Below are 72089 nucleotides of genomic sequence, written 5' to 3' on the forward strand. Positions count from 1 at the left end.
ATGTAGGCCTACCAGAGTGGCCTACCATAAAAACCAAATGGAGAAAATGTATCACATAACATTTTAACATGRAAAGAGAAGTTCTATCATTCAGCCTACATTAGCAGCCATGTATGGGGTTCAATGTAGGCCTACATTCCATGARCCTTTTGGAAAGAAAACATGCAGGGCTTGACATTCACCAGTTTATCAGACAAAGAGGTGACTGAACATTTTGTTGTGTTGTTTGATGCAAGAAACCACAATTCATTATTATTTCCGTACCATTATTACAGAGAATCATACAAATTATGCTACCCTCTGCCTACTGAGTACTTAGCTTATTCAAGCCTGTCTCAAAATAAAACACTGCCCTTTTAAGATACAATAAAGGTATTTACCAGACTAGCTTTTCAGAGATGGCTAGAAATCTACACGTTTTGTKCTCTTGTAGGAAGYAAYCACTCCCACATTGCTGACTACAAATCAGCAATAACTGGGCTACTAAATCATTAACTAGCAAAGAATGTAAAATGAGCACACGTGGCTATATGCTGCTCTCGCTTTGATCTCAAAACAAATGYATAATAAATCACGACAGCTCATGCTGTAAAATAGTCCAGTTTAAAGTGAATGGCACGAATCCATATATGGCAATGGTCTATTTGCATATAGGCCTACTGCAGCTCAGATTGGTTATGGCGCACCCGTCTGTGTATAGTACGGGCCTGAGTATTGCTTGTCAATACAATCCTACACCGATACGCTTGGCCTACAACAAAATCTCTTGCATAGTTCGTTTTGGTATGTTGCATTGAAAGTGGCAAATATTGCATTGATTGGATCACAATTCCCACAGTAAAGGGAAACGTTGATAGTGTTAACTAACGGGGAAAACTCTAGAAAGTTGAGTGAAGTTCAATCTCGTGCTCCTCTGCGTGGGCTGATTTTTCTTCTGCATGGCAGTCTCTTGGGAGCTACGTCCACAGCTTAGAGGGAACATTGGTTATAACATACAATCACATAGTAGTTATATGGTAAAACCATAATGACAGAGATTCATTCTTCAGGAGCTTTTTGTGCCTGAGGAGCTTTTTGTGCCTGAGAGTAGATGAGTGGGTGTTACAGGAGCAATGCCAACAGTAGTGCCAACAGAGTATAAAGTGCCATAGTTGTGTATCTATCGCTGGCCATCTAAAGGTTTTACTGTCTTAATATTCATTGGTATCACTTATAGCAGGAAAGAGAATATGGAACAGTGGACTGGACCCTACAGAGTTGATGCTCAGGGTTCACCGACCTCCCTACACTACAAAACACTGATAAACTGGTCAGAAACTAGCCTGCTCTGCTCCTGAGCGGTCTAGAAAAAACATTGTTACCTTAAGGAACTGCAGGTTTATAGCCCACTCAATGTCTTTTACTGACTATTAAGGTGCAACTGTACGCCGGTGTCAAGATAATGTTTCCATCTTTAATAGTACACAAGTGGGAAGAGAATAATTAAGCAAATAACTCAATACTCAAGCCATGTAACGCTTAAGTAACTTGTGTGCGTGCGTGTCACGCTGGTCTCCCATGGGAGAAACCAACATCTTAACTGTTAGCCCAATAGGAGATTCCCCCCATGGGCCGAGGGTGACACTGATTCTGAAGTCGCAGGCAAGGCTTACTCATCACAAGCCAATGAGCCCGTGTATGCATGCATCCGTGAGTGTTATCTTTACCGTGGCACCACGGGCAGTGGCTGCCCTGGACAGGGTGGTACAGGTGCCAGCGGGGTCCATGGTGCCATCCTTGGGGACGTACAGCGTGCCATAGAGGTCATCTACGTTCATCAGAGGGTACAGGTCTTTGGTCTCAGCGGGGGACAGGACGTGGGACTCGATACCGTACACCTTCCCCAACTGGAGAGAAGAACAATAAAATGACATCATCCTCGTGAGACAGCACCACACTTCCATTTTGCATGGAACCTCTATTAAATACAGGTTATTCTCACTGTGGGCAATTCCACTCAAAAAGGTCTGTTATTAACATGTTTTAACCACTCTCTTAAAATGGTAGACTATCAGGTACTCAGCAAGAATGTCTGATTTCACCATTACTGAAACAGGACCCAGATGGTAAATATAAAGATCCAGTCCACCTAAACTGGAGAACCCTTACACTTTCGTGCTGTGATGCCAAAACCTAGCAAAATGCATAGAATTTAAAAAAAAGTATTGCCGGATATTAATCATCCTAAATCAGACAATACTTTTTACATGGACGATACATTGGAGATAATATAAGACAAAATACTGTTAACAATAGAACACTATGAAAACTATTCCAACTGAAAAGGAGGACCAGCTTTGCAATCATTTTTTTTTTGTTCACATTATAAAAGTGAAATCTAAGTCTCAGCATAATTCTATTACCATGGAATTGCCCTAGCTCAAAGACTGAAATGTTGACACCGCAATATTACATTTCATAAATCCTCTATATTTGCTAACTTGTCTCCCCCTGCCCCATATGGGAGTTGTGTGATTTGAGTTCCAGATCATTTGTGCAATTATCAAAAACGGTCATATGGTCCAGTGCTGCAAGTAAAGACCTTGTTAAGCTGCAGCTGGCCCAGAACAGAGCGGCACGTCTTGCTCTTCATTGTAATCAGCGGGCTAATATTAATTCTATGCGTGCCAGTCTCTCTTGGCTAAGAGTTGAGGAAAGACTGACTTTGTCACTGTTTTTAAAAGAAACATTAACAAAAGTGTTGGAAATTCTAAACCGTTCGCATAGTCAACTTACACACAGACTTTACCCCACCAGACATGCCACCAATGGTCTTTTCACAGTCCCCAGATCCAGAACAAATTCAAGGAAACCTACAGTATTTTACAGGGCCATGAATGCAAGTGAACAGCAAACCTGGTTTCAAAATACAAATAAAGCAACACCTCACGGCACAACACCTCTCCCTCATGTGACCTACTTGTGTGTGTATKTACTGACATGTATGTGGAACTGATAGATGCACACATACACACAACGTATGCAAATTGTAAAGTCTTTTGTCGAATGTCTTGTTCGTTATATGTTGGACCCAAGTAAGACTAGCTGTCGCCATTGGCATCGGCTAAAGGGGATCCTAATAAAATCAAACTGGGCATTTCATCTCACACCCACAAAGTTACCGCTGGCCTATTTACTGAATTCGCTGGAGGGGTAGGTCTAGTCTGGACAAGTAAGGCCCATAGGTACAGTACCCAGCCTCTACCCCAACAAGTTATATAAGTTTACTCCGTTGAGTCCAGTCTATTCTGGAGCAGCAGGGCCCAGTCTACAATAGGTACCAACGTGAGGCGTTTGTACTCGTCCAGCCTCTGCTTGTTAAAGAGAGACACCTCTACCCCAACCAGTCTAACCTAAGACCCCAGTCCAGTGTAGTCTGGTCCTGTATGAGCGTACCGACATGAGGCGTTTATACTCGTCCAGCCTCTGCTTGTTGGATGCGATGAAGAGGCCTCCGTTCTGGATCCAGCCCGTCTCTAGACCGGTCTCCTGCTCCAGGTCATGGCTGATCACCTGTCTGGTGTGGGCTAGCAGCTCCACCTCGACATCACTGGGCCTCAGCTGCCACAGCAGACCTGGGACAGAGACACCACAAGAGACAGTGACGATTAGTGAGGGAGCAGGAGAGAGAAAAAGAGACCAAAAGGGAGAGAAAGAGAGAGACGAAGACAGACAGAGCGAGGGGGGGGGGACTAATATGTAAGTACATTTGTTTTCCGGCCAATTAGACCTCCCCTTTAACAATCCCAGAGGTTATATTCTTCTCCTTTAAAACCTGTTCAACTGCGTGGTTGTTTTGGACCCAGTCCCGGGTCCGCAGTGCGTCAATTTCGGTGGCATATCCTACGAAAGCTACAGAACTTGTCTTTTTGGAAATTGAGCTCAAATTTTCAGCTGGCAATGTCATAAGAATGCCCCTGTCACCACCCCCCCAGAGGCTATAAATCATGCTCTATGGTCATTTTCATAGAGAATGCAATTTAGGTCAAGTAACCAAAGGGGGGGGGGGGGGGGGGGAATCTGTAAGCATGGTAAGGGTACACCCTTGTGGTCATCATAATGCATTTATTTTCCTAACGGCATTTAATGTGACATCACCTTGAATGCATCTTCCATATAACCCTTTGGGTCCCCAGGACCAGGATTTAAAAAAACACTGATATACATGACAGATCCATTTACAAAACAACCCTACACATTAATGAATCCATAGTAGCAAAAGCCACAGCCTGGATAGGCTTCTGGGTGGTTAGGTGGGTACTACCTACCTGCTGTGTGCCAGGTGGTTCCGGCGGTCAGTCTGTCTCTCTCCAGCAGCACCACGTTGGTCATGCCCATCTTGGCTAGGTGGTAGACTGTCTGGCATCCCAGGCTTCCCCCACCGATTACCACAGCCTCTGCTGACTTGGGAAGGGGCTTGGTAGGCCCACTGCCACCCTCCTCCACCTACCACGAGATTTGTTTAAATAGAATACACATAGTAAAAAAATAGAATACACATAGTAAAACTACATTTCTTATTAGATGTTCTCTTTTTTATATGAAATATATTTTTTTTTTAAGTAGGGAACAGATTGTTATTTGGCACTTGCACTGAAAACAGGTGTAGACCTTACAGTGAAATGCTTACTTACAAGCCCTTAATCCACAATGCAGTTATGAAAAATAAGTGTTAATTAAAAATAAATAAAAAAACAATTAAAAGAGCAGCAGTAAAATAACAGCGAGGCTATATACAGGGGGTACCGGTACAGAGTCAATGTACGGGGGCACTGGTTAGTTGAGGTAATATGTACATGTAGGTAGGGGTAAAGTGACTACGCATAGATAATAACAGAGTAGCATCAGCATAGAAGGTGGGGGGGGGGGGCAATGCAAATAGTCTGGGTAGCCATTTGATTAGATGTTCAGGTGTCTAATGCTTGGGCCAAAAGCTGTAAACACAAAAAAGTTTGAGACATTACCATTGTGGTCCTCCTTTCTTTTTAAAAGAATTAAGTGCCTTTGAACGGGGTACGGTAACTAGGTGCACAGGTTTGTGAAGAACTGCAATGCTGTTAGTTTGGCTGCTCAGTCAAACTTAGCGGTCTCTCAACAATCATAGCGCTGCCATTCCAAACCAATCAGAGCGCTTGGAAATGTGCATCTGGACACTGCGCCGCCCACTCAGAGTGTTATCATCGTCCGAAAAGAGTGCGGTTTCTGAGGACTTATTTTTGTCGACGGTAACACCAATGTCAATGTTGTGCGAACATCGAAATAACCACAACAAGTAAGATCCCAAGTTATTACAAGACCCCTCGTAAATACCCGAAGTGTGTGTGTGTGCCTAATTTGTGGTGGTCAGGAAGAAAAGGAAGAAAAACATCCCGTGGAGCAGCGTTTCCCAAACTTGGACCTGGGGACACAAAGGGGCGCACGTTTTGGTTTTTGCCATAGCACTACACAGCTGATTCAACTCATCAACTCATCAAGGGGCGGCAGCGTAGCCTAGTGGTTAAAGCATTGAAAGGTTGCCAGTTCAAATCCCCGAGCTGACAAGGTACAAATCTGTCRTTCTGCCCCTGAACAAGGCAGTTAACCCACTGTTCCTAGTGTGACGACCCTCCCACTCTGTCTGCTGTATTCTCTCTTTGTTCTTGTTTCCTTATTAGGATGTCGGTGGGCGGAGTTGGGAGGGTCGTCAGATACATGGGAAACACCTGGGCCCGGTGTCTCCCAGGATAAATACACCACTTCCCCATTTATGGAGGGGACTCTCTCCATGCAGACACCTTGATAGATTTTGTTGTGGTTTTTTGTGACTTTTTGGTTGTTTGCTTTAGCACCTTTCAACACACCGCATTATCACATTCATGCATGCCAAAACACTCACTTACACTACTGATTACTGATTACACACACCATTGTTAATTGCATTTAGGTTACTTTATTTAATAAATATATTTTGTTACTCCTTATCTCCACGTTGTCTCCCTTTTGTTACGGGCTTTGAGCCGGTTCGTGACACTAGGCCGTCATTGAAAATAAGAATTTGTTCTTAACTGACTTTCCTAGTTAAGTAAAGGTAAAATAAATTAAAAATTAAAAAATGAAGCTTTGATTATATTAATCARCTGTGTAATGCTAGGGCAAAMACCAAGAAGTGTACGCCTTGGGGTCCCCAGGACCGAGTTTGGGAAACGCTGCTGTAGAGGGTCTGAATCAGCACTAAGTACTGGACATAGCAGGTGAGGGCTCTGAAGCCAACCGCTCAGACGAGCTCCTGCTAGCCATTCTTTCACCGTGTGTATCAAGWATGGTCCACCACCCAAAGGACATCCAGCCTTGACAACTGTCGGAAGCATTGGAGTCAACATGGGCCAGCATCCCTGTGGAACGCTTTCGTCACCTTGTAGAGTCCATGCCCCGACAAATTGAGGCTGTTCTGAGGCAAATCAATTTTAGGAAGGAATTCCTTATGTTTGCTATACTCGGTGTATAATGCACTACTTTTGACCAGGGCCGATAGGGACTAAGGATTAGGGTGCCATTTCGGACATAACCATAGAGGATGACAAAAAAAACATCACACAGACCTTGAGTACGTTCTCGTAGGGGACGCTCTTCTCCGTGGTGGGCTCTGAACTGGAGCTGTAGCGACGGGAGGTGGTGGCAGAGCGGCACAGGGGGGAGAGGGCCGGACGGCAGCTAGCCACCTTCCGCACTGCTGTCCCCAGGAAGGCCATGGCCCCTGCACACAGAGACACATACCGGTCTGATTCTGGCCTGGCTACGCAGCTACCAGGGTTATGCCTCCTACAGACAGTCAAATACAGTCAAAAGCACATCCCTTTAAGGTGTCAAACTTATCCCATGGAGGGCCTAGTGTCTGCAGGTTTTTGTTTTTTTCCCTTTCAATTAAACCCTAGACAACCAGGTGTGGGGAGTTCCTTACTAATTAGTGACTTCAAATGAAGACCAAGGGAAAAGCTAAAACCCGCAGACGCTCAGCCCTCCGTGGAATGAGTTTGTGCTGTGGTTTAGGGGGGTTGTCTGCAGGTTTTATTTTTTTCCCTTTCAATTAAACCCTAGACAACCAGGTGTGGGGAGTTCCTTACTAATTAGTGACTTCAAATGAAGACCAAGGGAAAAGCTAAAACCCGCAGACGCTCAGCCCTCCGTGGAATGAGTTTGTGCTGTGGTTTAGGGGGGTCGTTCTAGGCTAAGGAAAACTAATAGGGACATGAATAGGACCCACACACTCTATTGCAGGGACGGTGGAGCAACAGTGTGCGCGCGAGTCCTAGTCATCTCTGCAAGACAACACAGATGTCCGACTCATACCACAGAGCCAACCTGAGCCGGAATCTGCTCCTGAACCTTGTGCCATGACAACCATCMCGCGAGTCTCGATGTGAAGCACAGCATGTAAACAAACGTCACGGGCCGAAGCCATTTCACTGATTCTCTTTGTGCTGCATGGCATTGACTATCCACATCTGGGAAGAAAAAGTGTTATTCTTTATCCCAAATGTCACCATATTCACTATGTAGTGTATTACTTTTGACAAGGGTTCCATACGGCTCTGGTCAAAAGTAGTGCACGATGTAGGGAATAGGATGCCGTTTGTAATGCATCCTCCATACTCGATGTCAACAAACCTTTTAGCCATAGACCAATCTCTAATGTCAGACTTTACAGCTAGTAAAGGGTGATACCTAGTCAGTTGTAGAACGGAAATGTGTCTTCCGCATTTAACCCCTCTGAATCAGAGAGGTAAGGGGTGCTTCCCTCAATATTCAGAGACATCCTTGTCTGGTTACATAAGACTGAGACATTGACCAAAACCACCATTGACTGACAGATAGGAAATGACAGGGGGGGGAGAGCTTAACGATTCCCATATCTTCTATTACCCAACCAAGTTACACATCCAAACTCTGAAATCAAGACCTTGGCCAAAAAACATTACTGGCAGCCAAAAAAAATTTGAAACGAAGGCATATGTACATATTTCCATCGTAAAAATTTGGAATAATTAAAAGCTTTGATTTCTGGTCAAACAGATGGAAAAGAGGTCTTCGAAAACATCTAGCTGAAAAAGTCTCAAAAAAAGGTATTGCGCAATAATGTTGAAGACCCCTGCCAACTAAAACATTTACATTTAGTTTTGCCTTCTGTAAATGTAAGAAATATTGCCTAGTGCCTTGTCATTCTGTTACAAAAAAAAACACATAGAAAATATTTTTTAAAGCTAATACCAGTTACACTAATCATAAAACGCAACATGCAACAATTTCAAAGATTTTACCGAGTTACAGCTCATATAAGGAAATCAGTATTTCACGTGACTGGGAATACAGATATGCATCTGTTGGACACAGATACCTTACAAAATAGATAGGGGCGTGGATCAGAAAACCAGTCAGTATCTGGTGTGACCATTTGCCTCACGCAGCGCGAGACATCTCCTTCACATAGAGTTGATCAGGCTGTTGATTGTGGCCTGTGGAATGTTGTCCCACTCCTCTTCAATGGCTGTGCGAAGTTGCTGGATATTGGCTCTTCAATGGCTGTGCGAAGTTGCTGGATATTGGCTCTTCAATGGCTGTGCGAAGTTGCTGGATATTGGCATGAAGTGGAACAGGCTGTCGTACATGTCGATCCAGAGCATCCCAAACATGCTCAATGGGTGACATGTCTGGTGAGTATGCAGGCCATGGAAGAACTAGGACATTTTTAGGGAATTGTGTACATATCCTTCCAACATGGGGCCGTGCATTAGCATGCTGAAACATAAAGCGATGGCAGCGGATGAATGGCATGACAATGGGCCTCAGGGTCTCGTCACGGTATCTCTGTGCATTCAAATTGCAATCGATAAAATGCAATTGTGTTCATTGTCCGTAGTTTATGCCTGCCCATACCATAACCCCACCCCCACGGGGCACTCTGTTCACAACGTTGACATCAGCAAACCGCTTGCCCACACGATGCCATACAGGCAGTCTGCCATCTGCCCGGTACAGTTGAAACCGCGATTCAGCTGTGAAGAGCACACTTCTCCAGCATGCCAGTGGCCATCGAAGGTGAGCATTTGCCCAATGAAGTTGGTTACGACACCGAACTGTAGTCAGGTCAAGACCCTAGTGAGAACAAAAAGCATGCAGATGAGTTTCATCATCATCATTTCATCACCCTGAGACAGTTTGTTCATAAATTCTTTCTGTTGTGCAAACCCACAGTTTCATCAGCTCTCCAGGTAGCTGGTCTCAGACCATCCCACAGGTAAGGAAGCCAGATGTGGTGGTCCTGGGCTGGCGTGGTTACACATTGTCTGCAGTTGTGAGGCCGGTTGGACGTACTACCAACTTCTCTAAAACGACGTTGGAGGCGGCTTATGGTAGAGAAATGAACATTCAATTCTCTGGCAACAGCTCTGGTGGACATTCCTGCAGTCAGCATGCCTTAGGCAAGCTCCCTCAAAACTTGAGACATCTGTGGCATTGTGTTGTGTGACAAAACTGCACATTTTAGAGTGGCCTTTTATTGTCCCCAGCACAAGGTGCACCTTTGTAATGATCATGCTGCTTAATCAGCGTCTTGATATGCCACACTTGTCAGGTGGATGGATTATCTTGGCAAAGGAGAAGGTGAAATGCTCACTAACAGGGCTGTAAACAAATTTGAAACCATTTCTGGGATTTTTAATTCCGCYCATGAAACATGGGACCAACACTTTACATGTTGCGTTTATATTTTTGTCCAGTATTGTTAGTGTTCGGACTGATAACTTGGTTTGTGATTTATTAAATGATTAAAATGTGTCATTCTGTTACCAAATCTGTAACAGAATGGCTACAACTGAATTGTCACCTGCTACTGTCCTCCCTTCCACTGGCATACTGTTATGCTCGGCTCTGTTTTCTTTCTGTCACATGGTGGTCAAAGCAAGAGAGTGTGGAGAACTCATCCGCCCCCATACCTGAAAGGCACCTGTCAATAAAATCACTCAACCTGGACACACTAATAACACTAGTGACACCACAGCCATCATACATAACATTTTTCTTCTATCTCCTTAATGTTTTTTTACTGTAAAGTGTGTTGTGTTTTAAAATGCACTTTAAATAATGTTTGATTTAAACAGAGGGCCACTGGCAGCTACCAATACTTGACCTGGGCTCTAATGTGAGATCCTGTAGCACTGCATCGTGCATCCACAGAAACAACATTCACTTTAGTCTAAATGGAACAGCCTAGTGGAAATGTCCCACTTGAGTTTGATGTGTTATTGGCCACATAGGCCTTCGCAAATAAACAGAGTAAATATTTTACCAATGTAGCCTGAATTTGTTAGCCTGAAATCTGATACCGGTTTTCCTTTTACTCCGTGTCATGCCAATTAAACATTCGACAACATTTGTTAGGCCAACACTTAGAAGCGCTGTAGCCTACTGTGTGTGTGTGTGTGTGTGTGTGTGTGTGTGTGTGTGTGTGTGTGTGCAATTAAACTATACAGACAGGTATATATGCAATTCTAAACTGTGTGGTTCGAGTCCTGAATGCTGAATTGGCTGACAGCTGTGGTATATCAGACCGTACACCACAGGTATGACAAAATATTTATTTGTAGTGCTCTAATTTCTTTGGTAACCAGTTTATAATAGCAATAGGCACCGCGGGGGGTTGTGGTATATGGCCAATATACACGGGCTAAGGCTGTATGCCAGGCACTCTAAGAACAGCCCTTAGCCGTGGTATATTGCCATATTACCACACACCCCCGAGCCTTATTGCGTAACTATACAACTGGAGAAAGAATTTCAATACTGAAACAATGTTGTAAATGTCAGAGAGACAGTCAGCAAGATTTATACAAATCTCCGCTATTTTAAAGCCAAGTGCTAGTTTAAAATGGGATAATGTCTAGATGCGTTTTACACTGGAGACAAAGTTCACAAATTGTCTAGCTTGGTTGATGTGACAATTGATTACCCAGTCAAATCGAAGAGGACGTAGGCATTTCAACGTCATAGTTTCAGCCGGTGGTAATTTGTGGAATAGACAGAGGCTGGAAAGCGGATTTAACCAATCTGCATCCAGGATTAGACTCACCCGTTGTGTAATATAAAGTAAATTAACTGTGTTGTGTGCTCCCCTACACGCAAACACTTACTTTGCTCCTATACGCTCCTGTTCTTGATTAAAGTTGATCCCCAAAAATGCAATAAGAGGGGGAAAGCACACAGCCGGAGACCGTTAATATGAAACTCACTCGAAAATGGCCGTGWGGTGTCTGAGCCCGAGCTCAAAGTGTGGTTATCGCTGGCAGCAGTTTGATCATCCCTAACCTAAAACGTAGCAGGCGTAAAAGAAACGCCTGAAACTAAATACACTAAATACTGATGATGACGAGAAGAAAAAACTTTCTAGGGAGATTGTCTTCTGCACTGTTCAACCAATCCAGTAAATGTGGAGGAGGAGTTCAAATGGAGTGACGCCGTSTTAACAAAGATTTTTAGAACTAACCCAAGATAKACCACKGCCTGTCGTTTCCAATGGGAGCAAATTAATCATAGTGACCGGAACAAAGAGGAAGTTGGCAGAGCCAAGTACGAGCTAGCGAGATCCTATTGGAGCGTTCTATCATATTCTTTTGCAGCCAGGTGAGCCTCTAGCATGAGTGGAGTGAGTTTGGAACCCGTGTATGAGTCTTTGAAGTACTTTTCACMTACAAACTTTATATGTCCGAACTCAAAATCAGATATACTTCCAAAAATAACATGGTCGCTGTGGTAGAWCGTTTATTTTCTGCATTTATTAGAGTGCCATCAGGTAGCCTGCTTTCAGATGTGACCATGTAAACATTATTATTAGGGAAATCGTTCTTGCAAAGCATCTAAMCGTTTTAATCGAACTATTATATTAATCTGACTATCTACAATAATCACATTATTGTGTGCATGTAACCATAMTCAATTGGGCGTTAGCTCMAAAACCCAACWTTAGCATGAATTTCGTCAAMAACAAGTACAACATTACAAATATTTTMTWTTCGACTGATTTTGAAAAGGGATTGAAAGCGATTCTACGGTCTGCTGGGTGAAGCGTTATATGCTCGTCATTCATTGCAATGGGATTCCTGTCTCGTTTCTCTAATATCTCTGTAGAGGCTAGATMATCACAGACAACTTCAGGAGTAGAATGTTGGGTAATCAGCACCGAAGCATTTGATGACAAGAAGTAAGGATGAAGATACAATGTTGTCSGCTGAGAGCGTGCGCAACCAACTGCTGAAACACGTTTGCAAAGGAATTATCATACATTATTTCAACCAGCTTTTTCATTCATATTTGCCTTTTAGCGCCTATCTTGAAATATATAGTTGTCACTTATATACACTTAACTTATTTTAAATACACCTTATTTGACCATCTAAGTAACCGTCTAAAAAYAAAGGTTAATCGTTAGAGCCAGGATCATTTGTGGYTCCTGGGGTGTATTCATTACWGAAACCGTTTATCGTTTATGAACCAAACGGAAGCAAACAGAGCAAGACGAGTTTCTTTTGGACAAATTCAGGTAGGTCCCTCCCCATTTTTTTCGTTTAAGGAAAACGTTTTGCACAGAATTGGCCAAATGAATACACCCCTGGAGGGATGCATCGTGCATGTATGTGATCTCTATCCCCCTAGTGTCAGGTAGCCTAAAGATTAGAGTGTTGGGCCAGTAACTGAAATGTTGCTGGTTTAATACCTGGCCTACAAGGCCCTTGAGCAAGGCTCTTGACCATAATTTGCTCCAGGGGCACAGTACTAACATGGCTGGCCCTGTAAAACAGCACATTTCACTGCATGTGACATAAAAAGATATATATATATTATTTATTTTATTTTTCTAGCCAGAGCAGAGCAGTGTGTGTATGGTTGATTAGGGATGGGGTAACCCTGCACATGGGACGAGAGGCTCCCAGCAGGGGCCACAGCTGTTTCTTCTCTCCTCCTCTTCTCAGAGCCTGGACCAAACCATGCAGAGCCGCGGACCAAACCATAGCCATCTCTCATACATGACTGAATAATCATAACAAAATGCTGAATATGCTAAGACTGTGGAAGTAGTTGAAGCAAAGAACGATGGAAATATTGTATTACCTGTATTGTTTAGGCTATAGTGTATTGTTTATGTGTTTACCTGTTTTGTGTAGGCTATAGTGTATTGTGCATTGTATTACCTGTTTTGTGTAGGCTATAGTGTATTGTGAATTGTATTACCTGTTTGTGTAGGCTATTGTGCATTGTATTACCTGTATTGTGTAGGCTATAGTGTATTGTGCATTGTATTAACTGAATTGTGTAGGCTAAAGGTGTGGCTATAGTGTATTTGTATTGTATTACCTGTATTGTGAGTCTATAGTGTATTGTGAATTGTTGTACCTGTTTTGTGCAGGCTATAGTGTATTGTGCATCGTATTACCTGTAATGTGTAGGTATAGTGTATTGTGCATTGTATTACCTGTATTGTGTAGGCTAAGGTGTAGGCCATAGTGTATTGTGCATTGTATTCTTCTATTGTGTAGGCTAAAGGTGTGGGCTATAGTGTATTGTATTACCTGTATTGTGTAGATATAGTGTATTGTGCATTGTATTACCTGCTTTGTGTAGGCTAAAGGTGTAGGCTATAGTGTATTGTATTTAGTACACCAGTATTGTGAATACGGGAGATTATTGGGAGATGTTTACACAAGTGTGTACCCTCCAGAGTTGTGGATATCAAATAAAACATTACATTATGGGCGTAAATTAATTGAAAAGGTGTGTACGGCAGTAGTTATATAGGATAGGTCTGGACTATAATACAATAATACATATGAAGTGGGTAAAAAAGTATGTAAACATTATTAAAGTGACCAGTGTTCAATTACTATGTACACAGGGCAACAGTCTCTAGGTGCAGGTAGAGTACCGGGTGGTAGCCGGCTAGTAACAGTGACTAAAGTTCAGGGCAGGGTATTGGGCAGCGGCCAGCTAGTGGTGACTGTTTAACAGTCTGATGGCGTGGAGATAGAAGCTGTTTTTCATTCTCTTGGTCCCAGCTTTGATGCACCTGTACTCTCTCTGCCTTCTAGATAGTGGCACGGTGAACAGGCCATGGCTCAGGTGGCTGAGGTCCTTGATGATCTCTTGGCATGTGACACCATGTGCTGTAGGTGTCCTGGAGGCCGGCAGTGTGCCTTGGTGAAGCATTAGGGTGTCTGCAACACCCTCTGGAGAGCCTTGCGGTTGCGGACGGTGCAGTTGCTGTGCAGCCCGACAGGATGCTCTCAATGGTGCATCTGTAGCAGTTTGTGAAGGTTTTACGCCTTGATCACACCGACAGCGTCATTGAGCAAAATAGTACGCAGCATCATCTGGATGTTTGTGCAACAAYAGTTCAACATGCTATCATTTCTGTCAAGCTGTCTACGCACACAGTCTGACGCATACGTTCGATAAATTCAACGTACGCACCACACAGAACGCACTGCAACTGCCTCTGCAACACATTGGCAACACAAAGGCAAATGGAGCGTTCCATTGGAAATTAGTGTACCATGATACCATGATGCTATCAAATGCTCACCTTCGGTGGCCACTGGCACGCTGGAGAAGTGTGCTCTTCACAGAGGAATCCCGGTTTCAACTGTACCGGGCAGATGGCAGACAGATGGCAGATGGCGTTGTGTGGGTGAGTGGTTTCTGAAGTCAACGTTGTGAACAGAGTGCCTCATGGTGGTGGGGTTATGGTATGGGCAGGCATAAGCTATGGACAACGTACACAATTGCATTTCATCTATKGCAATTTGAATGCACAGTGATACCGTGACGATATTCTGAGGTCCTCATGTTTCAGCATGGTAACGTACGGCCCGTGTAGCAAGGATCTGTACAGAATTCCTGGATGCTAAAAATTTCCCAGTTCTTCCATGGCCTGCATACTCACCAGACATGTCACCCCATTGAGCATGTTTGGGATGCTCTGGATCGACGTGTACGACAGCGYGTTCCAGTTCAAACCAATATCCAGAAACTTCGCACAGCCATTGAATAGGCATGAGACAACATTCCACAGGCCACAATCAACAGCCTGATAAACTCTATGCGAAGGAGATGTGTCGAGCTGCATGAGGCAAAGGTGGTCACACCAGATACTGACTGCTTTTCTGATCGACGCCCATAACTTTTTTTAAAGATATCTGTGACCAACGGATGCATATCTGTATTCCCTGTCATGTGAAATCCATAGATTAGGGCCTAATTTATTTATTTAAATTGACTTTTTTCCTTATATGAACTGAAACTCAGTAAAATGTTGGAAATTGTGGCATGTTGCGTTTATATTTTTGTTCAGTGTGAAAGGACGCATGAGCACAAACATGTGAAGTTCACAGGAGCATGTTAAATAGGTTATCAAATGAAAGCTACGAGTCTATATWTTTTTTTACATAAGGCATATATACATTTTCCCACCATTTTCTATTCTAGAAAATATGGAATAAGCAAAGGCTACCAGATGAGCCAAATGCCTTCTATATTTGCTTTGAGGCAAACAACACTGAACCATGCACGAGAGCACCAGCTGTTCTGGACGACTGTGTTATCTCGCTCTCYGTAGCCGATGTGAGTAAGACTTTTTAAACAGATTAAACTTCATAATGCTGCGGGGCCAGACGGAATAGCAGGACACATCCTCAGAACATGTTCTGACCAACTGGCAAGTGTCTTTACTGACATTTTCAACCTATCCCTGACCCAGTCTGTAATACCAATGTCAAGTCTCAGGAGAAGACCCAGATGCAAACAGTTTTGAAGTAAYAAAAGTTTATTACAAAAACAGGGGGGCAGGCAAACGACAGGTCAAGGGCAGGCAGAGGTCAGTGATCCAGGGTGCTGTGACAAGGTAAAGAATGACAAGGCAGACAGAATGGTAAAAAAAAAACGGGAAAGCTAGAAAACAGGAACTATAGACAACAAGGAGCACGGGAAAAAACGCTGGTAGGCTTGACGAAACAAAATGATCTGGCAACAGACAAACAGAGAACTCAGGTATAAATACACTGGGGATAATGGGGAGATGGGCGACACCTGGAGGGGGGTGGAGACAAGCACAAAGACAGGTGAAACAGATCAGGGTGTGACAACCAACTTGTTTCAAGCAGACCACCATAGTCCCCTGCACAAGAAAGCCAAGGTAACCTGCCTAAATGACTATCGCCTTGTAGCACTCACATCTATAGCCATGAAATGCTTTGACAGGGTGGTCATGGCTGAAATCAACACCATCATATCAGGCACCCTGGATCCACTCCAATTCGCACCCTGCCCCAATAGATCCACAGATGACGCAATCTCTATTGTACTCCACACTGTTCTCACCCCTCTGGACAAAATAAATACCTATGTAAGAATGCTGTTCATTGACTACAMCTCAKCATTCAACACCATAGTCCCCTCCAAACTCATCACCAAGCTCAGGACCCTGGGACTGAACACCTCCATCTGCAACTGAATCCTTCCTGACGGGCCGCCCCCAGGCGGTGAGGGTAGGCAACAGCRCATCTACTACACTGAGCATCAACATGGGGGTCCCTCAGTGGTGTGTGCTTAGTCCTCCTGTACTCCCTGTTCAACCACAACTGTGTGGCTCTGCACAACTCCAACACCATCATCAAGTTTACTGATGACACCACGATGGTAGGACTGATCGTGGATGAGGCAGCCTATTGGGAGGAGGTCAGAGACCTGGCAGTGTGGTGCCAGGACAACAACCTCTCCCTCAACGTCAGCAAGACAACGGAGCTGATCGTGGACTAAAGGAAATGGAGGGTCGAGCACTTCCCCCTCCACATCGATGGGGCTGTAGTGGAGCGGGTCGAGAGCTTCTAGTTCCTCTGTGTCCACATCACCAAGGAATTAACATGGTCCACACACACACCCACACAGAGGGCACGGTAGCTCCTCTTCCCCGTCAGGGGGCTGAAAAGATTTGGCATGGGTCCTCAGATCCTCAAAACATTATACAGCTGCATTATTGAGACCATCAAGACTGGCTGCATCACTGCTTGCTACAGCAACTGTAAGGCATCCAACCGCAAGGCGCTACAGAGTGTGGTGAGTATGGCCCAGTACATCACTTGGGCTGAGCTCCCTGCCATCCAGGACCTCTATACCAGGTGGTGTCAGAGGAAGGCCCCAAAAATGGTCAAAGACTCCAGCCACCCATGCCTAAGACTGTTCTCTCTGCCACCCGAATGGCAAGCGGTACCAGTGCATCAAGTCCTGAACAGCTTCAACCCCCAAGCCATAAGACTGCTAAACAAGGCTACTAAATAGCTAATCCAATGGCTACCTGCAATTACCTTTTTTTAATTATAACTCTCTTGCACTGACTTTATGCACACACACTGGACTCTACCCACACACTCACACATAATTACACTGACACCCCAACACACACACACAGTACATACGTCCACACAAACATAGCATGCACACACGTGCATACTGACGCCACACAAACACCCACACACATACTTTCACACTCACCACATACGCTGCTGCTACAGCTCAGTCGACTATCTATCTTGTTGCCTAGTCATTTTATCCCTACCTATTTGTACATAGCTACCTCAATTACCTCGTACCCCTGGACATYGACTCAGTACTGGTMCTCCCTGTATTTAGCCATGCTATTATTATTGTTTTTCATTATTCACGGTGTATTTATTCCTTGTGTCACTATGTCTATTTGATATGTTTTATCTTAACTCTGCATTGTTGGAAAAGGACCCGTAAGCATTTCACTGTTTGTCTACACCTGTTGTTAATGAAGCATGTGACAAATACAATTTGAGGTTTTGATTATTGGTGATTATTTGATTTATCCCGGACAAACGAAATGTGGTCTTGTTTGGGGGCAGAGCTCATTAAAATAATACCTTTGTGTACCTATTTAGGATACATCGCCAAGTCAGTGTCATGTTATAGCTGATAACCCAGTCTTTCTGCAGACAACGTTGAATCTTCATTCGGACCAGATATTTAACAGAGTTTTTGGTAAACGTGGACACATAAAAAACTGAGGGAGATTTGACTGAAATTCTGTTCCCAAACCAATCTGCACAGTTCTTCCAGTAAATGTGTTTTTGTCAAATGTTCAGTGTAAATTGTTATTAAAGGTAGCCCTTGTGCATATAGTTGTATGGTTTGTTAAACTTTGAATAAATGTTTTTTGTTTCGCATGTTTACCCTGGAATTGCCCCAAAGCCATTTTCTAGTTCCATGGAGAAGTCCAGTCCTCTAAACTGCTAAACTTTTTAAAACTAAACTTCATAAAGAAGTCAAAAATGTTGGCGTGACTTGCATAGGGGCTACATGGTGATTAGTACTGCCACTGAATGAGACATGGGGCGTGTTCAGCAGGGCACAACGTTATGTGGAATTCAGATAGAAATAAACTCAGCAAAAAAAAGAATCGTCCTCTCACTGTCAACTGCGTTTATTTTCAGCAAACTAAACATGTGTAAATATTTGTACAAACATAAGATTCAACAACTGAGACAAACTGAACAAGTTCCACAGACATGTTTCCCTGAACAAAGGGGGGGGGGGTCAAAATTAAAAGTAACAGTCAGGATCTGGTGTGGCCACCAGCTGCATTAAGTACTGCAGTGCATCTCCTCCTCATGGACAGCACCAGATTTGCCAGTTCTTGCTGTGAGATGTTACCCCACTCATCCACCAAGGCACCTGCAAGTTCTCTGACATTTCTGGGGGGAATGGCCCTAGCCCTCACCCTCCAATCCAACAGGTCCCAGACGTGCTCAATGGGATTGAGATCCGGGCTCTTTGCTGGCCATGGCAGAACACTGACATTCCTGTCTTGCAGGAAATCATGCACAGAACAAGCAGTATGGCATTGTCATACAGGAAAGGTACCACATGAGAGAGGAGGATGTCTTCCCTGTAACGCACAGCGTTGAGATTGCCTGCAATGACAACAAGCTAGTCCGATGATGCTGTGACACACCGCCCCAGACCATGACGATAAACGCAAATCCGACCATCACCCCTGGTGAGACAAAACCGTGACTCATCAGTGAAGAGCACTTTTTGCCAGTCCTGTCTGGTCCAGTGACGGTGGGTTTGTGAACATAGGCAACGTTGTTGCCGGTGATGTCTGGTGAGGACCTGCCTTACAACAGGCCTACAAGCCCTCAGTCCAGCCTCTCTCAGCCTATTGCTGACAGTCTGAGCACTGATGGAGGGATTGTGCGTTCCTGGTGTAACTCGGGCAGTTGTTGTTGCCATCCTGTACCTGTCCCGCAGGTGTGATGTTCGGATGTACCGATCCTGTGCAGGTGTTGTTACACGTGGTATGCCACTGCGAGGACGATCAGCTGTCCGTCCTGTCTCCCTGTAGCTCTGTCTTAGGCGTCTCACAGTACGGACATTGCAATTTATTGCCCTGGCCACATCTGCAGTCCTCATGCCTCCTTGCAGCATGCCTAAGGCACGTTCACGCAGATGAGCAGGGACCCTGGGCAGCTTTCTTTTGGTGTTTTTCAGAGTCAGTAGAAAGTCCTCTTCAGTGTCCTAAGTTTTCATAACTGTGACCTTAATTGCCTACCGTCTATAAGCTGTTAGTGTCTTAACGACCGTTCCACAGGTGCATGTTCATTAATTGTTTATTGTTCATTGAACAATCATGGGAAACAGTGTTTAAACCCTTTACAATGAAGATCTGTGAAGTCATTGGGATCTTTACAAATTCTCTTTGAAAGACAGGGTCCTGAAAAAGGGACGTTTCTTTTTTTGCTGAGTTTATGTTCTCTGACATGTAGAATAAGGAATCGTGTCCTCTCTATTCATGAAGTTTCTGTCCGCAACGTTCCACAACGTCTACCCACTGAACATGACCCATCTGCTCCTCATACTGTAAGTTCTTACCATTACTACAGCTACCGTAATGATTTAGAGCACTGAGTGTACAAAACATTAGGAACACCTGTTCTTTCCATGACATAGACTGACCAAGTGAATCCAGGGGAAACCTATGATCCCTTATTGATGTCACTTGTTAAATCCACTTCAATCAGTGTAGATGAAGGGGAGGAGACAGGTAAAGAATCATTTTTAAGCCTTGCGACAAGTGAGAGATGGATTGTGTATGTGTGCCATTCAGAGGGTGAATGGGCAAGACAAAATATTTAAGTGCCTTTGAACGGGGTATGGTAGAAGGTGCCAGAAGGACCCGTTTCAATAGCCGGATGTGGAGGCCCTGGGCTGGCGTGGTTACATGCGGTCTGCGGTTGTGAGGCCGGTTGGACTGACTGACAAATTCTCTAAAACAATGTTGGAGGCACAGCTTATGGTAGAGAAATTAACATTAAATTATCTGGCAACAGCTCTGGTGGACATTCCTGTAGTCAGCATGCCAATTTCAGTTCTTAAATATTACAAGCATACCCATAACATGATGCAGCGACCACTATGCTTGAAAATATGGAGAGTGATACTCAGTAATGTGTTGTAATGGATTTGCCCAAAACATTACACTTTGTATTCAGTACAAAATATTAATGGATTTGCCAAATAGTTTGCACTATTACTTTAGTGCCTTGTTGCAAACAGGAATATTTTTTATTCTGCACAGACTTCCTTCTTTTCACTCTGTCAATTAGGTTAGTATTGTGGAGTAACGGCATTGCTGTTGATCCGTCCTCAGTTTCCTCCTATCACAGCCATTAAACTCTGTAACCACTTTAAAGTCACCATTGGCCTCATGGAGAAATCCCTGAGTGGTTTCCTTCCTCTCCAGTAACTGAGTTAGGAAGGACGCCTGTATCTTTGTAGTGACTGGGTCTATTGATACACCATCCAAAGTGTAATTAATAACTTCACCACGCTCAAAGGAATATTCAATGTCTGCTTTGTTTTTACCCCTCTACCAATAGGTGCTCTTTTTTGAGAGGCATTGGAAAACCTCCCTGGTCTTTGTGGTTGAATCTGTGTTTGAAATGCACTGCTCGACTGAGGGACCTTACAGATAATTGTATGTGTGGGGTACAGAGTTGAGGTACTGTAATCATTAAAAAATCATGTAAAACACTATTATTGCACAAGAGTCCATGCAACTTATTATGTGACCTGTTAAGCCAATATTGATAGACTCAAGGCATTTCAGCTTTGAATTTGAAATGATTTGTTTAGAAAAAATATATATAAATTCCCTATGTCCTCTGACCATAGCACCGGTTCCAATCCAAGTGTCAATGCCGTTTATCAAACTCTAGGCGGTGCTCTAGGCGGTGCTATGGTAAATGCTTGACTTGGGCAGGAGCTCACCGGAGATGAGTACCGGCACCTAAAATGTTCTACTGCTTGAGCTCCTGTTCCTCTTGTAGAATATTAGCTCAAAAGTATTTTGGTGCTCCTGCACCTAAATATAAACAGTATCAGATGCCAAAATGAGTACCAGCACCTATTTATGTCCAAGTCAAGCACTGGCTATGGTCAGATGACATGAAAATAGATATCTTTGGCCAATGTTGGGTTTGGTTTCGAAAAACGGAAGCATATGCAGAAAAGTACCTCAAACCTACAGTAAAATATTGTAGTGCATTTTTTATGTTATGGCGCTATTTTGCTTCTTCTGGTCCTGTGGCCCTTGTTAAGGTCAGCTGCATCATGAACTTTACCAAATACCAGGACATTTTGGCCAAAAACCTGGTTGCCTCTGCCAGGAGGCTGACATTTAGCCCCAAGTGAATCTTCCAGCAAGACCATAACCCCAACCACACATCAAAATCCACAAATAAGTGGTTAAATCACCACAAAACCAACATTATGCAATGGCCATCTCAGTCTCCGGACTTGAACCCCATTTGAAAACCTGTGGTTTAAATTGAAGAGGGTAGTCCATAAGAGCAGATGAAGGATATCAAGGATCTGGAAAGATTCTGTATGGAGGAATAGTCTAAGATCCCTCCCAACGTGTTCTCCAATCAATCTCATAAAACATTTTAGAAAAAAGGCTCAGTGTTATCCTCGCAAGGGGACGTGCTAGAGCATAGGTGTCAAACTCATTCCACGGGGGGCCGAGTGTCTGCGGGTTTTCGCTCCTCCCTTGTACTTGATTGATGAATTAACATCACTAATTAGTTAGGAACTCCGCACACCTGGTTGTCTAGGGCTTTATTGAAAGGAAAAACCAAAAACCTGCAGACACTAGGCCCTCCGTGGAATGAGTTTGACACCCCTGTGCTAGAGTATTGACAACAGGGGTGCCACCGTGCCAATCTATCTTTTTCTGATTTTTCTCAGAAAGTCAACAAAATGACTTTCTCTGAGCAATTGTATTAGTATAAAATATAATTTCCCAATTTTTTTGAGCATTCATATATATCTCAGTATTTCTATTATTTAGCATCTTTATCAAGGGTGCCAATAATTATGGACCTGACTGTATATATGCAGGTGTATTATATAAAGTATATAAATATATGGTACGGATCACACCTACAATCACAACCTCCAAAAGGTATGTGGATCACCTATACTACAGTACAATTATGCTTAGGCATTGTTTTTCTGCAGCGATCATATAAGGAGATCTGAGAAAGTTGCCTTTCTGACCTCACGGAACCCTGCCTTCCCCTCAGAACCAATTGGAGAGCTTGGTGATGTCCCCGCCCCTGGAAGCGGGTTCCCTCCAGTCCAGACAGCCTCTAGCCAGATATGAAGGAGCAGTGCAAAGCAGTGAACTCGGAGCTCTGAACTGGCTGCAACATAGAAACTGTGCCGCGCACACACACACACACACACACACATTTGAATGAACACACATGCACGTGTAAGATACAGCATAGAGACGAGGGTGCATGAAGAGAGGAGGTTGTGGGAAACTGTGCCACGTGGACACACTTGAATAAACACACATGCTGTGTGCATGAACGCATGTAAGCACAAACCACACACACATGCACATGAGTAAACACACACGCGCATGAAATAACACACGTGCACATACACACACCTAAATTGGTAGGTATTGGCCACACCCCATGCCACGGGGAACACTCAGAACGGGTTCAATCAAGTTCCTCCTGAAGAACAGTTCTTGAAAAGGATGCCTTTGAGCTACAGTTATTCTCTATTCAATTATAGAACGTTCTGATGACGGATTTCGTTTGAAGATGTTATTCCGGGACCTTCTGCTGACTATTGGCACTGGAGAAATTAGGTCATCGAGTTCACAGAATCATATGCAGTTGACAGAATGTCCCTAACTAAAAGGTTACTATGCATGTGTGCAGTTCAGTGAACCCTGGCATATAGGTTACCATGCATGCGTGTGGGGAGTCTCAGGAATGTCTGGGAAGGAATGTACCCGCCTATTTCAGACCCATCTCTGCTCAGCTTAGGCAAGTCTTGTTATCTAGAGAGAGGGGGGGGTTAATATTGTGACATGGATGGATAGACAAACTTGTTCCACAGCGTGGTTAGTGTTTGAGAGAGAGAGCTAGCTCTTGTGGGAACAGCAAACAGTGAGAGGACATTTAAAAAATATATATATGTTTTCCAGCTCCTGCCCAAGTTGGGTGTGAGTCGAAGACACTAATTTCAGAGTTACTACACTTCCCTAAAAATGACACTTCCTACAAAGGGATAAAGAGAATTTCCCTTTTCAAAATTCCAGTCAAGGTTTACCTTCACTGCACAGCAAAGTTTTAATAAGTAACAGATTAAATCAATATTTGAAACATTCATTTTTTTATGGCCAACATGTTGATTGGTTAAAGGGGTAGTATGCCCTCTTGTGGTGCTTTCATGTCAGTACATAATGTCTTCAAAATTAAAGAGGACATTTATATTTACGCATTATAATAAAAAATGAAGTAGATTTTTATTCATGTAAAAACAATTAAGTTACATAATTGTCACATCCATTTTTAACACTTTTGGCACAAGCAAGGCTCCTGACAAATGTGCTACTTTTGCTTGACATAAACACTGAGTGAGCAAAACATTTTCTCTGACAGACTGACCAGGTGAAAGCTATGATCCCTTATTGATGTCACTTGTTAAATCCACGTCAATCATTTTAGATGAAGGGGAGGAGAGACAGGTTAAAAGAAAGATTTTAAAGTCTTGAGACCATTGGGCAAGACGAAAGATTTAAGTGCCTTTGAACGGGTATGGTAGTAGGTGCCAGGTGCACCGGTTTGAATCTGTCAAGAACTGCTACGCTGCTGGGTTTTTCCACACCCAACAGTTGCCGGTGTGTATCAAGAATGGTCCACCCCACTTGACACAACTGTAGGAAGCATTGGAGTCAACATGGGCCAGAATCCCTGTGGAACGCTTTCGGCATCTTGTGGAGTCCATGCCCTGACAAATTGAGTCTGTTCTGACGGCAAAAGGAGGGGGAGTGCAACTCAATATTAAGTGTGTTCCTAATGTTTTGTACACAGTGTACATGCATTTCTTTGACAAAAAAACTACCCATAAGACATTGCACTTGGGTTTAATATTGTGCATTCAAAAATCACAATATAATGCTAAAAATAAATAAGGAAAACTGTATATAATTGTACAAATAATGGAATTTGTATACATTTATAAAACACCAACACAAACCAATACCAATGAGCTCAGTCAGATTGTAACATGATCGCTGTAGCAATTGGCCCCATTAACAACACCTAAATTGGCAGGCTTCTCTCTGCTCTGTTGACTTCTGTCCGCTCTAGTGAGAGACTCTACCACGAGGTCAGGCATAGAGAGAGAGAGAGACACTGCTTCCTATCATAGATCATTCACACTGCTAGCTACAGGATCCTTACCTTGTGCGAGGGCTCGCAGTTCAACTTGTACGTAGTTACTTTACTAAATTAAGAAAACCTTTTAAGTCTGTTCTCACAATACACTGAATAAGAGTAGAATGGGATATAAAAGAGAATGGTTCCCTCCGGTATTTCTGTCGTCCGACCCTCAGGTACTAAGTGCACAGTGAGGTGAGCCCAGACCCTGGAATGTTCAGTGGGTGCACAGATGGACAGCCAAGGACAATGTTCATGAGCCATATATAAAAACGGCAGCATTCTTACACAAACAAAGCCACACACACACACACACAAACACTTTGAAAACAGGTCTGGGGTCACTTGATGTGAGCAGACCAAGTCTCTGGAGCCTCAGCCGGCTTCACAAATGTATGTATATCCGGTCATTCCCAGTGACTATGGACAGACATACCAAGTACAAAATGGTCGAAATATACAGTCAGAAATGAAGGCACTTGTGAATAGCAGTTATCTTCCTCTCTGTCAACAGTGACAATATAACCAGTAACCCATTACACTTTTCACACTACTGAGGCCAAACCGATCCGATCTGTGCTGGCTCCTTTAGTTTCTGGAACCGTGCTGTAAAAAGAACAACGTGAAAAGACGACATCCGAGTCAGCCCAGTACAGTTGGAGTTGGGCCCTACAGTGTGAATCAGGCACTAATACGGTTCAACTAGAGCTCATCCTTATACGTTGCCTGCAGCATGTCGGATTGAGGTGCCCCCTTCAGGGTTTTGTGGGAGCCCCTCCAGTCCGTTCGCACGTTGTCGTCGTCCCACAGCGTGGACGTCTCCGTGTCGCTCACCCACTCGGGGTCCCCGGCGTAGTGGGCTGGTTGCACCAGTAGGGGGCGCGTGGAGAACGCCCGCAGGTTACGGTTAGCAAAGTGAGACTTGTAGTCCTCACTGTGGAACAGAAGAGGGAGGTGTTAGATATCAGGTCAGATGGCGATATTAACGTGTTAAAACCTCTAATTGAGAGAGTTACTGGTGGTCACAGGCTATAGACAACGACGACACGTTGAGAAATGTACAGTTCCACTCGAAAACTAGCAGTTACATGGTTGAGAGAGAACTGTCCAGATTAGAAGAGCATGGACATACTTTGTTTACTATAGAAACCTACTGTTGGCCACAATTCGCTGCTACTCTCAACAAAACTATAATCTTAACGAGGATAAGAGTTCTGAGTGTGACCTCTAAAAATGACAAAAGAACATTCAGAGTGAGAGATTAATACAAGCATGTGAGAACACGCTCAACATTTGGTGGGGACAAGCTTATTAGAACACAAGTACCGGGGATATCAGGTTCCTGTAGGAATGACAACTTTTTTGGAAGAAACGAGTCAGTGTGTCAGAATGCCCAGATTCAACTCCATGTGGTTCTAGTGAATTCTTTTCGGGACAAGTCAAGCTTATCGAATCAGAAGAACCGCGGAGGGGGAAAAAGAGAATGGGGAAGAGGTGGAAGGTGGAGCAGGGAATAGGGATTATGGCAGCTGGCCAGGTTTCCACGCATGACGGAACACTAAGGCAGTCTCAAAAAGGACACCAAAGCATTCCAACAGACTTCTTCCCAAGGCTCTCTGGGCTTTATTAACTTGGTCTAGCAGCCAGAGAGAGCCAGAGAGAGCCAGAGAGAGCGAGAGCGTTGACCACATGAAACTGGAATGCTACAACAAGCCAAGTCAGTCTGCAGAAAGCCTGGAGACACTCACATGAACAAAGCAGCGCTTTTTTGATTGAACTAAAGTGAGAATGCGCTACATGTGGGAATTGGCCTATATGGATAGGGGCTAAACTGACATGTTTCTTACAGAAGAAATAGGAAAAGCATGGCAGCAATTGAAAGGGAACAGTTTGGAGATGATTGGAAAACTGGACCAAAGTTGAGGACAAAACTGTTGACCTGACAAGACTGAAGCCAAACGTTACACTGTTGAGTTTGACTGTACTTTTCACCGCATACATTCAGTGACGTGATAAGAATAGTCCTGGAAAATGTGGCGTAGGTGCAACATAAGACAAATAAATGACAAGCGTTTGAGTGAGAGGACTAACTGGTGTCTCCCAAGTGGCCACACACACCTCTCCAAAGTGTGCGCAGTTCCTACGTCATTTCAGTGCGCTTTTTTCGATTGAAAGAAGAGTCTTTTAACTATCGAGGAACTAGAGCGAGCACCCTTGTAGTTGTTTTGTTTGGAACGCAACCCCGCATCCCCGTCATCACACAATTACCGTTGTTGTTTACGCAATCCAAAAACGGCCCATTATAAATCGCTATCTGGGTCAGGTGGGCATCATTTGAAATCTCGTTCTATTGCCAACATGACTAGGTATGTTATAAAATACGATCTTACAGTGTTAGGCATTCACAGGGAAATTCAGTAAAGCACATCGTACTTTTGGTGCGCATAGAAAGGAGTCATGAAATGTAATAAATTGTGGCACATTAACAACTTCACAGTTAAGAACATCTATAACGCCTCCCGAGTGGCGCAGCGGTCTAAACCACAATCGCCGGTTCGATTCCAGGTTGTCACAACCGGCCGTGATCGGGACTCTCATAGGGCAGCGCACAATTGTCCCAGCGTCGTCTAGGTTAAGGGGAGTGTTTGGACGGGCGGGGGGCTTTAATTGGCTCATCGCGCTCTAGCGACTCCTTGTACGGGCTAACTGCGGTCGTCAGTTGAACCGTGTTTCCTCCGACACATTGGTGCCGCTGGCTTCCAGGTTAAGCGGAAAGGGTGTTAAAAGAAGCGCCTCTATCGAGCAAATTTGGGTAGTTGCAGCGATGAGACAAGATCGTAATTGGATATCACGAAATTAGGGAGGAAAAGGGGTCATGAAGTTGAATAAATTGTGGCGATATGGAAGAAAATGAAACGTATTGTACAAGAAATCAATATCACTCCCTAAAAAACACAGCCTTATGGAACAATACTTGGATAGATATTCAGAATTCACCGATAAATTGGTCCACATAGAAAACGAAAGACATAGAAACCGTAAATGCCTTGGTAACAGGAAATACATCTATTTCCGTGACAGAGTTAAAAAGTCATTTTGGACTGATCAATGTAGATAGATGGGGGGGGGGGGCTACAGACTGCTATAATTTGCCCGCACTACAGATGCCTATACCGGTCCACTAATACAGGACTAGAGAAGGCCTAGTGCACTACTTTAGTGAATAAAAAATGTTTCTTCTAAAAGAAAATACTTAAAAATAATAATAAATAAATGTATTCGGATTCGGCACCCCTACTTTCCGCAGCTATGTTATAAAGTCCAAAAGTTATGGGCGGATCTAGAAAGTCGGCTGTCAAAAGTATTACAATGTAAACGTACTTTCAATCTGTCTGTCTGCATATTTCAAGACATGGCTGTTCAAGCCTTAACAGGACATTGTTTACCTCTCACGACGCACTGCGATATTGAGTGGCACAAAGCAGAGTTACAGCTCTGCAGTTCCTTACATGTCCATTGTTGGCAATGGATGATCTTAGTGACACAAAACTTTCAGGAAACTCATCCTAGTATTGGACCCTTGGAGCTGGCTCGTTGAGGACAGGGACAGCATTCATCAAAGACAGGTTGGATACTTGTGACACTGGTTCTCTCACTGACTGGGTTTTGAACCCAGGTCTTCCGCAATCCACAAAACTGTTATCCCTTCGAGCGAAAGTCAGGCGATTATCTTGGGTGTACTTAACACAATTCTTCAGGTTTACAGTTCCACTTACTTGGTGTGTTTGGTCTCAATGACTTGAGGACTTGCGAGCGGCTAAAGAAATGAAGAAATAAAGAAAATGTCAAATTATACTTACTTGATGTGTTTGTCGTACATGATGGGTAGGAACTCGTCGACGGGCAGCATCTTGGAGAGGGGTTCGGCGTTGAGCAGCTTCTGGGCCCCCTGGAGAGAGATGGCGTAGGACAGGGTCCAGTAGGAATAGTCTGCTACCACCAGGTTCCTCACGTTCTCCACCACCTCCTCCTCGTCACCCGGCGTCACCTGCTTACGGCCCAGGTAACTACGGACAGAGGACGGAGAGAGGCAGGTCAGGCAGAGGATGACATATTGCTAGTGTAGTAACTGCTGTGGAACTGGACTATTCTTTATTCCACTTGTGTAATAACAAAAGAAACAATCAACTTAATATGCAATTATTACATTAGATGTAACAATTAACAGCACCCCCCCCCCCCCCCCCTCCCCCTCTCAACCCAGTTTAGCTCATCGTACGAAATGACTCCAGGGCAGCTCGGCCCTTTCCTCTCCGTCTCCATGACAACGCGGGTGGGCGGCTGTTGCATGGTCGCCTGGGTGACGGTGACACTGACTCACATGATGTCCCAGTCCAGTTCCACCATCTCCACCTCCTCCATCAGACGCAGCACGCGCCGCTTGAAGTTGGCCTGGAAACGCACGTCGTCCTCGAAGATCAGCGCCTTATCCATCTGCTGGTCTACCATCTGAAGGGGAGGGAGGGGGAGATGGAGGGGTGAAGAGGCAGAGAGGCAGAGAGAGAGAGAAAGAAAGAGAAAGAGAGGCAGAGAGATACAGAGAGAGAGAGAGAGAGAGAAGGGTGGGGAGAGAGGGGGAGAAAGGAAGGGGGAGACAGTAGGGGGAGATGAGAGCGGAGAGGTACAGAGATGGATGAGAATGGATGATAACTAGTAGTTAAGAAAAGCTCTAATGACAGACCAGAGAAGCATTTCTGCTTCACTGAAGAAGTCAATTAAGCTGCTTCTAACATAACCCCCAGGTCTAGAGTGTGTGTGTGTGTGTGTGTGTGTGTGTGTGTGTGTGTGTGTGTGTGTGTGTGTGTGTGTTCCTCCGGGATCTTGTTTCCTATGAGTACGGTAGTCGCTCTAATCACCTATTCTGAAGCTCTACTGTAGCCAGATATTTGAGTGTTCAAAATACACTTTTTTGGTAGAGTTTCTGTCACTGACAACCACTCAGAGGGGTTATAAGATTGGTGAAATCAGTTAGAAAGTTGCATAAACACACAGGTTAATATATTTTAAAAAATGAACACCATGGAATTTCAGTTGGAAGAATTTTGTGGAAAACCCTGCTCATCAATGCAAACAAAGAATTATGACATCAAAGTGGCACATGCAGATTCAAAAGCAGTAGTCAGAGTTAAATCAACACAGCTTTGGTGGAGGAGGAAATCCTGGAGAGGGAGGATGATGAAAAGGGTCCTACAGGGGGTAGAGGACACCCTGTAGACGTGCAACTGAGAGAGGTAGAACTAAAGGCAAAACGGGAGCAACAGAAATGAGAACTTTAGCACAAGGAAAGGAAGAGAGAATGTGCACCCAGACTAGATCGAGAACGTGAACATGCCATTCAATTAAAAGAGATGGAGGTGGAAGCATGACAAAAAGAGATGGAAGTACTCAGAATCAAGACGGGCCATCCTGTACCCTCAGAGTTGGATTTTGGTCAGAACAGGCGGCTTGTACTGCCTTTCAACGAAAAGGAGGTGGGCGTATATTTTCCTCTATTTGAGAGAATTCGACACGGCCCTAAAATGGCCGTGAGATATTTGGTCACTGTTCCTCCAAAGTGTTCTTGTGGGAAATGCTAAAAAAGTATACGCCGATTTCTCTCTTGACCAGAGTTCAGATTACAAGCTTCTATCCTCCGGGCTTACGAGTTGGTCCTAGAGGCATAGAGACAACAGTTCCGTAAATAACAAAAAAAGACTGAATCACAAAGCCATGTTGAATTTCGCAAGGCAACAAGCATGTCTTTTTGACCAGCGGTGTGGTTCTCAAGAGGTCAAGGACCTTGAGGATTTAAAAGACACTCATACTACTCAAACAGTTGAAGAAATTGACTTCCCGAAAGGGTTGCTACCTACATTTATGAGCACAAGGACCTCACTCTTGACAAAACTGCAGTTTTGACACATAAAACTACCTTCAAATCAAATCGTATTTGTCACATGCGCCAAATACAACAGGTGTAGAGCTTACTTTGCTTACTAATAATGCTTACTTACAAGCCCTTAACCAACAATGCAGCTAAGAAAAATACCTACAAAAATAACAAATAAAAGTAACAAATAATTAAGAGCAGCAGTAAAATAACAATAGCGAGGCTATATACAGGGGGTACCGGTACAGAGTCCATGTTTGCACCGGTTTGTCGAGGTAATTGAGGTAATATATACATGTAGGTAGAGTTATTCAAGTAACTTATGCATAGATAATAACAGAGAGTAGCGGCAGCATAAATTACTATTTGCAATGCAAATAGTCTGGGTAGCCATTTGATTAGATGTTCAGTAGCCTTATGGCTTGGGGGTAGAAGCTGTTTAGAAGCCACTTGGATCTAGACTTGGTGCTCCGGTACCTATTGCCGTGCGGTAACAGAGAGAACAGTCTATGACTCGGGTGGCTGGAGTCTTTGACAAACAAAGCACCCAGCAGTTACCCCAACACAAAAGCAATCCAGAGACGTCACCTCATACTGCGAGGTTTCAATCTTTTCCCCTAGTGCCCAAAGACAAGGATCAGCAGGAAACGGATTCTTGGTATGCGGCAGTTTGTCATTACTGAGGACACATTAACCTAGGACACTGAGAGACAAACAGAAAAAATGAGAGAGGGGAAAAACAGTTTCTTCTTGTGGGAGCACTCCAGCCCGTGAATATCTGGTTGGGATATCTCAGATGTGTATGAACCCTTTGTTTCAGACGGGTTCGTGTCTCTGCAGAGTGGTGATGCTGTTAAGCAGCCTGTGAAGATACCGCGAGACACTGGGGCAGCCCAATCCTTAATATTGGAGGGTGTTTTGCCTTTGCCTTATGGAAGTTCCTGTGTATAATGTGGAACTCAAGTGAGATCTAGCCTACCGGTGAAGTAGGTCTCGTTCATTTTGGGCAACGATTTGGCTTGAGGGAAATTTGTGCTAAATCCTGTCGTTTGTAAGGAACCCAAAGATGAGGAACCTGATGGGTTATCAGAAAGGTACCCTAGAGTGTTCGTAGTGTGTTTTGCGGGTACTATTTAATGAAGCTGCCAGTTGAGGACTTGTGAGGCATCTGTTTCTCAAACTAGACACTCTAATGTACTTGTCCTCTTGCTCAGTTGTGCACCGGGCCTCCCACTCTTTCTATTCTGGTTAGAGCCAGTTGGCTCTGTTCTGTGAAGGGAGTAGTACACCGAGTTGTACGAGATCTTCAGTTTCTTGGCAATTTCTCACATGGAATAGCCTTCATTTCTCAGAGCAAGAATAGACTGACGAGTTTCAGAAGAAAGTTAGCTGTTTCTGGCCATTTTGAGCCTGTAATCGAACTCACAAATGCTGATGCTCCAGATACTCAACTAGTCTAAAGAAGGACAGTTTTATTGCTTCTTTAAATCAGAACAAAATTTTTCAGCTGTGCTAACATAATTGCAAAAGGGTTTTCTAATGATCAATGAGCCTTTTAAAAGGATAAACTTGGATTAGCTAACACAACGCCATTGGAACACAGGAGTGATGGTTGCTGATAATGGGCCTCTGTACACCTATGTAGATATTCCATAAAAAAATCTGCCATTTTCAGCTACAATAGTCATTTACAACATTAACAATGTCTACACTGTATTTCTGATCAATTTCATGTTATTTTAATGGACACTTTTTTTTTGCTTTTCTTTCATAAACAAGGACATTTCTAAGTGACCCCAAACTTTTGAACGGTAGTGTGTATATGTATATATATATAAATAAGTGGCTGTTTTGTCTTGTATGAGAGACCACCAATTAACATTTAGGTAGCAACGCATTTAAGTTGACCATTTTGTGAAATGGAATATTTTCTGTTGGTTGTGAGCAAACTCATCCAACAAAAATATGTGGGAAGGTATTACAGGCTTTGTCTTTTCCATTTATATTTCGAGGTTGGACATTAGCACTGATTGGTGTCACCTTGTCAGTCAGTATGTGTTACACCTGTGCTGGCTTGTCATCTCGTTAGCCAGGTGATATTTAAGAGCGGCTGGTCCGATGCTCCAGTTGGCATGAGAGATGTTGGAAGAGCTGCACCTTTTTATAGCTTTGTGTCTAAGTTGATAAACAAAGCCTTTCTGTCTTGGTTTAGTTTGCGCCACTTAACTCCATATTATAAGTTGGAGTGGGTTTTTATTTTGGTTTGCCTTGTCTGGGGCGAATTTTGTGGGCACACATGGTGGGTGTGTTTTAGGTCTCACTTTCAGTTACATTTAGTACATTGTCATTTAGTCATAAATTGTCATTCTTGTTGCTAGTCAACATTCAGTGGACACCCCCATGAGTGTCTGAGAAGCCCTCCTACAACTCCACCTGTTTGATTTAGGTTGTTGTTAGTGACTGTTTGTTAGTTCCCCGTTCTGTTCGAGCAACCATTTTTGGTTTCTTGTTGTGGATTTATATTTGTGCAAGTGCGTCCGTGTGCGTCTGATCCTCACCTCCTTCCAGATGTAATAGTGGCTGAGGAAGCATCCCACCTCTCCTTTGGTCAGGGTGCGGCGAGAGAATGGGTCATAGTAACCAGGTAGTATGTCCACTCCAAGGATCTTTATATCACTGCTGTTCAGCGCTCTGTAAGATATACACAGTGTCCGTCTTTCTCTTGTAAGCACATATCCCTCAGTGCTATAGCTCTGCCAAGCTTTGCATCCTCACCCAGCCTAGAAATCAGACTGAATTCAGCTCTGTTAAGAATGATTCAGTCTGAATTATCAGGCTAATTCTCACCCTCCATCTATGGCGTCCACCACCTTGACGTCTATCTCCAGCTCGTTGAGAGAGTACAGCATCCTGTCCCTACGGTCCTGACGCCGACGCAGGTTGATCAGGTACACCTACATTAATGGAGAGTCAGGGTCAGAGGTCAACTAAGACACAATGATCCATAGATTGAGTGAGCGAGTAGGACACCATTCGTCTACAGCAGTTTCCCCCCAAACCAGTTCTACTTATTTGATCTACTCTAGTCCTTGAGAGGTTTGGGCGCCCCTGGCTTCTGTCACCTCATCAAAGCCCATGAGGTCTCTCCGTTTGGGGAAGAGGCTGACATATTTGGAGGGGGCCATGGAGGGACCGTCAACTGGAAAGAGAACAGAGCTGTTATTAATACACATCTAATAGTTATAGAATATAGCACCTACTCTCAAATAACTTTAGAATATGATAAAGTTTCTTACTCATGGCCTCCAGGATGAGGTGGCTGAAGTTGATGCTGTCGTCCTCTATGGTGTGGTGAGGCTTGGCTGGGACGTTCAGGTACCCATACCTCACCTTGTTGCACAGGTACATCTGCACCTCTGGAATCGCACAGTCAACTCTCATCAAACAGCTAATGTCGACATGGAGTACCAGCAACATGTGAACGTAACCAACTGGCCTCGTACTTTGAACTCGCTGACGTTTGCGATTTATATGTTACTAGAGCGAGCGAGAGAAAGTGTGTGTGTACATGCTGTACTGTCGGCCCCTACCTGAGACGCGGCAGGAGAAGGCGAAGACGATGATGTCATCGAAGGGCCAGGAATAGTCCTGGTGAGGGGGGTGGAAGGCCAGCTTCTTCATGCCCGTCTTCCTCATGTCCAGCAGGAAGGTAGAGTGGACCATGGGCACCGGGTAGCAGCCCAGCCGGTGGCGGTGTCTGGTGGGGAAATACTCAGCCGTACGCCGGTAGTAACCCTGAGTACAGACACACAGATCAATCTTTCATTCAAACAAAACCCAGTGTGCAATATTATACACATTTCATTTTCACACGGGCGTTTGTAAATCAGACACATACCCAAGCGCGCACACGCTCTCTTACCTGTGGCGTGATGCCGCACCAGTAGTTAGAGTAGGCTCCCTGGGAGTCCAACATGGGGGCGACCACAGACTTGTTCTCTGCTATCAGGAGGTTGAGGGTCTCTGGGTTGGTCAAGATGTTGTCTGTGTCTGCATACTGGAGTAGTATGAGAGAGTGTGTTTTTTGCGAGTGTTTAAGTTCGAGTAAAGAGTCAGTGATGATCTTGATAGAGAGGCAGGGTTATTGAAAACCAATGATTTGCAATTTTTGTTTACTTCCTGAATTGAAATAGAATTGACCCCAACAACCCTTGATTTCTACTTCTAGGCAGTGGATAAACTCATGCGATTAAACCTAGAACTTCTAGTCAGCGGACAGAGTAGAGAGTTGGGACTGTACCAGTATGTAGTCAGCCCAGCGTTGCTTGGCGAAGTTGAGAGCAGCCTGTTTGAGTTTCATCAGGTATTCATATCTGCCGTTGCTCCAGTATTTAGGCCCCATCTCTCCTGGGTAGGACCTGCACAGGCAGAACAAGACACACACAATCAATCAAATGCACACACACACGTGCTACAGTATCAAATCAAATTTGCGGAAACTTGCTTCCATTCAGCCACAAGAGTATTAGTGATGTCGGGCACTGATGTTGGGGGGTTAGGCCTGACTCGCAGTCGGTGTTCCAATTCCTCCCAAAGGTGTTTGATGGGGTTGAGGTCAGGGCTCTGTGCAGGCCAGTCAAGTTCTTCCACACTGATCTCGACAAACCATTTCTGTATGACCCTTGAAGGGCCTTCCCCAAACTGTTGCCACAAAGTTGGCAGCACAGAATCGTCTAGAATATCATCGTATGCTGTAGCGTAAAGGTTTCCCTTCACTGGAACTAAGGGGCCTAGATCGAACCATGAAAAACAACCCCAGCCCACTATTCCTCCACCAAACTTTACAGTTGGCATTATGCATTGAGGCAGGTAGCATACTCCTGACATCCGCCAAACCCAGATTCTTCCGTCGGACTGCCAGATGGTGAAGCGTGATTCATCACTCCAGAGAATGCATTTCCACTGCTCCAGAGTCCAAGCTTTACACCACTTCAGCCGACACTTGGCACTGTGCATTGTAATGTTTTTTTTACATCCCTTTTTTCCCAATTTCAATTACGATCTTGTCTCATCGCTGCAATTCGGGCTCGGGAGAGAAGGTCGAGTCTTGCATCCTCCGAAACATGACTCACCAAAATTGCGCTCCTTAACACCCGCCCGCTTAACCCGGAAGCCAGCTGCACCAATGTGTCGGAGGAAATGCTGTGCAACTGACGATCAAGGTCAGCCTGCAGGCGCCCGGCCCGCCACGAGGAGTCGCTAGAGCGCAATGAGCCAAATAAAGCCACCATCCCCGGCCAAACCCTCCCCTAACCCTGACGACGCTGGACCAATTGTGCGCCGCCCTATGGAACTCCCGGTCACGGCCAGTTGTGACACAGCCTGGGATCGAACCCGGGTCTGTAGTGACGCCTCAAGCACTGCGATGCAGTGACTTAGACCGCTGCGCCACTCGGGAGGCCTTGCACATTGTGATCTTAGGCTTGTGTGTGGCTGCTTGGCAATGGAAACCTATTTCATGAAGCTCCCGACGAACAGTTCTTGTGCTGACATTGCTTCCAGAGACCGTTTGGAACTCGGTAGTGAGTGTTACAACCGAGGAAAGACCATTTTTACACGCTACATGCTTCAGCACTTGGGGGTCCCCTTCTGTGAGCTTGTGTGTCCTATCACTTCGCGGCTGAGCCGTTGTTCCTAGACATTTCCACTTCGCAATAACAGCACTTACAGTTGACCCGGGCAGCTCTAGCAGGGCAGAAAAGCTGACTTGTTGGAAAGGTGGCAATCTATGACGGTGCCACGTTGAAAGTCACTGAGCTCTTCAGTAAGGCCATTCTACTGCCAATGTTTGTCTATGGAGATTGCATGGCTGTGTGCTCGATGTTATACACCTGTCAGCAACCGGTGTGGCTGAAATGGCCAAATCCACTCATTTGAAGGGGTGTCCACATACTGTTGTGTGTGTGTGTGTGTGTATATATAGTGTACGTAGAGAGATAAAATTAGAAGTTCCCTGAGGTAGGCTAGCACTGTGTATCAGTATCTGTAAACACCTAACATTGTTTTTGAAGCGCTCTTTTCTCTTCATCCTTTTTTAAAGTTACATTCCTTAAACAGCATTTTTTATATTACAGTCTGGGTGTGCTGGTAAGATTATACAACAAAGCAGGGGCTGATATTGACCAGATGTTTTTAAGCCCTTGGCCTTTGGTTTTGGGAGGTGCACAACTGTATCGACAACACACGCTTTTTGGATGACAATGTGGAACTCATGATAATGCTGAACAGAACTCGTGAAGGATGCTCTACAGGTCTCCAATCACACACACACACACTTTTGGAAAATACAAGGTAACGCTGAACAGAAACCGAACTTACGTAGGATGCTCCATGGGCCTCCACTCCACATAGTGATAGAACTTTTGCATGACAGTCAGCCATTCTTTCAGAACCGCTGTAGTGTTGTCAGCATTGTGATCTGTAGCTGCCCTGCAGACATGGGAATAAAGACACACTGTCTGGCACTTATACAGGAGTCCGTGTATAACGTGACCACTTGGTTTGCATACAAGCACAACACAAGTAGGAATCAAAGACACTGCAAATCGGATCAACCAATGCGGTAACATTACACGTGCAATCGAGAAAAGACACGCACATCGTTTGCCCTAATGAAGAGTTGATCATGAATATGCAGAAAGATTCCGTATGAAAAACATAATGTGCACAAGAGGAAATCCCATTAGGGCTACAGAGGAATCACGTGGACATGTCATCTGTGCAAAGCATACAGTAACATGCAGACTGTAGTGTAAAGTATAGGCTATTATAATGAAAACCATATAATTGCATAATGCAGTGCAACAGTCGGCCTAGCCTACAATTTAACTTTCATAAACTCTGCATTAGAGACAAACTTGGAAAACAAAGTTACACTCATTATGTTATATCTCGGGTGACGGTCGAAGGTTCTAAAGGGATTGTGGGAACTGGGGAGAAGAGGGTTGGTATTTTTAATCTAAACTAAATGCGACTGACCTTTGATCGCCCGCGAGTTTGATAAATGGACATTCGAACAAATAGCGTCCGGGGAAACAGCGCTGGCGGGATGGCTGCCACTTACCATACTGAGATGCGGTTTTTGGGATAGTTCAGCCTCTCCAACGCTCCGAGGTAGTATGGCAAAGAATGCGCCGCGTTCCGAGCAATGATCGCAATAATAATCGTTGGCTGCTGAATTTTCGATTCTTCTTGATATTTTTCCTCCGAAAAATAACATTCTGTTCTGGAAACGAAGGCCACTAAGACTAAAACCCAAAGAAACATGGTGGAGTTTACAGTCCAGTCGGCTGCTCCAGCTCCCAGTCCGCGTCAGCACTAAGTAAAAAATGTCTTTCTCCAAAATGTTTAACCCCCCCCTTAAGATGCAGCAGACGAGGCTCTTTCCGTGCCCAAATCCGACGTGTGTCGGCGAAGGGTTTTAAATTACATCTTCTACAGTTTCCGCACCAAAATCTGTCAGAAATGTTGGCGAGGAACTACACACGTAGTGCAACTAGCTAGTAATTTAACTAGTGGTATAGTGGTAGTTGCATTTAACTCACATCTAAGTAGGGGTTTCAGTAGTTCATATTTATGTTCTATGTCGCAGTGTAACGTTAGCAAAATACTGGAAATACACACTACTTTTTTTGCAAAAATAAAATATGGGTATACTAGGCTAGATAAAAGGTCCTGTTAACCTGTTTTAAGACAACAACTCACAGCTCAGAGTATGTTTTAGGATGGTGTTAAGACACCGCTCAGACAAACTCTGAATCAGGAGTAAAATCAACTCATAAAAGTTTCTCAGCTGGTAATCGTGACGGTTTGAGGTAAAGCAAAGGAAAGATAGTGATGACACTCAATGACAGTGTTACAAACAGTGGGGAATAACCAATCGCGATGAGGCATCGCCACCTGTGAACTCGAAGCACTCCCACGGTGAATGTGACTGTAGCCTACATCAAATGTTGCAATGGTAAAACGTTTGATAGCTATACATTTCGCCTGACACGACGACTTTGCCTACTCTTAATTCTGGCCTAATGTGTTGGCATGCATAACCAATTCTGACCATTTGAATGACAGTATCATGGCTGTTGAGATTTTTATAATATGTATTACCTTTTATGGTATTTTCTGCAATGACCTTAGTGATCACTGTTTTACAGCCCTTGTTCGTAATGGCTTCACAGTGAAACAACCTGTCCTGATATGTCATAGACACTTGCTAAAAAACTAATGAGCAAGCCTTCCTTCATGAACTGGTCTCTGTAAAATGGTATAGAATCAGCTTGATCCCCTCTGTCCAAGACGCTTGGACCTTCTTTTTTCAATATTTTCCAGTGGTATTGTTAACAAACACACCCCCATAAAGAAAATGAGAATTAAAAACAGGTTCAGCCCCTGGTTCGACCGTGATCTTGCAGAGTTACTCCACCTCAAGAATTGCATTTGGCGAAAGGCTCGGCACACGCATACTCAGGCTGACTGGCTATCGTTCGGGTAAATGAGAAATAAGTGCACTCAGGCTATCCGGAAGGCCAAAGTTAGTTACTTTAAGGAGCGGTTCTCTCTCTGTGTGTCTAACCCCAAGAAGTTCTGGAAAACGGTTAAAGACCTGGAGAATAAACCCTCCTCCTCACAGCTGCCCATCTCCCTTAATGTTGATGATGTGGTTGTTACTGACAAGAAGCACATGGCTGAGCTCTAATCACCACTTCATTAAGTCAGGATTCCTATTTGACTCAGCCATGCCTCCTTGCCTGTCCAACATTTCCTCATCTCCCACCCCTTCTAATGCGACTATCCCCCATGCTTCTCCCTCTTTTTCCCCTGCCACGCTACAAAGTTTCTCCCTGCAGGCAGTCACTGAGGCCGAGGTGCTAAAGGAGCTCCTTAAACTTGACCCCCAAAAAACATCTGGTTCAGATGGGTTAGACCTGTTCTTCTTTAAGGTTGCTGCCCCTATCATCACCAAGCCTATCTACAACCTTTTTAACCTGTCTCTCCTTTCTGGGGAGGTTTCCATTGCTTGGAAGACAGCCACGGTTTGTCCTTTATTTAAAGGGGGAGATCAAGCTGATCCTAACTGTTATAGGCCTATTTCTATTTTGCCCTGTTCATCAAAAGTGTTGGAAAAACGTGTTAATAATCAACTGACTGGCTTTCTTGATGTCTATAGTATTCTCTCGGATATGCAATCTGGTTTCCGCTCAGGTTATGGATGTGTCACTGCTACCTTAAAGGTCCCCAATGATGTCACAATTGCCCTTAATTTTAAGCAATATTGTGCTGCTATTTTTATTGACTTGGCCAAAGCTTTTGATACGGTAGACCATTCCATTCTTGTGGGCCGGCTAAGGAGTATTGGTGTCTCTGAGGGGTCTTTGGCCTGGTTTGCTAACTATCTCTCTCAAAGAGTGCAGTGTTTTAAGTCAGAAAATCCATCAGATTTGGCACCAATGCTCCTTATAGGACACATCACTGCACTCTATACTCCTCTGTAAACTGGTCATCTCTGTATACCTGTCACAAGACACACTGGTTGACGCTTATTTATAAAACCCTCTTAGGCCTCACTCCCCCCTATCTGAGATATCTACTGCAGCCCTCATCCTCCACATACAACACCCGTTCTGCCAGTCACATTCTGTTAAAGGTCCCCAAAACACACACATCCCTGGGTCTCTCTTTTCAGTTCGCTGCAGCTAGCGACTGGAACAAGCTGCAACAAACACTCAAACTGGACAGTTGTATCTCAATCTCTTCATTCAAAGACTCAATCATGGACACTCTTACTGACAGTTGTGGCTGCTTTGCGTGATGTATTGATGTCTCTACCTTCTTGCCCTTTGTGCTGTTGTCTGTGCCCAATAATGTTTGTACCATGTTTTGTGCTGCTACCATGTTGTTGTTATGTTGTGTTGCTACCATGTTGTTATGTTGTTGCTACAATTCTGTGTTATGTGTTGCTGCCTTGCTATGTTGGTGTCTTAGGTCTCTCTTTATGTAGTGTTGCTTTGTCTCTCTTGTTGTGATGTGTGTTTTGTCCTATATTTATATTGTATTTATTTTTTATTTTTAAACCCAGGCCCTCGTCCCCGCAGTAGGCCTTTTGCCTTTTGGTAGGCCATCATTGTGAATAAGAATTTGGTTTAAATAAATATCAAAACACTCCTCACTCCCATTCAACAAATCTAGCGCTATGAACACACCGACTGTGTCTTTAGCGTTTTTGGTACACCCGAACTACATTAATTTCCAATGGAACGCTGCGTTTGCCTTGCAGCATGTCTGTGTGGGTCCAGAGATGGTAGGAATTCCGAAGTTACTGTCATCTGGGCCGAAGCCAGTTCGATCACCTGCTCCAGATGGTTGGAGCCAGGATCGCCTGGATGGATAACAACTACCGGGAGTCCATCAGCCCAGTTTAACGCCTGGCGATTTGTCTCTGGTAAGCTACATTCTAGTACATTTTTAAAGCCTTTGATACCATAATTGATTGATATTAGATATATTTTATGTGCAACCTAGTGTAACAGTATAACTTTACGGCGTCCCCTCGCCCCGACCCGGGCGCGAACCAGGGACCCTCTGCACACATCAATAACGGTCGCCCACGAAGCATCGTTACCCATCGCTCCACAAAGGCCGCGGCCCTTGCAGAGCAAGGGGAACCACTACTTCTAGGTTTCAGAGCAAGTGACGTAACTGATTGAAACGCTATTAGCGCGTACCCGCTAACTAGCTAGCCATTTCACATCCGTTACACTAGCAAGCTAAAGGGCTCTCTAGTTAATAACCCCTATGTGACATCAGATGTACTTTTACAGAATGTTCATTATGACTAACTTTTCCCAAAGTTGGTTTAAAATCCCTTTTTAATCAAATCAAATCTTATTTGTCACATGCGCCGAATACAGCAAGTGTAGACCTTACAGTGAAATGCTTACTTACAAGCCCTTAACCAACAATGCAGTTTTAAGAAAATACAAAAAAAGAGATTAAGAATAACAAATAATTAAAGAGCAGCAGTAAATATATACAGGGGGTACTGGTACAGAGTCAATATGCGGGGGCACCGGTATTGAGGTAATATGTACATGTAGGTCCAGTACTTCACTGGGGCCAAGCTTCCTGCCATCCAGGACCTCTATACCAGGCGGTGTCAGTGATGCAACCCGTCAGGATGCTCCAGATGGTGCAGCTGTAAAACCTTTTCAGGATCTGATCTCCCGTAGCACTCACTTCCGTCATCATGAAGTGCTTTGAGAGACTAGTCAAGGACCATATCACCTCCACCCTACCTGACACTCTAGACCCACTCCAATTTGCTTACCGCCCCAATAGGTCCACAGACGACACAATCACACCGTCTGCAACACGTGTGTCGATACCTGCATTCAGTTTAGTTACGTAGTTGCGCAAAATCGGGTGGTGTAGGTGTCCTGGAGGGCAGGTAGTTTGCCCCCGGTAATGCGTTGTGCAGACCTCACTACCCTCTGGAGAGCCTAACGGTTGTGGGCGGAGCAGTTGCCGTACCAGGCGGTGAAACAGCCCGACAGGATGCTCTCGATTGTACATCTGTAAAGGTTTGTTACTGTTTTTGGTGACAAGCCAAATTTCTTCAGCCTCCTGAGGCTTCTTCACCACGCTGTGTGTGTGGGTGGACCATTTCACTTTGTCCGTGATGTGTACGCGAGGAACTTAAAACTTTCCACCTTCTCCACTACTGTTCCGTCGATGTGGATAGGGGGTTGCACCATCTGCTGTTTCCTGAAGTCCACGATCATCTCCTTTGTTTTGTTGACATTGAGTGTGAGGTTATTTTCCTGACACCACACTCCGAGGGCCCTCACCTTCTCCCTGTAGGCCAACTCGTTGTTGTTGGTAATCAGGCCTACCACTGTAGTGTCGTCTGCAAACTTGATGATTGAGTTGGAGGCGTGCATGGTCACGCAGTCATGGGTGAACAGGGAGTACAGGAGAGGGCTGAGAACGCACCCTTGTGGAGCCCCAGTGTTGAGGATCAGCAGGGTGGAGATGGTTCCTTCCCTCACCACCTGGGGGCAGCCCGTCAAGGAGTCCAGGACCTAGTTGCACAGGGCGGGTCTCGACCCCGAGACCCCGAAACTCTTGACAAGTTTGGAGGATACTATGGTGTTAAATGCTGAGCTGTAATCGATGAACAGCATTCTAACATAGGTATTTCTCTTGTCCAGGTGGGTTAGGGCAGTGTGCAGAGTGATTGCGATTGCATTGTCTGTGGACCTATTGGGGCAGTAAGCAAATTAGAGTGGGTCTAGGGTGTCAGATAAGGTGGAGGTGATATGATCCTTGACTAGTCTCTCAAAGCACTTCATGATGACGGAGGTGAGTGCTACGGGGCAATAGTCATTGAGCTCAGTTACCTTAGCTTTCTTGGGAACAGGAACAATGGTGGCCCTCTTGAAGCATGTGGGAACAGCAGACTGGGATAAGGATTGATTGAATATGTCTGTAAACGCACCAGCCAGCTGGTCTGCGCATGCTCTGAGGACGCGGCTAGGGATGCCGTCTGGGCCGGCAGCCTTGTGATGGTTAACACGTTTAAATGCTTTACTCACGTTGGCTGCGGTGAACGAGAGCCCGCAGGTTTTGGTAGCGGGCCGTGTCGTTGGCACTGTATTGACCTCAAAGCGAGCAAAGAAGTTGTTTAGTTTGTCTGGGAGCAGTACATCGTGGTCCGCGACGGGGCTGGTTTTCTTTTTGTAGTCCGTGATTGACTGTAGACCCACATACCTCTCGTGTCTGAGCCGTTGGATTGCGACTCTACTTTGTCTCTATACTGACGCTTAGCTTGTTTGATTGCCTTGCGGAGGGAATAGCTACACTGTTTGTATTCGGTCATGTTACCGGTAGCCTTGCCCTGATTAAAAGCAGTGGTTCGCACTTTCAGTTTTGCACGAATGCTGCCATCAATCCACGGTTTCTGGTTGGGGAATGTTTTAATAGTTGCTGTGGGTACAACATCACCGATACACTTGCTAATAAACTCGCTCACCGAATCAGCGTATTCATCAATGTTGTGTTCCAACGCTATGCGGAACATATCCCAGTCCACGTGATCGAAGCAATCTTGAAGTGTGGAATCAGATTAGTCTGACCAGCGTTGAACAGACCTGAGCATGGGCGTTTCCTGTTTTAGTTTCTGTCTATAGGCTGGGAGCAACAAAATGGAGTTGTGGTCAGATTTTCCGAAAGGAGGGCGGGACAGGGCTTTGTATGCGTCGCGGAAGTTAGAGTAACAATGGTCCAGGGTTTTTTCCACCCGGGTAGCGCATTTGATATGCTGATAAAATTTAGGGAGTCTTGTTTTCAGATTAGCCTTGTTACAATCCCCAGCTACAATGAATGCAGCCTCAGGATATGTGGTTTCCAGTTTACATAGAGTCCAATGAAGTTCATTCAGAGCCATCGATGTGTCTGCTTGAGGGGGATATATACGGCTGTGATTATAATCGAAGAGAATTCTCTTGGTAGATAATGCGGTCAACATTTGATTGTAAGGAATTCTAGGTCAGGTGAACAAAAGGACTTGAGTTCCTGTATGTCGTTATGATCACACCATGTCTCGTTAATCATGAGACATACGCCCCCGCCCTTCTTCTTACCAGAGAGATGTTTGTTTCTGTTGGCGCAATGCGTGAAGAAACCAGGTGGCTGTACCGACTCCGATAGCGTGTCTCGAGTGAGCCACATTTCCGTGAAACAAAGAACGTTACAATCTCTGTCTCTCTGTGCTGGGCCACCGGTTTGTCAAGGTAATTGAGGTAATATGTACATGTAGGTAGAGTTAAAGTGACTATGCATAGATAATAAACAGAGTAGCAGCAGTGTAAAAGAGGGGGTGCAATGTAAATAGTCTGGGTAGCCATTTGATTAGCTGTTCTGGAGTCTTATGGCTTGGGGGTAGAAGCTGTCTTTTGGACCTAGACTTGGTACTCCTGTACCGCTTGTCGTCTATGACTAGGGTAGCTGGAGTCTTTGACAATTTTTAGGGTCTTCCTCTGACACCGCCTGGTATAAAGGTCCTGGATGGCAGGGAGCTTGGCCCCAGTGATGTACTGGGCCGTACGCACTACCCTTGCGGTCGGAGGCCGAGCAGTTGCCATACCAGGCAGTGATGCAACCAGTCAGGATGCTCTCAATGGTGCAGCTGTAGAACTTTTTGAGGATCTGAGGACCCATGCCAAATCTTTTCAGTCTCCTGAGGGGGAATAGGCTTCGTCGTGCCCTCTTCACAACTGTCTTGGTGTGTTTGGACCATGATAGTTTATTTTTGATGTGGACACCAAAGAACTTGAAGCTCTCAACATGCTCCACTACAGCCCCGTTGATGAGAATGGGGGCGAGCTCGGTTCTCTTTTTCCCGTAGTCCACAATCATCTCCTTTGTCTTGATCAAATTGAGGGAGAGGTTGTCCTGGCACCACACGGCCAGGTCTCTGACCTCCTCCCTATAGGCTGTCTCATCATTGTCGGTGATCAGGCCTACCACTGTTGTGTCATCGGCAAACTTAATGATGGTGTTGGAGTCGTGCCTGGCCATCAGTCATGAGTGAACAGGGAGTACAGGAGGGGACTGAGCACACACCCCTGAGGGGCCCCGGTGTTGAGGATCAGCATGGTGGATGTGTTGTTACCTACCCTTACCACCTGGGGGCGGCCCGTCAGGAAGTCCAGGATCCAGTTGCAGAGGGAGGTGTTTAGTCCCAGGGTCCTTAGCTTAGTGATGCGCTTTGAGGGCACTATGGTGTTGAGTGCTGATCTCTAGTCAATAATTAGCATTCTCAGCGTTCTACCCTGATTTTCAAAATAAAAATACATATTATTTTTGAGACCTTCAATTAGCTGCTCGGTGTTGATCTCTGGCTTGAACATGTTCGGCCTCTGGCAGACTCTCTATATCGCTCACGTCATCTTCAATGGGATCAGTTTCAAATTCATCATGAGGCCAATTCTCATCTAAGTTGGAGCTTAAAAGCTCTCTGTGGTTTCGGCAGATGTGTGACCGATAGGCGCTGAAACATCAATTTGTTTATGTCCGGATGTGTGAGTAGTCTGGACACAGATAAAGTATGTTTTCTGCAAAGTGGACAATTGAATAGAGTTGGCATTCTTCAGACAAATTGTGAACCTTGGAATGATGGGATAGAATCATGGCGGTCATTGCTACTCAGCCACTTGCAGACATCATTAAGGGACCAGTCTTCCACAGCCACTCTCAAGTTGACACTAAAAGCAAAAGTGAAATGTATTAGTGTTGAGGCTAAAACAAAACCCATACCACTCTTTCTAGACAAACCACCTGTCCTCCTAATTTGTAGTTATGGTTGTTCCATTATGAAGCAGAGCTTGTCAGGAAAGGTGAAGATGTCTCTCTCTTATTTATCTGACGCCATATTTCTTAGTATGGGACATTATGGGATTCTGCAGTCCCACATTTAAGTGTTGACTCAGATAGTATGATGCTCCAAATGGGGCATTACATTCTTCTTCCGTGTCAACCCAAATTGGCCTATTGGAGTTATTAAGAAAGAAAGCCTATTTGGGCAGTTATAAAGGCTTCTTGATATAATTACATGTCAGGGAGCTTTAATCCTCTCATCTAAGTCTTTGCCTGAAGGTTCTGTCGTGCCCTGATCTGTTTCACTTGTCTTGTACTAGTCTCCACCCCCCACCAGGTGTCACCCATTTGTGCCTATTATCCCCTGTGTATTGATACCAGTGTTTTCTGTTGTCTGTTGCCAGTTCATCTTGTTTTCGTCAAGTTTTACCAGCTTGTTTTCCTGTTTTTCCGAGTCTTTCTAGTTGCTGTTTTCTAGTCTTCCCGGTTCTGACCATTCTGCCTGCCCTGACCCTGAGCATGCTGTTCTGTCATTGACTCTGCCCTGGATTACTGACCTCTGCCTGTCCCCTTGTATAATAAATGTGACTATCTACCTCCTGTGTCTACATCTGGGTCATTTCCGGAGTTGTGATAGGTTCACCCTTGCCATTTTAATAGTTCAAATAAACTGAGTAATCATTTTGTCTATGGTGTTAAAGGTGTAGGCAGATATGGACAGTGGAAACATGCTGACAACAGAATTCAGTTTAAGAGCTATAAGCATCTTTATAACATGTGGCCTACCCCACAATTATTATTTGTAGCTTATCCCAGTGAAACTGGAGTTGAATTTTGTTCAAAAATACAGAATGGAAAATAAACATGTTCCTTCCCCTCCTAAGAAACCACTTCTATTCTCACATACAAAAAGAAGACAAAATGACTACATGGCCAAAAGTATGGCCTGCTCGTCGAACATCTCATTCCAAAATCATGGGCATAAGTATGGAGTTGTTCCTCCCTTTGCTGCATTAACAGCCTCCACTCTTCTGGGAAGGCTTTCCACTAGATGTTGGAACATTGCTGCGTGGACTTGCTTCCATTCAGCCATAAGAGCATTAGTGAGGTCAGGCACTGGTGTTGGGCGATTAGGCCTGGCTTGCAGTCGGCGTTCCAATTCATCCCAAAGGTGTTTGATGGGGTTGAGGTTAGGACCTCGCTTTGTGCACGGGGCATTGTCATGCTGAAACAGGAAAAGGCCCTTCCCCAAACTATTGCCACAAAGTTGGAAGCACAGAATCGTCTGGAATATCATTGTATGCTGTAGCGTTAAGATTTCCCTTCACTGGAACTAAGGGGACTAGCCCGAACCTTGAAAAACAGCCCCAGACCATTATTCCTCCTCCACCAAACTTTACAATTGGGACAGGTAGTGTTTTCTTGGCATCTGCCAAACCCAGATTTGTCTGTTGGACAGCCTGATTGTAAAGCAGGATTCATCACTACAGAGAACGCGTTTCCACTGCTCCAGAGTCCAATGGCTTTACACCACTCCAGCCGACACTTGGCATTGCGCATGGTGATCTTAGGCTTGTGTGTGGCTGCTCGGCCATGGAAACCCATTTCAGGAAGCTCCCGACGAACAGTTCTTGTGCTGACGTTGCTTCCACTCAGTGGTGTGTGTTGCAACAGAGGACAGACAATTTTTACGCGATATGCATTTCAACACTCGGCGGTCCCGTTCTGAGAGCTTGTGTAGCCTACCACTTGTTGGAAAGGTGGCATCCTATGATGGTGCCATGTTGAAAGTCATTGAGCTCCTCAGTAAGGTCATTCTACTGACAATGTTTGTTTATGGAGATTGCATGGCTGTGTGCTCGATTTTATACACCTGTCAGCAACGGATATGGCTGAAATAGCCGAATCCACTAATTTGAACGGGTGTCCACATACTTTTGTATATATAGTGTACTGTATTGATTGATTGACTGTGAATACATTCATTCACCATTCAGTATTGGAAAATACAAAGGAATTATACAGAAGACACAATAATCTAAATGTATTGATTGATTTATTAATTGACTGTAAATACATTCATTCACCATTCAGTTAGTTTTGGATAGACAAAGGAATAACACAGAACACACCATCATCACACTGCAAATACATCCAAAGACTTTATAGAGGCTAACCTGTTTGTAGATCCATAGTGAGCTTTAAACATTGCCTTGCTTTGGTTTGAAATATAGAGGACAGAACAGGCTGCCCCAATACACCAACCTGAAAGACACAAACACAACATGAAGTTTCAATATCAAATGCATCTAACGAATCTGATCTGTTTTATATATTCTTTTTTTTGTCAAGTTTAACATAACCTATACAGACATTTTCCATGAGCACAAAAAGCTTATTTCTCTCAAATGTTGTGCACAAATTTGCTTACATCCCTGTTAGTGAGCATTTCTCCTTTGCCAAGATAAGCCATCTACCTGACAGGTGTGGCATATCAAGAAGCTGATTGAACAGCATGATTATTACACAAGTGCACCTTGTGCTGGGGGACAAAAAAGGTCACTCAAAAATGTGCAGTTTTGTCACACAACTCAATTCCACAGATTTTGAGGGAGCATGCAATTGGCATGCAATCTCAATCGCACTCCACACCGCCCTTTCCCACCTGGACAAAAGGAACACCTATGTGAGAATGCTGTTCATTGACTACAGCTCAGCGTTCAATACCATAGTGCCCTCAAAGCTCATCACTAAGCTAAGGACCCTGGGACTAAACACCTCCCTCTGCAACTGGATCCTGGACTTCCTGACGGGCCGCTCCCAGGTGATAAGGGTAGGCAACGACACGTCTGCCACGCTGATCCTCAACACAGGGGCCCCTCGGGGGTGTGTACTTAGTCCCCTCCTGTACTCCCTGTTCACCCACGACTGCATGGCCAAACATGACTCCAACACCATTAAGTTTGCTGACGACACAACAGTAGTAGGCCTGATCACCGACAACGACGAGATAGACTATAGGGAGGAGGACAGAGACCTGGCCGTGTGGTGCCAGGACAACAACCTCTCCCTCAACATGATCAAGACAAATGAGATGATTGTGGACTACAGGAAAAAGAGGACCAAGCACGCTCCCATTCTCATCGACAGGGCTGCAGTGGAGCACGTTGAGAGCTTCAAGTTCCTTGATGTCCACATCACCAACAAACTAACATGGTCCAAGCACACCAGACTGTCGTGAAGAGGGCACAACAAAACCTATTCTCCCTCAGGAGACTGAAAATATTTGGCATGGTTCCTCAGATCCCCAAAAGGTACAGCTACACCATCGAGAGCATCCTGACTGGTTGCCTCACTGCCTGGTATGGCAACTGCTCAGCCTCCGACCGCAAGGCACTACAGAGGGTAGTGCGAACAGCCCAGTAAAACACTGGGGCCAAGTTTCTTGCCGCCCAGGACCTTTATACCAGGCGGTGTCAGAGGAAGACTCTAAAAATTGTCAAAGACTCCAGCCACCCTAGTCATAGACTGTTCTTTCGGCTACCGCGCGGCAAGCGGTGCCGGAATGCCAAGTCTAGGTCCAAGAGGCTTCTAAACAGCTTCTGCCCCCAAGCCGTAAGACTCCTTAACATCTAGTAAAATGGCTACAAATGACTATTTGCAGTGCCCCCCCCCCCCGAGCAACAACCACCCGAGCCACTGCCTGTTCACCCCGCTATTTTGATTTTAAGTATATTTTCATTTTATTCAGTTATCTCATTACCGTAATGTGCAGCATGTTCATAGCCTGGAGTTTTTAATAGTTTCTGTTTTAAACTATTATTCATATTTTTTAAAGTACATAAATATAAAGAGCAAATTACACATTTTATGCACAGCTCAAATATTTGTAAATCTGTAATATTATTCAAGGAATATTTTATCATTGATGCATTTCGGTAATGAGATACATGTTTTGGTAGATGCGAGACCGCAGCAAAACATATCATTTGAAACATATTAATTAACCATCTGAAGCATTAAGAACAACAAATGAATCATTAACTCCCCAACACTGCCCAGCTCCACCACATCTCACCCTCCCTCCCAGTGCTTCATGTTTTTTTAATGTTATTTAGGAGTTAAGTCTGTCACAGACTTTCTCTTTCGTTTTTGGTACCTGTGAATTTTGGAAATGAATCAAATTACATTTCATGATAGCCACTCTTTAAAAAAATATATTCACAGTCCCTCCCTATTCTTCTTGTGTAATTACTTAAACAGCTAAACTGCATTAGTATGCAATTACAATGCAATAATATGATTACAGTGTTACTACTTCAGGCTAACTACAGTGTTACAACCCGTGTTTAAAATAATATGAATCGGCTAGCTAAATGCCCATTTTGCTAAATGCACTAGCTAGGGCAAAGCAAATGTTAGCTCTAACAGGTTGCTACCAGTGGTGGTGTAGATCAGCATGTTGTTTGTGCAACAGTATGTTCTTAATCAGTTAGGCTTATTCTAAAATCTTTGTCTAAATGCTATTCAAATATGATTCGGGTCCCCTGGGAAACACCAAACACTTTGGTTCCTACCCTGTCATAAATCCTACCTGGATTGTCATTTGTTATCATGCCAAACAACACCAACCATTGAATTAGAATAATCATTCTATTTCTACGATTCTAACAGTTCACCCCCAAAATTTTTTGGGTGGTTTTGCTTAGCATTTATATCACAAACTCAATGCAAGTGGATATCCCAGAAATAAGCATTTTCACGGTCCATGTCCAAATCATTCCAAAGTGTAAAAAATGGATTGTATAACTCAGTAAACTTACTTTAAGATGCTTTGGAAAAGTAATGTGAAAAATGCTAATATCAGGGATTTCATTTACATAGGTTTTGTGCTATAAATGCTTAAAAGTTTGGGACAGTGACCGGGTAAACAAAACCCAGGCATGGATTGCTGTCTTATCTCGTTCATAGACCTGCTTACAGGGTAAGGAAATCAATGCGTAATTTATGTGAACTATCCCTTTAAGTCCACATCCCAGGCCGTTCATTGTGTAGTGTAAGGGGTGCGAACTGGCGGCAGAGAAGTCAGACGCAGGAGAGAAATAACTCTGTTTCCAACGGCGCAGTTTATTAACAAAACCCACCTTGGCATCATATTTAATTCCAACCTCTCTTTTAAAAAGCATGTGGAAAAGGTCATTCAGATAACCAAATTCAACCTAGCTCATTTCCGATTTATACGAAATTGTTTGACTACAGAGGTAGCAAAACTGTACTTCAAATCTATGATACTCCCCCACTTTACATACTGCTTGACTAGTTGGGCCCAAGCTTGCTGTACAACATCAAAACCTATTCAGTCTGTCTACAAACAAGCTCTCAAAGTGCTTGATAGGAAGCCCAATAGCCATCATCACTGTTACATCCTCAGAAAGCATGAGCTCCTGAGTTGGGAAAATCTTGTGCAATACACTGACACATGTCTTGTATTCAAGATCCTAAATGGCCTGGCTCCCCATCCACTCAGTATTTTTGTTAAACAGAAAACCCAAACATATGGCAGCAGATCCACAAGGTCTGCCATGAGAGGTGACTGTATAGTTCCCTTAAAGGAAAAGCACCTTTAATATATCCGCTTTCTCTGTGAGAGCTTCCCATGTCTGGAATACACTGCCATCAGACACACATAACTGCACCACATATCACACTTTCACAAAATGCATGAAGACATGGCTAAAGGTCAATCAGATTTGTGAACATAATCCCTAGCTGTGTATTGCCGCTTTCCATGTTGTCTGTTGTCTGTAGCTTGTGAGGTGTGGAAACACTTTGTTGCTTTTATGAATTGTGTCTTGCTGCTTTTTGTTCTATGTTGCTCTGTCTGTATGCTACGTCTTGCTTGTCCTATGTTGCTCTGTCTGTATGCTACGTCTTGCTTGTCCTATGTTGCTCTTTCTGTATGCTACGTCTTGCTTGTCCTATGTTGCTCTGTCTGTATGCTANGTCTTGCTTGTCCTATGTTGCTCTGTCTGTATGCTATGTCTTGCTTGTCCTATGTTGCTCTGCATGTGCTCACTGCTCAATGATTGTCTATATTGTAATTGTTTTTAATAACCTGCCCAGGGACTGCGGTTGAAAATTAGCCGGCTGGCTAAAACCGGCACTTTTACTGAAACGTTGATTAATATGCACTGTCCCTGTAAAAATAAGATAAACTCAAAACAGAATAATAAAATAAATGGGTACATAACACAACGCACGCCAGGACAGACGTACACAAGCACTTACAATAAACAATCACCGACAAGGACATGAGGGGGAACAGAGGGTTAAATACACAACATGTAATGAATGGGATTGGAACCAGGTGTGATGGAAGACAAGACAAAACCAATGGAAAATGAAAAGAGGATCAGCGATGGCTAGAAGGTCGGTGACGTAGACTGCCGAACGCCGCCCGAACAAGGTGAGGGACCAACTTCGGCGGAAGTCGTGACATGTAGATACATCTACAGTATATACAAAACAATTAATGCAAAAAATAAGCACCAAATAAGATCTGGAAATGAAATGGTGTTAATCTTTTAACTTGCCTAGTTAATTATAAATGTTTTTAACCTTTATTTAAGTAGGCAAGTCAGTTAAGAACAAATTCTTATTTACAATGACGGCCTACCGGGGAATAGTGGGTTAACTGCCTTGTTCAGGGGCAGAACAACAGATTTTTACCTTGTCAGGTCGGGGATTCGATCCAGCAACCGAAAGGTTGCTGGCCCAACATGCTAACCACTAGGCTACCTGCTGCCCCAGTCAAATAAAGGTTAAATAAAAAAAACATTATGTGTAGATGGGTGAAAGGCAACATCTATTTAATCAATTTTCAATTCTGGCTGTAACACAGCAAAATTAGGAAATAAGTCAAGGGACATGAATACTTTCTGAACCTTAAATGGTTTTTAGTTTTTAAAATAATTTTGTTGGGAACCCCATTAGCTGTTGAAGAAGCAGCAGCTATTCTTCCTGGGTCAACACAAAACATGAAAAAATACAGAACACTAATAGACAGGAACGGCAACAAACATTTTAACTAAGAACACTAAAGAACAATAAAACTATTTTAAAAAGTAATAACAAGAGAAAATAAATAAATAAAATTATGAATAACAATAAGAATAATGTGTGGGTATGTGTGTATGTTTGTCCACATTGTTCCTTGAGGTGTTGTTTTATTAAACAGATTTTATTGCTTGTCTAAATTACCTGAGGTGGAAGAGAATTCCATGTAGTCATTGCTCTATACAATACTGTGCGCCTCCCAGCCTCTGTTCTGGACTTGGGGACTGTGAATAGACCCCTTATTGCATGTCTTGTGGGGGAGAAAAATCTCACTTCTCTATTAGAAAAAAAAGAAAATTGGATGTGTTAAAACCTCTTGACGCACGGATCCCTTTAGCGGGATCATTTTCATAAACAACCGCTGAATTGCAGAGCGCCAAATTCAAAACAAATACTACAAATATTTATAATCATGAAATCACAAGTGAAATATACCAAAACACAGTTTAGCGTGTTGTTAATCCACCTATCATGTCAGATTTTGAAAATATGCTTTACAGCGAAAGCAATCCAAGCGTTTGTGAGTTTATCTATCACTAGACAAAACAGTAAGAACAGCTAGCCGCAAATTAGCTTGGTCACGAAAGTCAGAAAAGCAACAGAATTAATCGCTTACCTTTGATGATGTTCAGATGTTTGCACTCACGAGACTCCCAGTTACACAATAAATGTTATTTTTGTTCGATAAAGATTAGTTTTATAACCAAAAACTGCCATTTGGTTTGCGCGTTACGTTCAGAAAACCACATGCTCGTTCCGGTCCTGAAGGGCAGACGAAAATTCCAAAACGTATCCGTAATGTTCGTAGAAACATGTCAAACGTTTTTTATAATCAATCCTCAGGTTGTTTTTAACATACATAATCGATAATATTTCAACCGGACGGTAAACTATTCAATACTACAGAGAAAGAAAATGTCGAGCTACAACTCTCGGGCGCATGAACTAATCAAAGGACACCTGACGCGTTTTGATAAATCTCACTCATTTTTCAAAATAAAAGCTTGAAACTATGTCTATAACCTGGTCACAGCCTGAGGAAGCCATTGGAAAGGGAATCTGGTTGATACCCTTTTAAATGGAGGAGGGGCAGGCAATGGAACAGGGATTTTTCCAAATAAAAGGCACTTCCGGGTTGGATTTCCTCAGGTTTTCGCCTGCAAAATCAGTTCTGTTATACTCACAGACAATATTTTGACAGTTTTGGAAACTTTAGAGTGTTTTCTATCCTAATCTGTCAATTATATTCATATTCTAGCATATGGGCCTGAGAAATAGTCTGTTTACCTTGGGAACGTTATTTTTCCAAACATAAAATAGTGCCCCCTAGCTGAAAGAGGTACAAGGCTCAAACCACAGCAGGAGACCATTTTGAGTGTTGTTACCCTTTAAATCAAGTGTCCATGCACCTAGCACTGATTGGTTAGCGGTGTATCTGTTGCGCACATAGTGTGATGGAGTTACATTGTACATGCATCAGAAAGGTTTTATGATTACTGCAACTGAACTTATAATTACAGTAACAAACAACCATATGGTAATGAGAATTGGACATTACGGTAATGAGAAGCCCTTAGCAAATTTAGCTAATAAAAGTAGAAGCCATTATGACTCAGCATAATTTTATAAATTAAATGCATGTAAAGTCCTACAAAAGTGGGGGAAGATGGAGAGAGAGATGGATTAGGATGGGCAACTGGAGGCCCCCTTTTGTAGACCCGTGGACCAATAAAATAAAATAATGTTTTATTTTTTGGAACTCTGTCGTGGTCTCAACTTACTGTTGAGAATTAGAATAATAGAATGCACAAGGTGCAATTTCAAAATGTAGTTGTGCATCAGCAGTCACTCAATCAGCACATGTCAGCTAAAAAAAATAGATTGGTAAATTAGTCTAGCGGACAGCTATCTAAACTTGTAGTAAGCATCGTCAAATTACCGATTGGGGTGGGGCCCATTTGTTCATCAGTAATCATATTAAAAACTGCAAACATTTGCCTCCACCCTATGGCAAAATGTGTAGAATTGCAGGAAATTGTATAGATGTGGGTACGCAGACCCACGAGCCAATGTGGCCCCTCATGATGAGTTACTTTTTTTGTGGCCCCCAGCCCCATCAAAGTTGCCCATCCCTGGCATAGGCCTAACCGCTACAAAGCCAATGCTAGCTAGCTAGCCTCTTTTCTATTGACATTACATGGCCTCTTGGCAACCATTTGAGCCTTCTGACTAGTCTGTATCTAGTGGTTCTTGCGTTGTGTAACAGAGCAATAGGTCTAGCTATGTACTTGTAAATTGGTTGAGACTAACATTAGATTAGGAAATTATTGTTTGCTCTGTGTATATTTGGTGTGGAGTTGAATGGCTTTGCTAGTTAGCAAGCTGAGATCTCTGCTCAAGTTGGCTAATGTTAGCTAGCTTGCTAATAATGATATGAGGAGAACAGTGTATCAAGACAAGAGGGGGTAGGGAAGGGGGTGGGGAAGAAGATTAGATGTGCAGTTCCTTCATCTGGTGGATGCAATGCCCAGACGAGGTGAGTGCTAACTGCTACAGAGACAAAAAGRTGAGCTCTCTCAGATGATATCTTGATTAGCTGGCTAGATATCAATGCAATGATATTCACTGTATTGGCTTGCTTTATGAGCTGCTTCTCCTGAAAATGTTGATCTGATATAGCTAGCTCGTTGTTGTTCTAGTGTTCGTTAAATGTCACAGCCACAATATGATCATGTAGTCATACATCTGCAGACCAGCGAGGAGGGGAAAAGCCTGCTTTTGGGTGAGCTAGCTAGAACAACATCAACTAGCTAGCTATAATATCAGATAAACATTTTCAGGAAAAGCATGGAAATCTAGCTATCTGTAGTAATTATATGATTTGAAACCACCACATGCACGTCATCTGTACCTGTGTTACATTCCGGATGATGTTTTATTGTATTTTTTACCGTATTGCTATTTGTCTCAAGTTGTAGAAATCATCAGCATGAAGAAAACTGAATTATGTTTGAAATGTCAAGTCGACTGAATTGCCATTCAAATAATGTTGTGCCTCTTTCAGATCTGCTAAGCACACCACTGCCTCAGTGGTTGGGTGAGCTCCTTCCTGGCTGGCCCTGTCCAGGGGTGACATTGGACGGGGCCACAGTGTCTCCCAACCCCCTTGTCTCAGTCCCCAGTAAGTATGTGGACACCCCTTCAAATTAGTGGATTCGGCTATTTTAACCACACCCGTTGCTGACAGGTGTATAAAATCGAGCACACAGTCATGCAATTTCCATAGACAAACATTGGCAGTAGAATGGCCCGTGCTAAAGAGCTCAATGACTTTCAACGTGGCACCGTCATAGGATGCCACCTTTCCAACAAGTCATTTCTGCCCTGTTCGAGCTGCCCCGGTCAACTGTAAGTGCTGTTAAAGTGGAAACGTCTAGGAGCAACAACAGCGAAGCTGCGAAGTGGTAGGCCACACAAGCTCACAGAACAGGACCGCCGAGTACTGAAGCGCGTAGCGTGTTAAAATCGTCTGTCTCGGTTACAACACACTACCAAGTTCCAAACTGCCTCTGGAAACAACATCAGCACAAGAACTGTTCGTCGGGAGTTTCATGAAATGGCCGAGCAGCCGCACACAAGCCTAAGATCACCAATGCAATGCCAAGCGTCGACTGGAGTGGTGTAAAGCTCGCCACCATTGGACTCTGGAGCAGTGGAAACACGTTCTCTGGAGTGATGAATCACACAGTCCGACGGAAGAATCTGGATTTGGTGGATGCCAGGAGAACGCTATCTGCCCGAATACATAGTGCCATCTGTAAAGTTTGGTGGAGGAGGAGAAATGGTCTAGGGCTGTTTTTTATGGTTTGGACTAGGCCCCTTAGTTCCAGTGAAAGAGAATCTTTAAGCTACAGCATACAATGACATTCTAGACGATTCTGTGCTTCCAACTTTGTGGCAATAGTTTGGAGAAGTCCCTTTTCTGTTTCAGCATGACAATGCCCCCGTGCACAAAGTGAGGTCCATACAGAAATGGTTTGTCGAGATCGGTGTGGAAGAACTTGACTGGCCTGCACAGAGCCCTGACCTCAACCCCATCGAAAACCTTTGGGATGAATTGGAACGCCGACAGCGAGCCAACCCTAATCGCCCAACATCAGTGCTCGACTTCACTAATGCTCTTGTGGCTGAATGGAAGCAAGTCCCAGCAGCAATGTTCCAACATCAAGTGGAAAGCCTTCCCAGAAGAGTGAAGGCTGTTATAGCAGGAAAGGGGGGACCAACTCCATATTAATTCCCATGATTTTGGAATGAGATGTTCGACGAGCAGGTGTCCACATACTTTTGTATTCTGCAATAGCTTATGTGCCGGGGGGCTAAATTCAACTTGTCTTATCTGGACCCATATTCATAAAGCATCTTAGAGTAGTACTTATCTTGGATTCGTTTTTTTACTTTTATTTTTACTTTGAGATCATAATGAATCAAATTATATTGACTGGTGGGACCACCTAACCGTAGATCAGTGTGTAACCCAAAAGGCTCAGACATTTCAGTGTCTCACTGGGCCATGGCTCCGGCGGACCTGCTGTCCCTTGGGGCCAAAGCCAGGCCACTGGTGCTTTTTAGCCAGCATTTACATAACACCTGTGAACTTTAACACCTCACAGAGCAACTGTTTCGATTATGCAGAGGTTGTTGATTCTGCCCTTCACAAGTCCTCCCTTTTAGTCCTCGCTATGGAAACATTGTCCCTAGTATAACCTAAGGGTGCAAACACAAGTGTAACACTGATGTTACAGTCTAAAAGCAGCATTGGATGCTCTGTGAATATGAGCCCTGGTGTAATGTGTGATCTTTGGCATGCTCCCACTAATCCCTCGCCCCCAGTTTGCCTCTCTGTGTCTCCCCTCCCGGAGGACCTGAGCCCCTGGATGTGCCGCCGTATCCGACTGCAGCTATGGACCCCTGGCCTGATTTCACCAAGCGTTCTAGCTTGTCCCAGACCCCTGCTGATGAAATTTAGTCAGGTAGTCACTCTGCTTCTGCCTCTGCATTGCTTGCTCTTTGGGGTTTTAGGCTAGGTATCTGTAAAGCACTTTGTGACTGTTGATCAGGGCTGTCTTGATTAACATGAGACCATAGTCATGCATTTGTAACAAGAGTAGGGAATGTTGTATATCCTTATTTTGCAAATGCAAACGTTTAGCTGATCTGGACGACATTTGAATGTATATGATTTGATAGGATGACTGACATCCATCATTATCCATGACTACCATCCACATGCAATCCACCACCACTTAACCAATGAACACTCCTCCTCAAGAACAACTTCTTCTGTGTATTTAATGATTCATATTCCCTTTTGTCGATTACAGCTTCTACACATCATGGCAACATACTTGACTGCAAAAAATCTTTAAACATGTCTTTAGACTTTATGGAGGTTGTTTCCCATCAGATTTCATATTATGCCAATATGTCAAAGTTATCAATTAGGAAGATGGTGCTGTTCAGAATGACAAGTTTGTGACTGTTGACGTTCACGGGACTCTCCAAATGCTATGTTGAACGAGCACCACGGATGAAGGAGGGGGAGGAAAACAGACAGCAAGTGTTTGCGTCATGAACAATTGTTGCATCTTCAAAAATAATATATAATAAAAGATAATTCCTTCTGGGGTTTTTTATGCGGGATGTGAGTAATTTAGCAGGTCTATAGTATAACGTATTCTTTTTTAAATGTTTATTTAATATATATTCAGTCTCAAGTCAATTGGATTATTTTATGTTGCTAAGTATGTTTTGTTACTTTGTACATGCTGAAACAGTCTAATTTTACACCGTTTTTCTCCCCAATTTCATAATATCCAATTGCAATCTTGTCTCATCGCTGCAACTCCCCAACGGGCTCGGGAGAGGACTAGGTCGAGTCTTGCGTCCTCCGAAAGTCCCCTGGCCAAACCCTCCCCTAACCCGGACGACACTGGCCAAATGTGCGCCGCCCTATGGGACTCCCGGTCACCGCCGGTTGTGACACAGCCTGGGATCGAACCCCAGGCTGTGGTGACACCGCAACACTGCCTTAGACCGCTGCGCCACTCCGGAAGCCCCTGGGATGATTTTAACAGTGCGATGCCACACAGGCCTCATGCCACTCAGGTAAGAGGGTATTAGAAATAAATGAATAAAAACACAAAACTAATGAAAGAGCACACAGACACCAAAAATATCCCTGGCATCAATATTTTCAACTGGCTCGGCTCGCTATTACAGCACCACCAATTTCCATTAAAGACGGGTAATATTCCTATTGAGAGGGGTGGCTGGAAACAGCCAATGAATCTGCCAAAAGCTCCAGCACTGTTTGTTAAAGTGTAAATCAGGTGATACCCTATTTGTTTAATTAAGCTCCTCTGCAAAAACCTGTTACAGAGTCTAGCCTTTGTGTAGTGTGGCATTGTTGTTGGCTCCCTTGTGAAGAGGAAGAATATGAGCACCGTGATCATGGTGAAGTAGAGGATGGTAGTGGTCACACTGATGATCTGCGGCTTGAAGAAGAAGTAGCGCATGTCGTAGACAAACTGGTAGACTGCCGTGAAGAGGCTGGTCAGGAAGGAGGACCACCACCAGCAAGTCTGTATACAAAACAAAGCACAGTCTTTAGGTTCGGCTCAATACATTTTGTTAACACTGTGTTCAGTGCTTTGGATCGATGAGCAGAGATAAATTGAGTGATATGAGAAAGGAGCATTTGCATCATTTAGAATGTTTTCATAAAACTAAAACAGATGTACTGTTGACACGAAGACTTCACAATTGGTAGTTAAACATACCGGCACAGATAATCTGGAAATGCGTGTTACAAATATTACACAATGCATTTACATACAAAGAGAGAGAGCACATGCCATTATTGTGATCCATGTACGTATGGGTGCACACAAGTGGAACTAGCACAGCAGCATGGTGGCCTTGGAGCAGGTGAGGAGGAAAATGATGAACACCAACAACAAAAAAAGAAATGTATTTATATAGCCCTTCTTACATCAGCTGGTATCTCATAGTGCTGTACAGAAACCCAGCCTAAAACCCCAAACAGCAAGCAATGCAGGTGTAGAAGCACGGTGGCTAGGAAAAACTCCCTAGAAAGGCCAAAACCTAGGAAGAAACCTAGAGAGCAACCAGGCTATGAGGGGTGGCCAGTGCTCTTCTGGCTGTGCCGGGAGGAGATTATAACAGAACATGGCCAAGATGTTCAAATGTTCATAAATTACCAGCAGGGTCAAATAATAATAATCACAATAGTTGTCGAGGGTGCAGCAAGTCAGCACCTCAGGAGTAAATGTCAGTTGGCTTTTCATAGCCGATCATTAAGAGTATCTCTACCGCTCCTGCGGTCTCTAGAGAGTTGAAAACAGCAGGTCTGGGACAGGTAGCACGTCCGGTGAACAGGTCAGGGTTCCATAGCCGCAGGCAGAACAGTTGAAACTGGAGCAGCAGCACGGCCAGGTGGACTGGGGACAGCAAGGAGTCATCATCATGCCAGGTAGTCCTGAGGCATGGTCCTAGGGCTCAGGTCCTCCGAGAGAGAGAAAGAAAGAGAGAATTAGAGAGAACATACTTAAATTCACACAGGACACCGGATAAGACAGGAGAAGTACTCCAGATATAACAAACTGACCCTAGCCCCCCCGACACATAAACTACTGCAGCATAAATACTGAAGGCTGAGACAGAAGGGGTCAGGAGACACTGTGGCCCCATCCGATGATACCCCCGGACAGGGCCAAACAGGAAGGATATAACCCCACCCACTTTGCCAAGGCACAGCCCCCACACCACTAGAGGGATAACTTCAACCACCAACTTACCATCCTGAGACAAGGCCAAGTATAGCCCACAAAGATCTCCGCCACGGCACAACCCAAGGGGGGGCGCCAACCCAGACAGGAAGATCACGTCAGTGACTCAACCCACTCAAGTGACGCACCCCTCCTAGGGACGGCATGAAAGAGCACCAGTAAGCCAGTGACTCAGCCCCTGTAATAGGGTTAGAGGCAGAGAATCCCAGTGGAGAGAGGCGAACCGACCAGGCAGAGACAGCAAGGGCGGTTCGTTGCTCCAGAGCCTTTCCGTTCACCATCACACTCCTGGGCCAGACTACACTCAATCATATGACCCACTGAAGAGATGACTCTTCAGTAAAGACTTAAAAGTTGAGACCGAGTCTGCGTCTCTCACATTGGTAGGCAGACCATTCCATAAAAATGGAGCGCTATAGGAGAAAGCCCTGCCTCCAGCTGTTTGCTTAGAAATTCTAGGGACAATTAGGAGGCCTGCGTATTGTGACCGTAGCGTACGTGTAGGTATGTACGGCAGGACCAAATCGGAAAGATAGGTAGGAGCAAGCCCATGTAATGCTTTGTAGGTTAGCAGTAAAACCTTGAAATCAGCCCTAGCCTTAACAGGAAGCCAGGAACAGGAAACCAAACATGTAGTACGTCTGCTGAGATAAAATACTAGAAAATACTCAACAATCAATCAGATTACACCTCCTTGCTTAGAGGCTGAGTTGACCTTGGTTCAAAGAAATGATTAGGTATTTACTTATTCGTTATAAATGTTAATTACACATGAATAATCAATGAATTACTTGTGTGTTTCTTTATGAGTCATTATACAAGCACCACTAGGCTAATTCAGGGTCATGGTTGAGTGGCAGACTTGATCCTCGATCTTACCAGATGCTGTTGAAGAGCTGGATGAAGATACAGCCGAATGGAAGGATGCGCCCCATGACCGTTCCAGAGGCACGGGCTTGGTGAAGAAGAAAGGACAGTGAATATGTCACAGGAAAAATGGGCAACATGTTTAAATATTTATTTTGCAGTCAAGCATGGTGCCATGACGTGTAGAAGCTGTTATATGACAAAAGGGAATATGAATCATAAATACATGGAAAATGTGGTGTTCCATGTACAATAGATTGAGAAGTGTTTATGAGAAAAGTAGGTGCGGACTGGATTCACAGAAGATTTACCAGTCGCAAGTTTAGTAAACGAGTTGCGTTCATTCTCAAATTGTGTTGCATGCTTGCAAATCTTATTGAATGTATTCACATATCAACTTACATGTTTGCAAGTGTTGTTGTACTTATTCACACATCATGCTATGTGCTGTCAAGTGTTGTTGTACTTATTCACACAATCAAATGCTATGTGCTGTCAAGTGTTGTTGTACTTATTCACATCATGCTATGTGCTGTCAAGTGTTGTTGTACTTATTCACACATCACGTTATGTGCTGTCAAGTGTTGTTGTACTTATTCACACATCACGTTATGTGCTGTCAAGTGTTGCTGTACTTATTCACACATCACGTTATGGGCTGTCAAGTGTTGTTGTACTTATTCACACTCACGTTATGTGCTGTCAAGTGTTGCTGTACTTATTCAAACATACGTTATGTGCTGTCAAGTGTTGCTGTACTTATTCACACATCACGTTATGTGCTGTCAAGTGTTGTTGTACTTATTCACACATCACGTTATGTGCTGTCAAGTGTTGTTGTACTTATTCACACATCACGTTATGTGCTGTAAAGTGTTGCTGTACTTATTCACACATCACGTTATGGGCTGTACAGTGTTGTAGTTATTATTCACACATCACGTTATGTGCTGTCAAGTGTTGTTGTACTTATTCACACATCACGTTATGTGCTGTCAAGTGTTGTTGTACTTATTCACACATCACGTTATGTGCTGTCAGGTGTTGTTGTACTTATTCACACATCACGTTATGTGCTGTCAAGTGTTGTTGTACTTATTCACACATCACGTTATGTTGCTGTCAAGTGTTGTTGTACTTATTCACACATCACGTTATGTGCTGTCAAGTGTTGCTGTACTTATTCACACATCACGTTATGTGCTGTCAAGTGTTGGTGCATTTATTCTCCAAAGAAGTTACATGTTTGCAAATATCTTTTGCAACTACATAACTCATATTTGACATGTGCAAATCATACTTTACATGCTTGTTCACCATTTTACCTCCACCATTTACAACTGGTGGACAGAACTACATAAAATGACATGAATACACGATACATGAATACCTGAATATTCAAGTAAAGATCTACATGGATAAAGAATCAAACTAATAAAATAACAATACATAGCATTAATAGACAGGTACAGAGTTACATACATTTGAAATAAGAATGCACACTTTCATATTTGTATGCCTTTACAATTTAGGCTACAACACACAATGTATGAATATGAAGTATTTAACAGCTGAATAGTCGGCATAATCAAACAGCGCACACTCCTTATTGTCTATGTGGGAGACATTATATTTACAAATTTAGAACAAGATTTGTTTCTATAAATTTCAACCTATTGCCTGTAGAGGGAAGCATTGAGTTAACATTCCAAAATCAGTTAACCAATGAACAGTTAGTTATTCAAGGACAGGAAGAGAGACCAAGCGACACTGTGAAAGAAGGTATAATCAGGAAAGAAAACAGAGCCAGAGAGTGAAAGACAGACAGAAAGAAAGAGAGAACGGCGTGGCACAGATCAGAGGAGAAGAAGAAAGGAAGGATGACAGCGATCTAAAATGAATTTAGGAAGCTTTGGGAGGGCCTCCATCAATGAGCCAGCCACAGCACTCAGGTTGTTGGAGGGACAATCGAGTGTTGCCCTGCTCTCTGGACAGGGGACCAAGAAGGTCAAAGGGACCTCTATTCATGATACCCTGTCACACCCCCTGACCCCCCATGACCCGGTGGCCACTTTCCCAGCACTCTCTGCAGTAGCAGATCTGGAAGAGTTCAGTAACTTTTCACTGCTGGGTTAGAGGTCAGGGTTAAGGGTCAGTGGTGTGGTGTGGTGGGGTGGCAGGGTGTGGAGAGAGGGCCAAGGGGTCCCGGGCCAATAGGTTCACAGCCGAGCTAGATGGAGAGAGACTAAATATTTATTCAGTGAATGGAAGGGGTGGAGGGGAAAGGGGAGAACTCGGTTGAGGGGCCCTTGTCCCTCACTCACAGACAAATGTGCTCACACACATGCACCCAGCACGCAACACACATGACACGTAGTGGGGGGTCTGCCAGCCAGGGCCCCTACTGATACATACTGCCCCCCATCACTGTCTACCAACACCAATCTCCTTCTCTCTCTTTTCAACCCCAAGTCACGATCCCTCCAGGGGGCCCCAGTCGTGATGCTCTGAAAACCCTCTGGAATCTTTATTGCCGTGGCGACAATCAATAACCGCGTTCTCACACCGACGTCTCAGGGCTCGCTGGGTCAATAACTGTCATTCACACTCCCACGGCTGGCACCTACATTCTTACTCAGTTGCGACGTCAACGTATTCCAAGAGACATTTAGGCAGTGGCATGGTTGGGGGTGGGGGGGTATTGGGGGTACAGGGGTTAGAGGAGTGCAGGAGACCAAAAGGACTGAAGACAAGGTCCCCAAAACATTCTATGAAGGCACAACTTTGGGAACAGGAAGTTAGTCTTGAGTCCAGAGTGCAAAATGAAAAACACAATCCTGCAATCAAACACCTGCTATGTAAAGACACTGACACGTATGTATATCACATACTGTACTGTATGTACAGTGGCTTGTGAAAGTATTCACCCCCTTTGCATTTTTCCTATTTTGTTACCTTACAACCTGGAATTAAAATTGATTTTTTGGGGGTTTTGTATCATTTGATTTACACAACATGCCTACCACTTTGAAGATGCAAAACATGTTTTATTGTGAAACAAACAAGAAATGAGACAAAAAAACTGAAAACTTGAGCGTGCATAACTATTCACCCCCCAAAGTCAATAGTTTGTAGAGCCACCTTTTGCAGCAATTACAGCTGCAAGTCTCTTGGGGTATGTCTCTATAAGGTTGATACATCTAGCCATTTGGATTTTTGCTGCTCCAGCTTCTTCAAGTTGGATGGGTTCCGCTGGTGTACAGCAATCTTTTAGTCATACCACAGATTCTCAATTGGATTGAGGTCTGAGCTTTGACTAGGCCATTCCAAGACATTTAAATGTTTCCCCTTAAACCACTCGAGTGTTGCTTTAGCAATATGCTTAGGGTCATTGTCCTGCTGGAAGTTGAACCTCCGTCCCAGTCTCAAATCTCTTGAGACTGAAACAGGTTTCCCTCAAGAATTTCCCTGTATTTAGCGCCATCCATCATTCCTTCAATTCTGACCAGTTTCCCAGTCCCAACTGAGGAAAAACATCCCCACAGCATGATGCTGCCACCACCATGCTTCACGGTGGGGATGGTGTTCTCGGGGTGATGAGAGGTGTTGGGTTTGCACCAGACAGCGTTTTCCTTGATGGCCAAAAACCTACATTTTAGTCTCATCTGACCAGAGTACCTTCTTCCATATGTTTGGAGAGTCTCCCACATGCCTTTTGGCGAACACTAAACGTGTTTGCTTATTTTATCTTTAAGCAATGGCTTTTTTCTGGCCACTCTTCCGTAAAGCCCAGCTCTGTGGAGTGTACAGCTTAAAATGGTCCTATGGACAGATACTCCAATCTCAGCTGTGAAGCTTTGCAGCTCCTTCAGGGCTACCTTTGGTCTCTTTGTTGCCTCTCTGATTAATGCCCTCCTTGCCTGGTTCGTGAGTTTTGGTGGGCGGCCCTCTCTTGGCAGGTTTGTTGTGGTGTCATATTCTTTCCATTTTTTAATAATAGATTTAATGGTTATCCGTGGGATGTTCAAAGTTTCGGATATTTTTTTATAAGCCAACCCCGATCTGTACTTCTCTACAACTTTGTCCCTGACCTCTTTGGAGAGCTCCTTGGTCTTCATGGCGTCGCTTGCTTGGTGGTGCCCCTCGCTTAATGGTGTTGCAGACTCTGGGGCCTTTCAGAACAGGTGTATATATACTGAGATCATGTGACAGATCATGTGACACTTAGATTGCACAAAGGTGGACTTTATTTAACTAATTATGTACTTCTGAAGGTAATTGGTTGCACCAGATCTTATTTAGGGGCTTCATAGCAAAGGGGGTGAATACATATGCATGCACCACTTTTCCGTTCTTCCTTTTTTTCACCAATTTGGACTATTTTGTGTATGTCCATTACATGAAGGCCAAATAAAAATCTATTTAAATTACAGGTTGTAATGCAACAAAATAGGAAAAACGCCAAAGGGGATGAATACTTTTGCAAGGCACTGTATATCAGGCTCACACATACAAGCATGCACACCATGTTTAGGATTATGTTAGTCTATTCAGCCATTTCTAACAGAAACAAGGCCTATAAGGGTTCCACCAACACAACAGCAGAGCAGAGCAGAGCGGTATATCTGAATCCAAACTGCCATGGAGATAGCACTAGCACATTTCCCTAGCAGCACATAATCCTAGCAGCACATATCCCTAGCGGCACATAGCCCTAGCGGCACATTTCCCTAGCGGCACATAGCCCTAGCGGCTCATAGCACTAGCGGCACATTTCACTAGCGGCACATTGAACTAGCGGCACATTGAACTAGCGTCTCATAGCACTAGCGGCACATTGAACTAGCGGCACATTGAACTAGCATCTCATACTCCTAGCGGCACATTGCCCTAGCGGCACATAGCCCTAGCGGCACATGGCCCTAGCGGCACAATTACCTAGTGGAACATTCCCTAGCGGCACATATCCCTAGCGGCACATAGCCCTTGCGGCACATTGAACTAGCGGCTCATAGCACTAGCGGCACATTTCACTAGCGGCACATTGAACTAGCGGCACATTGAACTAGCATCTCATAGCACTAGCGACACATAGCACTAGCGGCACATTGACCTAGCGGCACATTTGCCTAGCAGCACGTAGCACTAGCAGCACATAGCTCTAACAGCACATTTTCCTAGGGGCACATTTACTAGCAGTACATTGCACTAGCGGCACATTTTACTAGCTCTAGAACCCTCACACTCAACTAGTGGACAGTGGTGCTGTTCTGAACCCAGAACAGGGTTAATACTTTTTGTTTGGGGGGGGGGGGGTTCGGTCGGGCTTCGACTCCTGGTATCATATGTATCCTACTTTGTAGGATTGTAGTAGATTAGCTGTAAAACAGCAAAACAATGAGCTGCCCCTTGAAAAATGTGTAGAAATATAGGAAATTAGCAACATTTTCTCTCCGCCGACTCGAAGAGTATGAACAGTTTGGTGTTACATGGGTTGTGAGATGGGGGTTTGTTAATACACCGATAAACGACAATATCCATCCGGACCTTTGCCACCTAGGAAATGTGTGACTGGACCTTCTCAAATAGTACTTGTGTACCCCTGCTCTAGCAGAGCAATACTCTAACGGCACATTGCACTAGCAGTACAATGCACTAGCAGCAGGGCTGAGAAAGATCACACTACTTGACTACTAGTAACTACCAGGTCAGCAAAGGAGCAGAGACGTTTCAAACTGCAGTCTACCCCATGCACATTTCACTACCAGTTCTAGCAGAACATAGCACTAGCATCACATTGCGTTAGCAGCAGGGTAGAGATGCCTTCATCTGAGGAGGCTTATTATTATACTTATTATTAGCCAGCAGCATACCACCCTACATCCCACTGCTGGCTTGCTTCTGTGGCTAAGCAGGGTTGGTCCTGGTCAGTCCCTGGATGGGAGACCAGATGCTGCTGGAAGTGGTGTTGGAGGGCCAGTAGGAGGCACTCTTTCCTCAGGTCTAAAATATCCCAATGCCCCAGGGCAGTGATTGGGGACATTGCTCCGTGTAGGGTGCTGTCTTTCAGATGGGACATTAAATGGGTGTCCTGACTCTCTGAGGTCATTAAAGATCCCATGGCACTTATTGTAAGAGTAGGGGTGTTAACCCAGGTGTCCTGGCTAAATTCCCAAGCTGTCCCTCATACCAGCATGGTCACCTAATCATCCCCAGTTTACAATTGGCTCATTTATCCTGTAACTATTCCCCAGGTTGTTGCTGTAAATGAGAATGTGTTCTCAGTATAATATATTAGAGGGCTCCTCTACCTTCATCCTAACCATCTCTCCCAGGGATGAGTTCATTGGCCACCCTGTTGCTTCAGCCCCCTCCCCCCCACTGCTCTTTTCAGCCAGTGAGCTGAACATTCATTTGTGAATGGAGAGGAGCCCAGTGGCACTGAGGAAGGGATGTCCCCCCCACTGTTTCTGTGTACAACCACCAAGTAACATAAAAGCAAACTGCTTCTGCTGTCTTGTCCTGGCTGGCTTCAACAACTCACATACTTGACCTGGCTCTAGTGCCTTTTTAGTCAGGTTTCCCCAGACACAGTCCCATGTTCATTGAAGATTCTTCACCTAAAGTGCTTTTTAGTCCAACACTAGGCTTAATCTGTGTCCCTTCAGGTGTTCTTTTGTATTATTAAAAGGAAATGAACCACCATATAAGGGATTGTCTGTGGTCTAAGTTTTAGGCTACTTCTGAAGAGTAACAATGAGAGGGCTAAATGAATCCTCAAAACTCGGATGTTTAAGACAGAATAACCTGTAGCAGTTCATATTCTTTATTAAAACCCTCCTCATATCAGACAGAAACTGTCCTACCACATCTAGACCGACTCCATTTCTTCTTTCTGGAATAAAAGTTGACCTGTACAGCCACCCAATCATCCTCTCAGTAGAAAAGAGAATTGAGGAAAATGTCACATTTATTTACAGACTAGGTTCTGAAAGAGCATAGATGGTGGTGATAAACAAGGCCTGAGGTAGTCTGGTCCCAGATCTGTGTGATGTCTTGCCAACTGCAGGCAGCACACACAGATCTGGGACCAGGCCTGAGGAGGCTCCACTGTTAGCCTACTTCCTCTCAGGATTCCTTCTCTCTAGTCAGAACATGAAAAGGGGAGGGGGGGGCATGAAGCAGCTGTTGGTGTGGATCAGAGGGAACATGCTGTAGGAATGGCCCAAGCTCTTTGTCCAGGGAGATACTGTGTGTGTGTGTGTGTGTGTGTGTGTGTGTGTGTGTGTGTGTGTGTGTGTGTGTGTGTGTTGTGTGTGTGTGTGTGTGTGTGTGTGTGTGTTGTGTGGTGTGATGTGTGTGTGTGTGTGTGCGTGTGTGTACGTGTGTGTACGTGTGTGTACGTGTGTGTGTGAGGAGAGCCGACCAAGCCGATCAGGAGAGGTTAACTCTCCTCCTTGAGACGAATGAAAAGGAAAAGGGTTTTACTTTAAGGAGGAGGCCCCCCATGCCTGAGGGCAGGCTCTGCCCAGTGATTTATCTGCTAGAGGAGAGTGGCTATGCGCTGGCTGGGGTTCCTTCTCTAGCATGTTACTGAGCATATATGCTGCACACACACACACACACAACAGGGCCACATTCAGTTGACAAACGTTGTTGAGCGTTACAGATAGAAATGCCATGAATAGAGACGACATTATTCCTTGTTCTATATGTAGGAGAGGCGTGTTTGTTCTACATAACTCATTTCTTTCTGAACGTTCCGTTCTCCTGAACGCTCCCCTGGCTAATGTGGTGATGTTTAGAACATGTGGATGGAAGTAGTTGTCAAGGGTGAAGGGAGTGCAGGTGGAAGGCCTACCTATAAGGGTTAACAGTGTGTTGCTTGCTATTATTATGTGAAAGCGTTTCAGTTGAATCAATATGAAATGACCAGTTAAGACGGCTCTTATGCAAAATGTCATAAAGGTTTAAGTTTACGTAATAGTACTATCTAAATTCTACATTATTACTACAGTAAAACAACATGCTATAACTGTAGTGTGCCCCATCTAAAACCTATATCCTTTGTCAAAAGAGTACCTGACATGTTTTCAGATTCTATAATACAATGTTATTCATTGATTCACCTACCCCTGTCAGTCTATAGGCTTAGAGGTACACCACAGACCTAGTTGAATAACCTGATGTTATTCCAAATAACCTTTGAAATAACATCAACTCATAATATAAGATTTAAACTAAATATAAAAGCGTAACCCATTCACAATGCAATCAGAATGTGGTTATGGGTGATCTATAATATATGTATTTAACTAGTTTAATTTGTTTGTAAATGTTGTGACATTTAAAAGCCGATGATTGTACTAATTCACATCCTTTCATACATTTGCACGCCATTCTTCATATTGGCCTTTTACACTTTACAAAACGCTACAAAATGCTTTCAAGGGACTGCTTTATGTCCAAGTGCCTGGATACTGCATTGCACTTGTGTTCTTACAAAAAAAACAGAGAGCACAGAGCAAACAAGCGTCGTGCAGAGTTGTCAGAGTGGTTTGGCGCTGAATAAACAGTGTACGAATTGTAATCCCTTTTGGCTAGAAAATAGGGCTGTTGTGTCTTTAAGAGCTTGCTGGTCCCCTCGCTCGCAGCTGCTGGCTTGTGTGTGTGCCCATAGAAGACGGTTGAGATTCATTACTTCTACAGCACAATGGACATTTATCGTCCACCCTGTGGTGTTATTCAAATTCAGTACCAAGCGAAGAGCATCCCCACTCTCTCTCGCCGTCCGTATTGTTACGCGAGTCTAAGAAAAGAGCCAGGAGAGGAGCGACGGTCCCAGAAAGTCAATTGCTGCGGAGGTACTGCAAGCCGAGACGCGAGCTTAATGCAACCAGCAACCCGCTCCGAGCATCATTCTTCCTCTGCACGCGTTCCCATCTTGCCTAGAGCGTTAGGAACGATGATCCAGGCTGGGCTGCGCACGTCGTGGGAATAGAGAAGAGAACGCACACAGGACTGAGTGGTTTTCTCGATTTCATCACCTCTTCTCACAATCGCCAGAGGACAGAAACACGACTACTCCAAATCCTAATATTGTTCATTATTTTTTAAAGATAACGTTTTTTGGGGGGAAATGGTTTATTTGCAGCAGATTTGTTTTTAAGATGACCATCAAGATTCTGACTCTTTCCTGACGCGGTGTGGAAACTACGTGGATGTGCGCCCTTAACAGGTGCAGCAGAGATGGCGAGAACGTTTTTGTTGTATCAACACAGCTTGGACATTGAAGAAGGGTGTCTTGGTTCATTTAAAACTATTTTACATGACTCATTATATAATTCATTGAGAATAGGCGATATTTCGTAGATGCTGTTTATATCAGTTTAGGGCCGCATAAAGATATTAGTGAAAGGCAAAGTGCGTTTACATTGCCTCTCACAAACGCATTTCTCAGTTCGTTTACTTTGCCTCGCACTAATCTCCTTTTGCGAGGAAAGAAAAATCAACCTGCAAGTATTTGAGGGCTTTGAACTGTGGTAGACTGGTAAATATGAGTAGAGATCGTTTTAGGCCTAGGCCACCACATAACATTGAATTGTGAAGCCTACTTTTCCAACCGATGGGAATTAATTAATTAATGAATGAAACAGCAAGTGCATTCAACTTTTGATGCCATAATGTGTATTTCTTTCTATATACATGTTCCATCGAAACGAGACACTTGCTCAGTTAGAAGGCTTTTAGTTGGCTATAGGCTACTGTATTTGTTATTGAATGTTTGGAAATACACATTTATAACTTGAATTCAGGCTCATCTATGGCTCCGATGGTTGAACATGGAAGGACCATGGAAGCATGTGACCATATACAACGCAGCAAAAGGAATGGAAAAAAATATGCACAAGTGCAACTTTTCTTGTTTCCTCTCTCCCTCTATCTCGTTGTCTTTAGAAAATGATGGGTTGTTTTCCAACAATGAATGTATAT

The 72089-nt window shown here is 44.1% G+C and overlaps 2 protein-coding genes across 3 annotated transcripts in view; both read right to left on the reverse strand.

The window, feature by feature from the left end:
* Positions 1 to 11494, reverse strand: part of sardh (sarcosine dehydrogenase) — a 103177-nt gene extending 91683 nt beyond the window's left edge. The window contains exons 1-5 of one of the 2 annotated variants that reach the window (XM_023983408.2): positions 11301 to 11494; positions 6618 to 6772; positions 4308 to 4485; positions 3436 to 3614; positions 1707 to 1886 (exon numbers count right to left, since the gene is read on the reverse strand). In XM_023983408.2, the coding sequence (XP_023839176.1) occupies positions 1707 to 1886; positions 3436 to 3614; positions 4308 to 4485; positions 6618 to 6767 (687 nt within the window). In that variant the 5' untranslated portion in view covers positions 6768 to 6772; positions 11301 to 11494. Of the gene's footprint in view, positions 1 to 1706; positions 1887 to 3435; positions 3615 to 4307; positions 4486 to 6617; positions 6773 to 11201 lie in introns of both variants that reach the window. The other variant, XM_023983407.2, reaches the window with a different exon arrangement.
* Positions 11495 to 24573: 13079 nt separating this feature from the next.
* On the reverse strand, positions 24574 to 38661 carry cercam (cerebral endothelial cell adhesion molecule). The gene is made up of 12 exons (XM_023983409.2): positions 37937 to 38661; positions 37192 to 37302; positions 35114 to 35231; positions 34736 to 34870; positions 34404 to 34608; positions 34110 to 34229; positions 33936 to 34012; positions 33661 to 33767; positions 33372 to 33504; positions 29266 to 29393; positions 28745 to 28951; positions 24574 to 25818 (listed from the first exon to the last, which is right to left on the reverse strand). The coding sequence occupies exons 1-12, from the start codon at positions 38137 to 38139 to the stop codon at positions 25587 to 25589; spliced, it is 1776 nt and encodes a 591-aa protein (XP_023839177.1). The 5' UTR covers positions 38140 to 38661; the 3' UTR covers positions 24574 to 25586.
* Positions 38662 to 72089: the final 33428 nt, after the last annotated feature.

This window comes from Salvelinus sp. IW2-2015, linkage group LG4q.1:29, assembly GCF_002910315.2.
Source record: "Salvelinus sp. IW2-2015 linkage group LG4q.1:29, ASM291031v2, whole genome shotgun sequence".
Taxonomy (NCBI): Eukaryota; Metazoa; Chordata; class Actinopteri; order Salmoniformes; family Salmonidae; genus Salvelinus; species Salvelinus sp. IW2-2015.

Excerpts from the sequence above, each read along its gene's own strand:
- cercam (XM_023983409.2), bottom strand. The coding sequence starts at position 38,139 with ATGTTTCTTTGGGTTTTAGTCTTAGTGGCCTTCGTTTCCAGAACAGAA. Across the intron at positions 37,303-37,936 it reads AAAAACCGCATCTCAGTATG|GGCAGCTACAGATCACAATG; the intron begins GTAAGTGGCAGC and ends CCATGTCTGCAG. Across the intron at positions 34,871-35,113 it reads GCTGGGCTGACTACATACTG|TATGCAGACACAGACAACAT; the intron begins GTACAGTCCCAA and ends ATACTACTCCAG.